Source organism: Rhineura floridana, chromosome 3, assembly GCF_030035675.1.
Source record: "Rhineura floridana isolate rRhiFlo1 chromosome 3, rRhiFlo1.hap2, whole genome shotgun sequence".
Classification (NCBI taxonomy): domain Eukaryota; kingdom Metazoa; phylum Chordata; class Lepidosauria; order Squamata; family Rhineuridae; genus Rhineura; species Rhineura floridana.
This window is the reverse complement of record NC_084482.1, coordinates 199,674,709-199,746,334: the sequence shown is the minus strand read 5'-3', so window position 1 is coordinate 199,746,334 and position 71,626 is coordinate 199,674,709. Positions and strand designations below refer to the sequence as shown.

The 71,626-nt window shown below is 44.7% G+C and overlaps 2 protein-coding genes across 9 annotated transcripts; one reads left to right on the top strand and one right to left on the bottom strand.

Moving 5' to 3' along the window:
- Window positions 1-24,882: 24,882 nt before the first annotated feature.
- Window positions 24,883-45,676, bottom strand: LOC133381064 (zinc finger protein 160-like). Its single transcript, XM_061619517.1, has 4 exons — window positions 44,999-45,676; window positions 42,331-42,486; window positions 40,508-40,575; window positions 24,883-38,701 (listed from the first exon to the last, which is right to left on the bottom strand). The coding sequence occupies exon 4, from the start codon at window positions 38,603-38,605 to the stop codon at window positions 36,902-36,904; it is 1,704 nt and encodes a 567-aa protein (XP_061475501.1). The 5' UTR covers window positions 38,606-38,701; window positions 40,508-40,575; window positions 42,331-42,486; window positions 44,999-45,676; the 3' UTR covers window positions 24,883-36,901.
- On the top strand, window positions 45,022-63,963 carry LOC133381065 (E3 ubiquitin-protein ligase TRIM11-like). 8 transcript variants are annotated; one of them, XM_061619520.1, is made up of 9 exons: window positions 45,022-45,313; window positions 45,917-46,154; window positions 50,738-51,244; window positions 56,504-56,599; window positions 56,930-57,160; window positions 58,380-58,402; window positions 59,562-59,683; window positions 60,501-60,611; window positions 62,758-63,963. In XM_061619520.1, exons 3-9 carry the CDS (start codon window positions 50,840-50,842, stop codon window positions 63,267-63,269), a joined length of 1,500 nt encoding a protein of 499 aa, XP_061475504.1. In that variant the 5' UTR covers window positions 45,022-45,313; window positions 45,917-46,154; window positions 50,738-50,839; the 3' UTR covers window positions 63,270-63,963. The 8 variants fall into 8 exon arrangements, with proteins under 8 accessions (XP_061475504.1, XP_061475505.1, XP_061475509.1 ...); XM_061619521.1 differs by lacking the exon at window positions 45,917-46,154; XM_061619525.1 differs by lacking the exons at window positions 45,022-45,313; window positions 45,917-46,154 and adding an exon at window positions 45,425-45,696 and having other exon boundaries at window positions 56,930-57,025.
- The last annotated feature ends 7,663 nt before the right edge of the window (window positions 63,964-71,626 follow it).

The window sequence follows — 71,626 nt, the reverse complement described above, 5'->3', positions numbered from 1 at the left end:
TTTCGTTATCTCAATCTCATCCATTATTTTCTGAAACATAGTTACTTCCAGATTCTCAGCCACTTTCTTGATTGCCATTTTTAAAACCACGAAAACAAAGCAAAACAAAAATAAAGAAGAACCACTTCTTATTTCAGCAACAATTGGGTTAATATTCCAGGCTTGATGACATCACAGTATAAACAGAGCAGCCTGCCTTATCTCTCTATGTTCAAGAATGCAAAACAAATTTAGTTCCCAGCATCAAAACAGCTAGTGGCGTCGTGAAGAAGCAGATTCGTCAAAATCAAATAGACCAAAAAGAGAATAGTCCCAGACAATATAATATTCCTTGGAATAGAAATCAGGAATAGAAATCCCTCTTCTGTTTATATCTTTAGAATGCACTTCCAGGACAGCTTTTTGCGACAGAAACAGAGATAAGCTGTTAATTTCGTGAATAACAGAGAAGAGTTATAGCTCACCCAGAAGTTGTCCAAAGCCGATCAATCTGACAAATCTCCTTTGGCTGCAACAATTTAAACCAAGTAAAAAAAATAATAGAAAGAAGGGTGCTTGCCTGTTAGTCCGTTCTCTCTTTAAAGAAAAGATAAACGTATCGCTTAAACAGATAGAGCTTGTTCGAAAGTCCGTCCGGCATTGTTGGCTGGACCTTATCTCATAAATTAATGAAATCCAGTCCTCCCAACAAAAACAGGCTTTTGAGGTTGATCTCTACGTTTCTCCCTGCCCGGGAGAAATTTCATCAGTCAAAAAAAAAAAGTTCTGACTGATTTATATCTGAATAAGCTTCTTTTGAGGCGGGAGCCCGTCCCAAAAGCAGGCACAAGCGAAGTCACCCTTCCCGGAAGTGTGATCCGCTCCAGATTTCTGAAGGTTTTTCAACACCTCCTGCTCTATCCAGGCCTAATAATCTCACAAGCCCCTGGATCACACCTTCTTTACAAAGGCAAGCGGAGGGGGAAGGGATGGATAAAGTATACCCCCTTAAATTGGAGTCATCTTTATGACTGCTGGCTAACGATCTCGACTCAATCAAGAACTTCTTATCTCTCTTGGTCGTGTTAGGTCCAAACCCAACACGCAAGCCGTCACTGTCTACTCAGCTCACATCCACCTGGGAAGGTGCGGAGTTGCGAGCAAGAACCCACTGCCAGAGATCAGGAAATAAGTTGCCAAAATTACCTTTGCAAAGGGGTCCCAAAACCTGCCAGCAAGTAGCCTTTCAGAAGTGGGAACCCCGTTTATTGAAATACAGTAGATTATATAGATTCCCCAGTGGTTACAAAAATGGGGAGCAGACGTCATAAACTACAAGAAAAATAACTGTAGACAAAGTAACTTTTAGATATGTAAAGAGGGGTGCTTAAAGTAACAAAGCTAGGAACATCTTGCTTCTTTTGCAGACATTCACTTGCATAGTTTGCGCGACCTTGAGATAAGCGCTAGGAGCTAGAAGAACAAAGCACAGATAGGAAAAGGGGAGTATTGAAACAAGAGAGGCCATTCAGTGGGGGATACATTCAGGTTACATTTCTGCATTTACAAACAGATACATGTAGAAATCTAAAGACATGTTAAAGGAAACATTAGCTTTCTTTATGCTCAGGGTCAGCAGCATAATACAATCTATAGAGTATTGATATTGAATGCATAAGGAAAGAAGGGAGTCATCTCCAGTTTATTTAGGCTTTTATTTACCCAGCCACCTGGAGTGTGGGGTCAGGTCAGGGGGAAATAAACCGATATCATGTTTATATCAAACCTTCATTTTCCTAACCCAACAGTCCCCCCTCTCAGCACTGAGTGAACTAATACTTCACTCAGTAAGCTGCATATTCTATTTTTGCTCCCATAGAGGTCTCAATGCCATTTCTAACAATGTGGTTTTTGGTTTTGGAGAAAAGGAAGTCAAAACCTTATACATACATGTAGAGCCTAATTGTACAATGTTTGGAATGCATTGTATACAACAACAACACATAAGGAGTCCTGCAATTACAAACACAATATAAAACAATATTTTGTGCCAGCTTGGCCAGCTAGAAAACCAGTCTGATATACTAGAGAACAAAGAGAACTTTTCAATCCCTTCCACTTCATGGTAAATCTGTCCAATATTGTTCAAGTGTTTCAATACATCGGCCTTACTGTCCGTGATATGGGTGCAACACTCATTGCCAATTAACGCGCAAACACTGCCGTGGGAACTTAACAAAAACTCCAGGGCTAATCGATTCTGTAAAACAACAGTTCTGATCTGTCCTTGCTCATTGGTCAGATCAGAAAAGGAGGCTGTAGTTTCATTTAAAAAATTTTCAAACGATTGAGACAATTTAACTAATTCTTGGTGGTTCTGTGCAGCCCCATAATGAGGGAAAGCTCCTCTGGCTATCGCTTCTCCGATAGCTCTCCGGTTTCTATGGCGAGCAACTGGAAGGAGGGGGGTTACCCGGAGCCCTGGGACCACCCTACCTAAAGCGCACGTGTTCCGGGAGCTTTCATAAAGCAGAATGTCCGCATAGCCACCAGAGGCCAGTCGGGGTTTGGTGATCGGCCAAATCAGGCAAAAAGGGGACCAGTTGATAATCTGTAATTTTTAAATTCAACAAGAATTGCCATATGGACAGCCACGTTGCGTTTATCAAAGGATGTGTTCCATTTAGCAAAGTCCAATTTCCCTGGCCGGAAGGAAAAATGACATAATTACATATCATCCCCCCTTACACCCTTTGTTGGTTACTTACACATACTTCACTGCTTATGGAGCCACTGATGACCAGGCCCCCCTCTAGTTCCTTAGAACTGGAGTGACTAGAAAATGAAACATATTCTTTAAGTGGTAGCGGGGCCTCTATAAGGGGGAGTCCCGCTTGTCCATGCGGTGGGGTATGGGCACAAACATAACAAGTCCCTTCCTTTGGGGCTGTTGCTTCTAATAGCACCACAAAGGTATTCCCGCCCCAGCCTGTAACGGTATTTGGACTTTCTTTCTTACGAGGGCTTGTGTTTGACTGGGAGGGGATTTGCAAAGATGCAGCATTTCCCTGTTTCTCAAGTTTTTCCTTCAAATCATTATAACATTTTAAATCACCAATCCCTACACAGACCTTTGGCCCCTTGTTTTTCTTGAGCCTGAAAGAAATCATATTATATTCTCTCATTATGGTAGTCTCATCCACATCATGGGGGCATCCCTGTTGTTGAGGCGGCATATGGGGTTTAACACAATTTAATGCCAAACGAATAGGCCATTCCATTTCTACCCATGTACAATGCGTGGCCATTGTCCCTGTGTGAGTATGCTGGAGCACCACTGCCGCCTTGCACAGGCGGCCAGCTATTTCAGCCTTTATTAGTTGTTCAGGTATCATGTCTATGCTGTACCAGAAGGCGTCCAGACAATCGAGAGTTTTTGGGACAGTACGTCCCCAGTCCACAAGTTTGTGATAGTCTGATGAGTCACAGATCTTAACGCCTGGAGGGCAGCATAGAGTCTCTACATATGGAAAAAAGGAAAACGGGTAAAGTCCCCCAGAAAACAAAAAAAATGATCATCTTAGTATTCAGCAAATATCGACGTCCTGGAATGGAAGCTGATCTGGAGTCCACTGTCCTGTTTCCTCGCTCCTTTGCAGTCTCAACTTGGGCACAAGCGGCGGCGGAGAAGCCGTTATCACTGCTGGTTTTAAATGGGAGTGATGGATCCAAGACTTTCGTCCTTCTAAAAAGACCGCCGTCTGAGTTGATAACAGGACTTGATGTGGACCGGTATAATGTGGCTGAAGCGAATCCTCCTGGACGAACTTCTTCACCCAGACAAAATCCCCTGGCTGGAACGGGTGCACTTGGTCCTTGTGACGCCCTTCCCTGGCTCTCCCTGTCAGGTTCCTACCTGCTCGTGGCTACTACCTGTCACTAGGCACCACCAGGGACTCCACCAGTCCGGACTGTCCTTTTTTATGGTTTCTCTCTCCGCTCTAGCACAGACCTCACCAGATCCCCCTGCTAGGCAGCACCACCAGTCACGTCCTATAACCAGTATTCCCAGAGACTCTGCCTGAGCCTCCCTCAATCAGGTTACCTCTGTGACTGCGTGCTTAAGCTGTCCCAATCCCTTTGATCTATATAGAATGCATATAATTCTGGGTTGCTCTGGATACTTGTGGTGTTATATTCTTCCCTTCACCGCTGCCACCAATTGTTACAGTTTCCCTTCAGCCTTGGTAAGTACCTTGCCCTCCCCTCTGGTCTGTATATTCCCCAGCCAAGGATCAGGCCTCCGGTAAACCAAAATAGTGTTTATTAAATATTAGAAATAACAAGATTACTTTATAAAGGCACATAAGCATATGGTTTCATCTATTCCTGTGATACTTGTCTTAGTATTAATCTGAACACACTCTCCCCACATCCACCTCCAAACACCCAGTTCCAAACACCTCTCAAACACCTCTAAAACCCACCAACGTCCACCAAACACCTCTCAAACAACCCACTAACGTCCACCAAACACCTCTCAAACAACCCACTAACGTCCACCAAAACAACCCACTCACGTCCACCCAGATTCAACTGTCATCCTTCCATTTATACTCTCAGCCATCCAAACACTCAGCCAATCATCCAGCATTCTACTGCTCATTTACTCCCCCCTCCTCTTTCATTCCACTTACCATGTATCTTCTATACAAACATCACTTACCATATATACATTAATACAGGAACATCACAGTCCTCAAGGGGCACCGTTTTTGAATATCGGGATGTCCTCCACAGCTCTCTTAGTCTCCGCTGCAAAGAAAGATACTGAGATACAGTTATATGCTCCCTCCCAATAGGGAAACATCCACACTTGGCAAGGAGCCCCCTTTTGCATGGGGCCCCCCATACATTAATTCATAGAGAGAAAGCCCCAATGCTCGCATGGGGCGAGTGAGTAAGTGAAACAAAACCAAAGGGAGTACCTGAGGCCATCTTAACTTTGTTTCCTGTGTATATTTAGCCAAAGCCACCTTAATTTCTTAATTATATCTCTCCGTAATTCCTGATGATTGTGGATGGTACGGAGTGTGAAAAAAATGTTTTATACCCAGACCTTCCTCAATTTTAGCCAATACTTGCCCGGTGAAGTGTGTTCCATGGTCAGAATCGATTAAAGCTGGTACACCAAAACGAGGAATAATCTCTTTCAGTAATATTTTTGCCACTGTGATTGCTGTTGCATTTGTGGTGGGAAATGCCTCTATCCATGCAGTCAGTGGGCAGACCAACACAAGTAAATGCCGCTTTCCCTCTGCTTTGGGTAGATCAACAAAATCCATTTGAATATTGAAAAACAGAGCGGCGTGCATCGATCTACCCCCTTGAGGGGCCCTATTTGGAAGCGCTGGGCCATTTGCTTGACAAGTGTGGCATGCTTTCACTATTGCAGTACAAATGGGTTGAATACCAGGTGCATACCAGAACCGGGTTACTGCTTCCACTAAGGCATGCGTACCATAATGTCCCCCATGATCGTGGTGCCATCCAGCTGCTACTTGATACATAGAGCGTGGTAAGCATGCCCTGTTGTCAGGCATGATCCACAGACCTTGTTGTTGTTGAGCGCCCAAGGCAGCCCATTTCTTCGCTTCCGTGGGGGGAACAGAAACAGTTAGTGGAGGCATAAAGGCTGTTGTGGCTAGTGCCAGTGTTGGTAATGTTAAAGGCAGCAAGGCCACTTGCCTTGCGACTTGGTCGGCCAAGGCGTTTCCTTGTGTCACCGGATCTTGATCCCTTGTGTGTGCTTTACAATGTACAACTGATATAGCGGTCGGTTCAAGAATAGCCTGCAATAACTTCTGCACCAACTGCAGATGCTGAATTGGCTTCCCCCCTGCTGTAGTAAAACCTCTATAATGCCAAAGGTGTATATGACAATGAATAACCCCAAAAGCATACCTGCTGTCCGTGTAAATAGTCACCTTCTTTCTGGAGGCAAGCTGACAGGCTCGCGCAAGTACATATATCTCCACAGCTTGCACGCCCCATTTTCCAGGCAAAGCGGCCACCTCCAGTGTTTCCCATTGAGTTGTAATGGCGAAGCCTGTATACCTTACCCCATTTTGATAATAGGAGCTGCCATCCGTAAACAAAATGAGTTCCGAATCCGGTAGCGGCTCATCAGAAAGGTCCGGTCTGACCTGTAACGTCGATTGCAGGACTTGAACACAATCATGATCCGGAACTGGAGTGGGCAGATCAGGTAGAAGTGTTGCAGGATTCAGCGGCCCGCAACGTTCAAACTGAAGATTTGGGTCTTCCAGCAGCTCTGCCTCCAGCTGCTGCTGCCTCTGAGTGGAGAAAACCTGTGTGGTGCCTTTACGTAACAGAACTGAAAGAGCATGTGAAGTCCAAACAGTAGTAAAATGTCCAAGTGTAAGTCCCTTTACCTTTGTCAACAGCAGGGCAGCAGCCACCAGAGTGCGTGTACAGGTGGGGGTACCCCTTGCCACGTTGTCGATTTGTTGTGAGTAGAAAGCCACTGGAAAATGACTGGGGCCATACAACTGGGTTAACACTCCGCTCGCTACTCCAGCCCTCTCATGCACAAATAAGTGAAACGGCGTGTTATAGTTCGGAGGTTTTAGAGACATTGATGTGGCTACACTCTGTTTCAATAATTGAAAGGCTCGCTCAGTGTCCGTTGTAGGCTGCTGAGAAGTCTGTGTGTCTGGTTTTCCAGAAAGACAGAAATGGAAAAGAAGAGTAATGGGTTAACACTGAGCAGTAGCTCAAGGACAGAGGCCGCAGCTGGCAGAGAACTGCACGTCTATAAATCCTTGAAAGAGAAACTGCTTAGTGTGGGGGGTGTTCGGTGTTAGGAAAGCTTGTTTGTATCTGTTAGAAAATCCTGTCAGTAAAGACTCTTAACAAGTAACCATGTCTGTGGATATCTTTCTGCTGGATCTATTCCTGCTGGGCATTTCAAAGGGCACAAGGTGGGCACACGGAGGGCTCACACTGACAATACACCGCTGCAACATCTGTGTCCCATTGTATGCAATCCGGTGCCTTATTTGCTGTTAACGCATGTAATGGTTTACTTAGTTCCCCACAAGAGGGCAGCCACGGTCTGCAAAACCCAATCAACCCCAGAAATCCTCTAAGTTGTCGTTTTGTTTGTGGAAGTGGACAATTCTGAATTGTAGCCACCCTTCCTGGGTCCATCTGTCGACCGTCCGGCGTCAAAATGAACCCCAGATATTTCGCCCTCTGGGATAACCATTGTATTTTCTTCGGGTCAATTTTATGGACCCTTGAATGCAAGTAGAATAGAAATGCCTTGCCATCTTGTCGCAGGTGTTCTTGTTGCGCATTTGCCATCAAAATATCATCTACGTACAAAACAAGAGTTGAACCCCGCTCTGCGGTGAACCCCTCAAGGTCTTCTCGAAGGCACTGGCTGAAAATTCCGGGTGAATCGCAATAGCCCTGTGGAATTCTTTCCCAGATGAAAGATTTCTGGTCCCAGGTGAACCCGAAAAGGAACTGCGAATCTGGGTGCAAAGGAATACTGAAAAAAGCATTCTTCAAATCAATCACTGTAAACCACTTGGCATTCCAGGGTATTTGGCTAATAATGGTCACTGGGTCAGGCACAACCGTGAGCAAAGGAACCATATACCTGTTCACGGCCCGTAAATCTTGACAGAATCTCCAGCGGACTGGATCTCCCGGCTTCTTTGGGGGTTTCTTAATTGGCAGAATTGGTGTATTACATGGGGTCCGCTGAGGTCGAATAATGCCTTTTGCTATGAATCCCTCTATTATGGGTCTAATGCCTTCTCTTGCTTCCAATGACAATTGATATTGGGCAATGCGGGGTGGAGGGAGGAAGGGTTTCACTTGTATCCTTACCGGGTGTGCAGATCGAAGTGGTCCCACATCTGTATCCTCCGTACCCCAAAGTTCTCTTGGTAAGTCAACGAGATCTTCAGGCAAACCATATCCTGTAGCTTTTGCCCCGGAATTCGCAGCTCCTAACACACACATTAACAAACCCACCCCTTCAGGAGTGCAAGTTAAAGTGGCCTCAAGTTTACACAACATATCCCGCCCCATCATACACAACATATCCCGCCCCATCATGGGGATGGGACAAGACGCAGAATACAGAAAAACATGTTCAAAGGTTCTTTGTTTATAAGTAACAGTCAAGGGACATGTGAGACACATCAGTGTAGCATTCCCATCCACTCCCATTGTTAATTTCACATCCATGCTCAACCATTCTGGTGGAGCAATATTAATCAAAGAAAAGGTGGCCCCTGTATCAATCAGAAAGGACAATTCTGTTCCCTGCATATTAAGAGAGAGACGAGGTTCAGAAGTAGGAGAGGAAAGAGAAAGAAAAAGACCGGCTAAAGACATAAGATTCATTAATCCCGAAGTACGGGAAGATTAATCTTCCACTCTTAGTCATTGAGGGGCATTTGGCTGGCAATTGTACTGCGCCCAAGCAGCCGGCATCCGCTGCTGTACCGGAGGCAGTGGAGGAGGGAAGTCCGCAGGTGCACCTGAAAAATCTGAATATGAGTTATCAGTGTACTGTGTAGGTTGGTTAGGATTACTCGTTCTCCAAGGGCAATCCTGTTTGAAATGAGTGAAATCTCTACATTGGTAACATGCTCTTTCCCCTTGCCAAGACTGGTGTGCCTGCCCCCTTCCCCTCTGATCTCCGCCGCGGGGACCTCTTGGAAACCCTCTTCCCCGGCCTCTAAAGCCCCGACCCGCCTGGCCGCCCCAAATCGCCAATGCCAACATTTGAAAATCCTCCTTTTTCTCCTTTTTCTTACTGCGTTCCCTCTCCTTGTCCCAAATAAAATCAGCCACCTCTAAGATTACCGTCACAGATTCCCCCCCCCCCCCATCCAGGCCTGTAATTTAGAAAATAGTCATGGACTGGAACCTGGGCCTGATGAACAAAAGAAGAAATTAATGTCAGATGATCCTCTACTTTTTCTGGGTCCAAATTAGTGAAACTGCGAGCTCCTTCTAACAGGTGCATCCAAAACTGCCTTGGAGACTCGCTAGCTTCTTGCTTAATAGCCATAAATTTAGCTTGGTTGGGGGGCTTCTGTGACATTTGTCTCAGATATCCCAAAATCCGGTCCCTATCAGTCTGCAGCTGAGCGTGGCGAGGCTGCGTCCAGTCTCCCGCACTCCAAGCTGCAGCTGCTTGAGCTCTAGCATTCCAGGTTGTTCTAGTAAGGAACTCCGCGGCCCATGCCGTCTCCATTGCCCACAACCTACTACGTTCTTCTCCAGTCAACACCCTTCTCAACAGGTGTTCCACATCCGCATAAGTGGGGTTGTGGCTTTCAAACAACCTGCTCAACAACTCTCTTACCCTTCTCGGGTGCTCCCCAAAAGAGCCAGCAAACTTACTCCATTCCTTAAGATCCTATTCCAGCCAGGTCTTGTGCTCGACCATCTCCGTATGCTGGACACTTCCTGTAGAGTCCAGATATGGTTGGTGGCGCACTACCAAGGGCAACTCTCTACCTATTTTCAACTCAAGCTCCTGTATTTCCCTCTTTTTCTTTTCATCTTCTTTTTGCTTGCGCATGACCATTCCCCCTGAGGGCCCTTCTCCTTTTTCTTTTTCCAGTTCATTATCTGAATCTGGAAAAGTATCCTCATGCCTTGCCTGAGAAGATCCAGCTCCGGGGTTGGGAGGTGGAGGCGGGGCAGAAGGTATTATGGAATGACTTAAAATTGTTTCCCTCTCTGATTCTTCATCAGCAAAATAACTGGGAGGAGGGTCCTCACTGGTCAAGGATCTTACTGCCATAACTGTGAATCCTTTCCATTTCTGCGCTCCTGCCTGCCACAGGAGCCAGAAATCCATTTGATCTGGGTGGTTTACCTCAATCCATCTCCTTACTCCCTTTAATGGAACGGCTTCAAAGGAATCACCTCTCGGCCACCTCTCACTAGGGGCCGAAACTGCAGTTGTCCGCGGCCAAACCTCCGTGCAGAGCTCAATCATCTTTTTCTTTTTCATGCCTTTTAACACCGGCAACTTTTTCTCCTCCCACAACTTACACATCACCCCCAGAGGGCCTTCCTCCACCGGAATACTCCCCCTCTGTCCCATGATGTCTGGCAGAGATTTCTCAACTGCTACTTTACCCACGTGCTGTCGACCAGATCCGCACCTCTAGCAACTGAGAGAATAGCTCTCGTGGTGCCTGTTGCCCGAGGAAGAGGAGTACCGTCGGCAGCACGAGGTTCGCACAGGAGATTCCGGACGAGCCCCCAATTGTTAGGTCCAAACCCAACACGCAAGCCGTCACTGTCTACTCAGCTCACATCCACCTGGGAAGGTGCGGAGTTGCGAGCAAGAACCCACTGCCAGAGATCAGGAAATAAGTTGCCAAAATTACCTTTGCAAAGGGGTCCCAAAACCTGCCAGCAAGTAGCCTTTCAGAAGTGGGAACCCCGTTTATTGAAATACAGTAGATTATATAGATTCCCCAGTGGTTACAAAAATGGGGAGCAGACATAAACTACAAGAAAAATAACTGTAGACAAAGTAACTTTTTAGATATGTAAAGAGGGGTGCTTAAAGTAACAAAGCTAGGAACATCTTGCTTCTTTTGCTGACATTCACTTGCATAGTTTGCGTGACCTTGAGATAAGCGCTAGGAGCTAGAAGAACAAAGCACAGATAGGAAAAGGGGAGTATTGAAACAAGAGAGGCCATTCAGTGGGGGATACATTCAGGTTACATTTCTGCATTTACAAACAGATACGTTTAGAAATCTAAAGAAATGTTAAAGGAAACATTAGCTTTCTTTATGCTCAGGGTCAGCAGCATAATACAATCTATAGAGTATTGATATTGAATGCATAAGGAAGGAAGGGAGTCATCTCCAGTTTATTTAGGCTTTTATTTATCCAGTCACCTGGAGTGTGGGGTCAGGTCAGGGGGAAATAAACCGATATCATGTTTATATCAAACCATTTTCCTAACCCAACAGTCGTAATAGCCGAATTCCATAAATCTCCCACTTGGGAAACCCACAACGAGCGCTTGGGAACTTATATGGGTACTCAGACCTCTCTTATTCTCCAAATGAAGACCCTCGCTCCCAAAAACACAAAGAAGGGCTCCAAGCGCAAACCTGGGAAATTGAAGGGAGTACAGGTGGCCCAGAAGAAGAAAACTGTAAATCTTAAGTCTAAAGTGAAAAAGAAAAATACTTCAACCCGCTCCAAGGGAATGGATTTTAAAAAGCTTTTCAAAATAATGGAAGCAACCCCAACGACTCCCACCCAGCCATCCAGGTTATCTGCATCAGCTTCCCAGAACACTAAGGACTGCCCCACCGCTGGACACCTAGATCTCCCTCGCATACCACCGCGTCCACTTACAGGGCCTAATTATACCCCCCTACCTTCTGAGACAACTCCGAATGCTTTAACTGAGAGCATGCCTCCCGGCGATGAAATCCAAGATCCGTGGCAACATGTCCTTGACTCTGACTTGTTGCTGCAAGATGAGGTGCGATACTCCCCTCTTCCTATATCCCAGCAAAACTGGAATCTGTCTTTGAGCCATTGCAAATTAGTGATTTCCAACTTTCCAAAACTAAAAGGTATGATACCTTTTTACCAACGCAAAGCGCACTTGCAGGATGTGATGAGTAACCTATTTTACCTATTTTATGATTATCAAAATGCCAGAGTAGTGGTGACTTTTGGGTCCTGGACGTCCTTGATGTGGCTATATATGGAGAAGGATAATTTTTATCGTGCAGGGCTACCTTTAAGTAGGTTATTTGCAAACCAGAAGCCCATCCAACTTTTTAGTAAAAACTCGAGCCGTGATATAAAGGAAAATTTAAGGACTCTCCTTGGTGTTTGGACGAGCCTCTGATTGAAGTCCATTCCATGTTTTTAGATCCACATCTTCAACAGCCACAACCCTCTACTCTAAACTTTGCCCCAACCTGGGAAGAGAAGGAACTTATAAACTCGTTCCACTCCCTGCCTATAAGATCTCAGGAGATCATTGACCGACTGACGGTGTTAAGAGACACTCTTGCCCATGGCATCTCCCCTGAAGTTGAAATGACTCCCACACCTCAGGAATGCACTCAAGTGAGATCCGTTCTTAAGAGAAAAACCACCCAACAGATCGTGATCAACTCTTTGATTCAAATTTCCTCTCCACCAAAGGATTTTATGTGCTCCCCTTCGGGAGATCACAACCACCAACCAACTAATCGCCATGGTGTGGTACAGGCTTCTCCTAAGATATCTTCCCTTAATGCCCCGCATAAACCGTTAATGGCGGGTTCAGACTGGGATAGATCCAGATAACTTGGTCCTGAGGAACTGGGTCATGTCCCGGTGGGGCCCCCTGAAATAGGGACTGCAAAGGTGTCCCCGTGTGTGCCCTTGGTAAGGTCTGGCGCCATATTTTTGGATAAAGATGGTGTGCTAAACCAGATCTCAGAATGCGTTTGACAATCCCGGCTTAGAGATGGCCCCCCAGCCAGGTCTATGTCAGGGGAGGATGGCGCACCTCTATAATCGGTTTGGGGTCAGACTGGTTCCCAAATAGACCAAATTAATTTCCTGACTTGGAATGTAGCAGGGTGGATGTCTAAACAAAACTGTCCTGGGTTCAGGAAATTTTTGGGTACCCATGATGTGATATTTATACAGGAAACCTGGTCTTGTAAAAAAATCTATGTGAATGGTTTTTCAGTATTAGAGTTATTTGCTGAGCCCCCTAAAGTGAAAGGCAGGCTTAGCAATTCTGGTTTCCACTTCTCTACATATGAACATCAAAGAGCTTCCACCATGCGGAAATATTGCAATTGCAGGATTAATTGAGTTTAGAACTATCACCCTTTTAGTAATTAATGTATATATCCCGCCCTCGCCTCACAAACGTAGTATAATAGCATCTTGGGAAAATCTGGAAAAATATGTAGTTGAACTAGAAGCTCTATACCCTAGGGCATACCCCATTGTAATGGGAGACTTCAATGCCAGAATTGGCCCGGATAACAATGCCCTTTTCTTATCCTAACTATGGGGAGGAATAGATACAGACAACTTTATTCCTAGGTTTCACAAATTTTCCAAGGATCTAAAGGTGAATTACATTTAAATTTGACGATTCTTAATGGCCATACAAAAGTTGACAATCCTGCAGAATTCACGTACATCTCTAGCCACGGAAGTAGTGTGGTGGATTATGTGCTCATTTCCCAATCTCTCTTTAATTTAATCTGCAACTTTTCAGTTGGTGCGAGATTTGAAAGTGATCATTTACCTTTAACTTTTACCCTGCGAATACCTGAGTTAGGCCACCTAGAGATAAATCCTCATTATGAGGTCCAGGCACCTGACTCCTCCTATAAGAGAGTCTTTTGGTCAGATGCGATCGCTGAGAAGGTGTTTCACCTCTTAGACTCTCCTTCGAGTTTGGATCTTAGGTCCCGATTAGTTGATGCTAGTGAAATTTCGGCTGGCTTATGTGTCTATTCTACTCTGACCTTGGCCCTGAACAGGGCCTTAAGGCCACCACCCCCTTCTTCTTGAACACTCAGAACAAAAACTTCTAGCTGGTTTGACAAGGATTGTCATGAGGCTAAGAACCAATTGAGAAGGGTGTATATCAGGTATAGAAACGATAATGTAAATACACTGCCATCGGAATATTACCTTATTAAAAGGAAATATAAATTACTGATTGCTAGCAAAAAAACGATGAGATGTTCAAGAGCGATGGAAGGTTCTAATAAATGCCTCTTTAAATAATAACTCCAAGCTCTTTTGGTCCTTGGTTACAGGTGCCTTGGGCTCTTCTAACTCCCAATGTAACATCCCACCCACTATATGGGAACGCCATTTCTCCGCTTTGTTTGCAAATTCCTCAGACTACTCTTCATGTATGCCAACTATTACAGACATAAGCGCGTTGCCAGCTTGGCCCCCAATTGAACAATCCGAGATAGTTACATTGATTAAGTCCTTAAAAACTGGTAAGGCCCCGGGGATTGATTCAATTCTTCCTGAACTGATAACAATGTGTATAGACTGGTGGGCCCCAGTACTGGCCAACCTCTTCACCTTGATTAACCTAACGGGCAAGTTTCCCCAAGCTTGGCTTGAGGTGGTTGTTATCCCAGTATATAAAAAAGGGGATAGGGACGACCCCACCAACTATAGACCCATTAGCCTTCTGTCAGTGGTGGGAAAGATTTACGCTAACCTTCTAAATGTGAGACTGACCTCCTGGATAGAGGAAGAGGATATATTGGGTCGAGAGCAGGCTGGTTTTAGAAAGGGCAGATCTACTATTGATCATTGTGCAGTATTGAACCATCTGGCAGAGAAGTATAGATGCTCTTTCGGTAATGGTTTATATGTTGCCTTTATCGATCTGAAGACCGCCTTTGACTCCATCCCGAGAGAATTACTATGGACTAAATTATCCCAGAAATCGATTGATAAGAGACTCTTGTTCTTGATTATCCGTTTATATCAGCACACAACACTTCGTGTGCGATGTGGCATGGATGGTAGTCTGACAAATCCTATCTCTGCCACAAAAGGACTACTTCAGGGATGCATACTGGCCCCTACCCTATTCAATCTTTTTATCAACGATCTGAGTAAATACTGCCTTGCTGATAACTTCCATCCTCCCAAACTGGCTGATACTACGTGTCCTCTACTGCTTAATGCAGATGACTCTGTATTAATGTCCCTCTCGAAGATTGGCCTAAAACGCCTCTTGCGTGCTTTTATGACTTATTGTGACACAAACTCCCTTACCATCAATTTCAATAAGTCAAAAATTATGGCTTTCTCTCGGCGCTCTGCGATCCATTCTTGGGTAATAAATGGCCAAAAGACTGATCAAGTCAAACAGTACAGGTACCTGGGGATCTTGTTCTGTGCGACACTCTCCTGGTCTACACACATCCGAATTGCAGTTCAAACTGCCCATAACACCTCTAAGGCCATTCTTCGATTTTTTTCTACCCAGAGCTGCCAGTATATCCCGACTGCTCTCCAGACTTTTAAAGCTAAAATCCTCCCTCAACTCCTCTACGGTATTCCATTATGGGTTTCTAGCTTTAATGCCAAAGTGGAATTGATACTTTCGATCTTCCTGCACTCTATATCCAGAATGCCTCGATGTGCCTCGGCAGCTGGGCTCCGCCTTGAAGCGGGCTTAAATTCCATTGAATGCTCTGCCTGGATTTATGCTTTCAGATTCTGGACCAAAGCTGCTTATGCTACCCATTCTTTAGGCTACCTAAATTTAATTTGGAAAGACCCTCACCTCAGCTCTTGGTCCAAAAATTTTAATGAGAAAGTAAAGTTACTTGGCCTATCACTGGATTTGCTTTCCTTTATGGATCTTGACTCTGCTAATCACACTATCGGCCAGTGTATCAAGGATATAGCCCTCCAATGTTCAACGGCCAGTGCTCGTAAAACTTGTTCCCTTTTCTATTTTGGCCTAAGCCCTCCATTCCCTAAACCCGTGGCCTATCTTGCCAATTTGACCATACCGAGTTTTTGTCATCTGTTTGCCAGGGCTAGATCCAACTGCCTCCCCTCGGGGCTCTTAGAGGGCCGCTTTCAAGGAACTTCATATGAAAAACTACTCTGTATCTGCAAGAAGGGGGAGGTAGAAACAATTGCTCATATTCTTCTTACCTGTGACTTATATAAAGATGTACGTGCCAGATTTATTTTGCCATGTATCGAAGCTTTTCCTGGCAGGCCCACCAAGTGGTTAGTGAACCATCTCCTGTCTGATATAGACAAGCATACCACTGAATCAGTCACCCAGTTTCTAATTCTAGCTCAGAGCCTACGTAAAAATGGTACCTAACATTATGACTGATTGTTGTAGACGAATTTTTTAGCTGATGATTCTGTATCATCTCGTTTTATTTGTTTTAATCTGAAACTTTAATCAATTGTATATTGGGTCTATGACCGCACAATAAAATTTGATTTTTGGGGGGGGGTCATAGTGGATAGCTCAACAAAGACGCTGACCCAGTGTGAGGCAATTGTGAAACTGGTGAATTCCATGTTAGCGATAATTAGGAAAGGTATTGAAAATGAAACTGCTGATATCATAATGCTGTTATACAAATCTATGGTGCAGCCCGGAGGGGACCCCCCAAAACCGGAAACTCCAGCCAAAAACTGGACACCTGGTAACCCTACTGGTGAGGCTGACTCTGAGTATGCTTGTTTTTAATAAAGGCCTACCTTTTTGCTGCAAGCCTGTGTCTTCAATTTTCTCAAGGACCCCCAGTCCAACAGTCCTTCAAAAATTCCCCGTCAATGGAATGAAAAAGAAAGATAAAATGCTGTGGAGAAATCTTGTGAATATATTATGATAGGTACTTTCCAAAACGCGTAGAGCATTACAATAAATCTACACTTAGCATCAGAGCCTGTCTCTCTTCTTTTGGATCTTCGTTTGGTGCTTTTCCCCTTTTTGTTCCTTCCAAGTTGTTAAGGGCGTTATTTACCAATAGCCACCCTAGTCAGGGGCAGCATGCTTCTGAAAACCAGTTGCCGGAAGCCTCAGGAGGGGAGAGTGTTCTTGCACTCGGGTCCTGCTTGCGGGCTTCCCCCAGGCACCTGGTTGGCCACTGTGAGAACAGGATGCTGGGCTAGATGGGCCACTGGCCTGATCCAGCAGGCTCTTCTTATGTTCTTATAACATCATAGAATAGCAGAATTGGAAGGGTCCTATAAGGCCATTGAGCTAAACATGCTGTTATTTCATTCTCTCCTGACAGGGCTTTGTTTCCAGACCACTGATCATCCTCGTCACCCTTCTCTGAATCTGTTGCAGTTTGTTTGCATCCTTCTTAAACTGTGGTGTCCAGAAGTGGATGCAGTACTCAAGATGAAGCCTAACCAGTGTTGAATAGAGAGGAACCAATGCTTCATGCAGTTTGGAAACTCTACTTCTGTTAATGCAGCTTAAAATAGCATTTGGCTTTTTTGCAGCCACAGCACACTGTTGGCTCATATTCAGCTTGTGATCAACACTTTGATTCTCTTCCTCATCTATTACCCTTTCCCCAATCAGGAGCAAAGTATGGAGGCCCCCAAGCAGGTCTGATGACCCCCCAAAGCTAGAAGGGGCTGCCTTCCCTTTCTACTCCCTCAGTAGTGCTCATATTGCCACCTTACATCCCACCCCCACCACAATTGGCTGCTCCTTCCTGCCTCATCATTGCAAGCAACAGACTCATTAACATGTTTTTCCCCTTTGCTTTCTAGGGAGTAGTTCTCATCGAGACCCTCACTAGCCTGGCTGAGGATAACAAGGTCTTTGCCTGGGGGTTTAGTGGAGCGGGATTCCCGTCTCTTGCTGGGCCTAATCCTCCACTTTCTCCCAGCCAGAACTTTTATTAAATGGTAAATAACAGGATACGGGAACACACAAAGAAAGACCTAAGAGTTGAGTAGGGGTCACGGTAGTGGTGCAAAAGGCTTGCTAGTGTACTTATTTAACAAAATCTATATACCGCTTGTTTGTTTAAAAAAAACCCTAAGTGGTTTACAAACAATTAAAATGTGCAGTAAAACATTTAAAAACAAATAATTAATTTTTTTTAAAAAAATAATTAAAATAGCAACAAACAAGATTAAAATACATAAACATCGAGGTGTCAGGATAGGCTTGCCTGAACAAAAAAGTTTTAAGCAGGCTACAAAAAATACTTTAAGGCACCTGCCTGATGTCAATAGGCAGGGAGTTCCAAAGAGTAGGTGCCGCTAAACTAAAAGAATGATTTCTTACAAGTGCAGAACAATTATGTGGCATCTGTAACAAGTGTCTGTTCCACACATCAAATTGCTCGAGTAGGTGCATATGGGTTAAGGCGGTCTTGCAAATATACTGGTTCCAAGTTGCTAAGGGCTTTATTTACCAATAGTAACATCATCATAACATAGGGTTGGGAGGGGCCTGTAAGGCCTCTGAGTCCAACCGCCTGCTCCTTGCAGGAATACAAGTTAACGATGGTTGTCCAGCTGCCTCTCAAAGGCCTCCAGTGTTGGAGAGCACACCACCTCCCTAGGTAATCGGTTCCATTGTTGTACCACTCCAACAGTTTAGGACGTTTTTCCTGATGTTCGTTTGAAATCTGGCTTCCTGCAACTTGAGCCCATTATTCCATGTCTTGCACACTGGGACGATCGAGAAGAGATCCTGGCCCTCCTCTGTGTGGCAAACTTCCGAGTACTTGAAGAGTAGTATGCATGATTATTTGAGAGTGTGTAATTTGGGACACTTAATTCCAAGTAAACATGTACAGGATTCGTAGCCACTGAAGTTGAATGGTGGGAGATTCAACTTTTCCTGGACAAAAGGAACTTAATTCTTAACTCAGCATATAGTTCAGCTATGGAATTAGCCCCCACAAGATGTAGGGATGGCCAGCTTAGACAGCCCTATACTCTGTGCATTTTATCAATGGCTTCTGTGCAAATGTTTTATTTAGTAGTTGTATTTATACACCACCTTTTTGACAAGGCATCCAAGGCGGTTTACAATTTTAAAATGTTAAAACAAATAAACTATAGAAAACAAAGTGACAGAGTCTGCTCAGGCCAGCTGGGAGAAGACGCCACAAGCTCCCTGGCCTGGCCTCCCTTGCTTTTCTCTTCCTCAGGTCACACACAGGGCAGGTTTCTGAAGTCCTTGATGGGTCTGTAAGGAGCCAGTAGTATTGTGTGGCCAGGCCATCTGCCGTAACTCCAGGATCAGAGGCAATGTACTTCTTGATCAGGGGTGGGAATCCTCTGCAACAGAGGCCATACCTCTCACCTGTCCTGCTTTGCATCTTTCTCAAGGGGTTTTACCTAAGAACATAAGAAGAGCCTGCTGGATCAGGCCACTGGCCCAGCTAGTCCAGCACAGTGGCCAGATGCCTGTGGGAGACCCGCAAGCAGGACCTAAGCACAAGAGCACTCTCTCCACCCACCCCTATAGGTTCCAGCAACTGGTATTCAGGAGCATACTGCCTCTGACTGTGGCTAGCAGCCACTGATACCCTTATCCTCCATGAATTTGCCTGATCCTCCTCTAGGATGCACACCTTAACGTGGTGAGGGGGTTTGAGAGTGTTGAAGAAGCTGAGATCAGTGCTGTCAGGAGTCTATACCAAGAGGCTAGACTCCTAGCAGGGGCACCCAAGGCGGAATGGTCAAGGCTGAGACACCAGACTAAAATGCGTCCAAACTCAGAGGAAGGCAATGGGAAACCACCTCTGAATACCTCTTACCACTGTCGTGGAATTTAGGTTCTTTTTGGAGGAGACTCAATAATGAAGCCAAAACCTGGTTTCAAGTTATTTATTCAGCAAAGTGCTTTACTGAAGCAAAGTACATAACTCAACTAAAATGGTAGTTAGATACAGACATATATATAACCCTATGTTCGTCATGGCCATAGCAACGGTTTCATCAACGGTTTTTCAGCCAAAATGGCTGCCGCAGCCTGAGAGCACTAAATATCTCTCTCCTTTGACTAAGCTAAACAAACTGAACTAAGTGCTGCTACTATCCTTTAACAGAGCTTAATAGAGTTATGCACTTATTGCTACTCATGTGTATCCTTTTCCAGCTGGTTTAATTTGTTTTTGAACTGCTACCAATCTCTTACCAACTTATCAGTGTCTCAGCGTCTCAGCGTTCCAGCTCTTCAGTCTGTGCACTTCTTGGCCGGTTGTTTGGGAAGGTATTTTCTACTCCCACATACTCCCTCATTTTTGGGATTGTAACACTCTGTGCCAGAAATTCAGCTGTTTGATTGCTGCTTGCTGCTTGTTTGCTGTTAGGCCGCTGGGCTGTGTGGGTGCAGCCGCTTTGTGTTTGTTATAACTCCATCGAGCAGACAGAGTAGATTTCAATTTAAAGGATCCACCTCTCTGCTTTCCTGGGCTGTTTAAAGCCTGGGCTATTGTCTGGCCTTCTAGCAAATTGTTCATTTATTCATGTGCCTGTCAAAGAGCAAGTCGGCGGTTGTTGAGGGATGTTATATCCCCACTCGGATTACATCCTATGGGAGGAAACCTAAATCTTATTCATACCATCGGACTACCACAAGAGGGTGTTATCTAAGACCCCTTGAATTGAAGAATTCACCTCCAATCTATGCTGAAGCCAAATCCAGCAGGATTACTACCCTGTCGGCTGGCGTGGACGTGGATTTACGAGCTGTTTACATCCGCTACTGTGGTCTGCGAGCAGGAGTTTCGGCTGGCGTTTGTCTTCGATGTTGACCGGCTGGTGCTATTCTGGACAGAGAGAGGGATAACTGAGACGACGCTGCTTGATTCATCTTTCCATCACTGAGGGCTTCTTAGCTGCGGACTGGCTTTTGGTTGTTGCTGGCTGTGAGTGTGTATGTGGTGAGTGTTTGTCTAATGTTTGTTGTATGCTGTAAGTGTGTGTGGACGTTTTATTATGTGCTTGGGAGAGAGGAATTATAATCAGGAGGAATGTGCGGGGGCCCCAATAGGCGTAGTGATGGGTAAAGGGAGATATCACGCTGTGTGGAAGACAGGCCAGGTGAGGGGAACGTGGCCCAGACAACTGACAGCTGTCCCGTGTTCCGGTCCTCCACACACCCACAGGTATGCAGGATGTCCTATCAGCCAGCTCTCTGATCTCCGGATGCTGCTTTTTAATGCCAGATCGGTACATAATAAGACCGCCCTCATCCATGACTTAATTGTGGATGAGACAGCCGATCTGGCATGTATAACTGAGACCTGGGTGGGAGAGCGGGGAGGTGTTGGTCTCTCTCAGCTATGCCCACCTGGATACTCAGTGCAGCATCACGGTAGATCTGAGGGCCGGGGAGGGGGGATTGCTGTGGTCTATAGGAGTTCCACCCCCCTATTCAAGCACCATGTCCACGTAACTACGGGCCTTGAGTGTTTGCACCTTGAGTTGGGCCAGAGGGACAGATTGGGGATTCTGTTAGTGTACCGCCCACCCCGCTGCCTAACAGACTCCCTGACTGAGCTGACGGAGGTGGTCTCGGAGGTTTTGCTGAGGTCCCCTAGACTGTTGGTTCTGGGTGATGTCAACATCCATGCCGAGGCCACCTTATCTGGGGCGGCTCAGGACTTCATGGTCTCCATGACGACCATGGGGCTGTCCCAATATACCACCGGCCCAACTCATGTGGCAGGTCACACTCTGGACCTGATTTTTGTTACGGGACATGATGATAATGATTTGTGTATAGGGAGCCTTACATCAACTCCCTTGTCATGGACAGATCACTGCTTGTTGAGGTTTAGACTCACAACGACTCTCCCCCTCTGCAAGGGTGGGGGACCTATTAAGATGGTCCGCCCCCGGAGGCTGCTGGATCCTGATGGTTTTCAAAAAGCCCTGGGGAATTTTCCGGCTGATAAGGCTGGCGCTCATGTCGACACCCTGGTCGATATGTGGAATGCGGAGATGACCCGGGCAGCTGACATGATCGCACCTGTGCACCCTCTCCTTTGTAGAGCTCATACAGCTCCATGGTATACTCTGGGGCTGAGGGCGATGAAACAATGTAGGAGACGGCTTGAGTGCAGATGGAGACGGACTCCTGACGAATGCAACTTTGCACTGGTGAGTGCTTATAATAAGACGTACTTTGGGGCGGTACGGGCAGCAAAGAAACAACATATCTCTGCCTCTATTCAAGCCTCTATTTCCCGTCCGGCGGAGCTGTTTCAAACCGTCAGAGGGCTTTTACATTCTGGCCCTAAGGACGTGATGGAATCTTCTAAAGCTCGATGTGACGAATTTGCAAAGCACTTCCAGAATAAGATCTCTTGCATTCGCCAAGACTTAGACTCCAAAGTTATAGCAGTGGAATCAACTGAGGTCTCCGGAGCACAGTCTGGTCATATTTGTTGGATGAGTTTCAATTGGTACAGCTTGAGGACGTTGACAAGGTGCTTGGACTGGTGCGTGCAACCACTTCTGTGTTAGATCCTTGCCCCTCCTGGCTAATAAAAGCTAGCAGGGTGGGCACTGCCGGTTGGGCCAGGGAAGTGATTAATGCCTCACTAGGTGAGGGAGTGGTCCCGCACTGCCTTAAGGTGGTGGTGGTGAGACCGCTTCTGAAGAAATCTTCCCTGGACCCAGATAATTTGAATAACTATAGGCCGGTAGCAAATGTGCCATTCCTGGGCAAGGTTCTGGAGAGGGTGGTTGCATCCCAGCTCCAGGCACTCTTGGATGAAACCGATTATCTGGATCCATTTCAATTGGGTTTCAGGCCCGGTTTTGGTACGGAGACAGCCTTGGTCGCCCTGTATGATGACCTGTGTCGAGAGAAAGACAGAGGGAGTGTAACTCTGTTGATTCTCCTTGATCTCTCAGCAGCTTTTGATACCATCGACCATGGTATCCTTCTAGAGAGGCTTGCGGATTTGGGAGTTGGAGGTACTGCCTGGCAGTGGTTCCGCTCCTATCTGGCAGGCCGTCTCCAGAAAGTAGTGCTTGGGGAGCATTACTCGATACCCTGGGCGCTGCAATATGGAGTCCCGCAGGGATCAGTTCTGTCCCCCATGCTCTTTAACATCTATATGAAGCCGCTGGGTACGGTCATCAGGAGTTTTGGAGTGCGCTCTCATCAGTATGCTGATGATACGCAGCTCTACTTCTCCTTTTCATCTTCTTCAGGTGAGGCTGTCAAGGTCCTACACCGATGCTTGGCTGCGATAATGGACTGGATGAGAGCGAACAAATTGAAGCTCAATCCAGACAAGACTGAGATGCTGTTAGTAAATGGATCCCCTGACCAGTTGGATGTTCGACCTGTTCTGGATGAGGTTACACTCCCCCTGAAGGAGCAGGTGCGTAGCTTGGGAGTCCTTTTGGACCCGTCCTTGTCACTTGAGGCACAGGTGGCCTCGGTGGCACGGAGTGCTTTTTACCAACTTAGGCTGGTGGCCCAGCTATGCCAGTATCTGGACAGGGAACATCTTACCTCAGTTATCCATGCTCTGGTAACCTCAAGATTGGACTACTGCAACGCACTATACGTGGGGCTGCCCTTGAAGACGGTTCGGAAACTGCAGCTTGTGCAGAATGCAGTGGGCAGATTAATAACTGGGACCAAGCGGTCGGAACATGTGACACCAATTCTGGCCGGCTTGCACTGGCTGCCAATACGTTTCCGGGCCCAATTCAAGGTGCTGGTTTTGACCTATAAAGCCTTACACGGCATGGGCCCACAATACCTGGTGGAGCATCTCTCCCGATATGAACCCACCCGTGCACTACGCTCAACATCGAAGGCCTTTCTCCGGGTGCCTACTCAGAAAGACGCCCGGAAGGCGACTACAAGAAAGAGGGCCTTCTCGGTAGTGGCCCCCGAACTATGGAACACCCTTCCTGACGAGGTATGCCTGGCGCCTACTTTACTATCCTTTCAGCGCCAGGTGAAAACCTTCCTCTTTGCCCAGGCATTTTAATATTTTTATTATTTTAGTATTCTAGTAGCTGTATTATTGTTGTATATGTCAGTTACATGTTTCATCTGTTTGTTTAATTGTTGATTTGATGATTATGCGGTTTTAAAATTGAAATGTAAATTTATATTTTTATTGTTGTACACTGCCCAGAGAGCTTTGCTATGGGTGGTATAAAAATTGAATTAAATAATAAATAAATAAATAAATCCAATTATTCTATGTTACTGTGAGTTTTGTGGATTAAAGTGGATAGAGGTAAATCCTCCATCGCCACCTTTTTCCAACTTTATTTGGCAAATGGGGCAGGTGCGGATATCTGTAGAAGTAGCTATGATTTCAAACTTTGGTTTTAATTCTGACACAAGCCCTTCTTGTAACTCTTGCATCGACAATTGGGAAAGCTTCTCCTTAATATTTATTCTTCGGGAGACAATGGCCATTCTTCTGTGGTTAGTTCAGGTGAGGCAGGCGTTGCTAACATTGCCATCGGCTTCTCTATAGAGCATTTAGGTGTTTTAGAGCTTAAAATGGCGCCTGCTCGAGCTGGGAAAGGAGGTGCCTACTCTGACTATAAAATGGTGTTCACCTGAGCTTGAGGCTGAGTCTGCTCAGCCGTTGGTGCTCATGTGTCCAAGATGTCCTCTGCTTCTTCATTATAGGGCAGCAGGGGGGCAGTAGCCAGCAAGCAGGGGTACAAAGACTGCAAGGTGCATTGGCATGCATTTTTCTCCTTTTCTTTCTTGATTTCTATTTTCTTTTCCTCCAGTGGAGCTTTTAACTTTTTGTTAGCGTCCTGAAGACTTGCAACTATAGATTTCTGCCTCCTGCGCTCGGCTTCTTCTTCTCACAGGAACCAGAAATCTATTTCCTTAGGCTTTGTGGTTTCCAGAATTCTCTGTAAATAGGTGAGCTTATCAATGTCAAAAGTGCCGCTTTCCGGAAATTGAAGATTCAGCCAGTCGAAAGTGTACCCATTCCACAAATGGGCTAGCTTCACCAGCTTTTGACCAGTTTTTGGTACCCTTCCCTTCGTCATGAGTGTTGGCCTAACTGGGGAGACCTTAATGCAGACGCTTTGAAAAACTGTGAGAAGTTCTTACCACCCATCCAGAAGTCCTGGGGTTGGAGGTGGGAGCTAAGAGGGAGGATTTGATCAAAACGAGGTCCTCTTACCTCTCAGGGTGTGCACAGTCCGACATTCCGACCTCCCCCTTCAGGGTTCCCCTAAAGAGGAAATCCTCACATCCCACTTCTGACACTGGGAAATGTCATGGAATTTACGACTGGGTTCTTTTTGGAGGAGACTCAATAACAAAGCCAAAACCTGGTTTCAGGTTATTTATTCAACAAAGTGCTTTACTGGAGCAAAATACATAACTCAACAAAAATGGTGGTTAGATACAGACATATATATACCCCTACATTTGTCATGGCCATAGCAACGGTTTCATCCAATTATTCTATGTTGCTGTGATGCTCTGCCCCCTGTACCAGCCATCCTCCTCTATGCATTCCTGTGATAACAGCATCCTTGGCACGTTTCATCTACTACAAAAGTACTATTCACTATTGCCTACGTGACTCTCCTCCTTACAGGGAATGGCAGCCAGAATCTTCCTCACCACGAAAACCCTATGAACAGAATATCCAAACTGCAACACAAGATAGTGCTGGAAGATGAGACCCCCAGATCGGAAGGCATTCTCTGAGCTACTGGGGAAGAACAAAGGATGAATAGGAGTAGCACTGTGACTAACAACGCAGCTGGGTCAAAGCCAAAAGGAAGCCCAGAGGCTTATGTGTAAAGAGGAGAAAGGAGAGGCCAGAGCTGTACGATGCACACAACAGGAACATGGAATGTGAGAAGCATGAACTAGGGAAAGTTAGAAATTGTCAAGCAAGAAGTGGAACGCATCAACATGACCAGGCCTGCCCTTAGCATGTGCGGGGCCAGGGCAAAAGCATAGTTGCCCCCCCCATTCTTACTTTCTCTATATTAGAGAGAGAGAGAGAGAGATTTTATTTACGAATATATAGGGGGTATATGAACAACAAGAAAAATAAAATAGACTTCAGGGTTGTGAGTTCTACTAAGTTTTTTATGAGAACCTTGAGGTCAACCAATCAGAGCCAGGTGCAAATAGTGTGTTTGTGGGGAGTATCAGTGGCATCACTAGGGTTGGTGTCACCTGGTGCGGTAACTCATGGTGTCACCCCCATGGACCTCCTCCCATACCAGACAATACAGAATACTTAGTAATGTTTTTTGTACTAATGTTACTCATAAATTGTAATTCCCATATATCACTGAATGTAATGGCAATAGTAGTGACATAAACAACTAGCAAAATTAAAATTACACCTTTAAATTACAATATCATACGCACAGCTCAAATTCTTGCTCTTATTACTAATGGGAGTTAATTATCTTGCATATGCCCATAGTAAATTTTCAGATACTTTCAGACCCTCAGCAATTTTCAAGTGGTCTATGTAAAGAGAAGTTTGGGAACCCCTGGTATAAGATATCTGCTTATGTCCCTATGCTGCTCTCACACCTCATTTAGGTGCCTGGGATGCATGAGTGTTGACATACCTCCTTACAATTATGGAAAGTGATTCTTAATAATAAGTCTCCAGACACAAAGTTACATAGGTATTTATCAGTTGTTTAGTAGAAAATTCAGAGCTGCAGGGTCCCTTCATGATAGTTACAGCCACGTACAGCCTTTTTTGCTCCTGGATTAAGAATGAGATCTTTGTTAATGCATTCTCTCACAACAACAAACATCTCTAGGAGCCAATCAGCATGACAGTGGAGAGCCTTAGCAACTGAGAAGAGTCTTCTCAGTGGCTGACTCAACTCCTTTCACTCTGATTGGCTCCAATCAGCAGAAAAGGCAAGGAAGCATATCAGAAGACTCTTCTCAGTGACTAACACACTCCCTTTTCATGCTGACTGTAGGATGCTTGGAGACATAGGGACCCTGCTCCCCAAAAAGCAGAGGGACTAAGATCCCCTGGGTGACTACCCTCCTGGTGCTTATGGACATGACCGTAATATATTTTGTGACGTGCAAGTTCGATATTATTTATTAAGTGTGTTTAGGATTACACTGATGGCATTCCCAAGTATGTACTTTCACACAGACTTTGGTTTTCCATAACACAATGTTTGTCCAAGCCTCCACACTTGGGGGGGCACTACTTGCACACCCCTTCCATAAGCACATCAAAGTTGGATACACACCTGAACCAAGACCCAGACAAAAGGGCACTCAAAACAAAAAGGTAATTACAGTGGCTGAGTAGATCTTGTACAGTGGTTATACTGACTGGGCAGCCACAGTCCTTCACGTTTTACAAAATACTTTTTCCTGTACAAAGATTAAATTTCTGTGTATGAAAAAGTAATATATGAAGTGGTCTCAATAGTGAGAAAAGTAAACAAGTGAATGGTGATCCAAATGTTTTTCATTCTCACGTTATGAAGCTAGCTGCCAGATGATGTATCATCTTCGCTATGCATGCAGCGTAGACTGAAATAACAGCACCCAAGACACCATTCAATACGCGCACATGTTCTTTCCAACATGAATCTACAGGTCTCAAAAAGTAATGTGTGACAAAGTCCTCAAACACCTTATAACATGCCTCAAACATGGTCTCTTGTTCTACCAGCATGCCTTCACACCATCACTTTGCCAAAACATAAGGATAGGTAAATTGCTTTTAGGGAGGTTCACAATTATGATTTCCTACTTATTTAATCTAAAAATATTTAAGATACATAAAAACAGCCAGGGGAAGATATTGGAGAAATATAAAATAAATACAAATAAAAAAGGGGGGGAGGTGAAGAGACCTTAAATGTGCTACTCACCATCTCTCAGCCTATCCTCCCCTCAGGATGAAAACAATGGAGAACCATGACCACCCCCAGGAAGAAGGGCACACTTAAAATGTAGAGGAAAAAATCATCTACAACCATAGTGTGAAATCAAATACTTATTGGGACACAGTATGAAGAAATATTTATATAAACATGACTCTCAAATATGTTTATGAATTACACAATCTTTAAATATATTTATAGTGCAATCCGATGTTTGTTTACTCAGAAGCAAGTCCCAATGTATTCAATGGGGCTTACTCAAACTGGGAAGTGTGCAGAGAACTACAGCCTCAAGTGATAAGGAAGTTGTTCTTTCAACTTGTTCTTTTAAGTTGAGACCTTATTCAAGTCTGAGTCTGTGTTGGAATTGCTTTTTAATGTTTTTAAGCCTTTTCTTTTTTTTAAAAAAATGTTTTTTTAAAGCTTTAAAAATATATTTTCGAAGGTGTTTTAATATATTTTAAAGTCTGTTTTTATGATGTTTTAAAGAGCTTCTAGTGCTTTTGTTTGCCACCCTGGGCTGCTACTGGGAGGAAGGGCAGGATATAAATCAAATAATAAATAAATAAACTTCATTCACCCAACCCAAAATTCAGAATCATGCCTCTTTAGGCTGTTTTCCAACTGTTTATTCTTGCTTTATGGTTATTGGATTTTAAATGGCTTTATTTCTTGTTGTGAGCTGCCTTGGTTTCCAACCCTACCTCACAGGGTGGTTGGAAAGACTACACACACACACTGCAGATGTATAAATACATACAGCCCATATAATAGTTTATTGTCAAACCAGTTGGTCATTGAAGAAAAATCAGTATTAGTTTTTTAAAAAATCAGTATTAGTTTCCAACAGAATAAAAACTGTAATACCTAAGTAAGCCCTGCCTACTTGCTTTAAAATAGGACTGGAGGAGAGGGGGACAGAAAGACATCACAAACACAATTCTTTTTTACATTCACTCCAAAGTCCCATTGATTTTCAGCACATTCATAACCATGTCTACTCAAAAGTAAATCCTATTGAATTCAATGGGATTTACTCTGGAGATATGGGATTAGCAATGCTTTTACCCCCACAAAAGCAAGTATTGGGAAGGTTTTGAAAACACTGACCAGGATCTGACTCCTACACACAAGAGGAGAAAATGAAATATATATACTTACCCAATTTATGAGATTTTCAGATAAACGGGGGGGGGGAAGCCACCATTTTCTGGCCTTGCAATGAGATTTACTAGACACTGCCACAGGTCAAACAAACACTTCACTGATTGGCTGCAATCCTGAATGGGCGGGGTTAAAGCTACGAAGTGCTATACAGTAGTTTAAAAAAAGATTTAACCGGTGGGCTGACGTTTCTATGGATATCTCGAGAACCTGACCACCTAGAAACTTAGTTTTTTTTTAAATTAAAGCTGAGAAATCACCCCGCTCTGATGGTGGCACCTGGTGTGGTCCACACACCCTGCACCCCCTAGTGATGCCACTGGGGGGCGGCTGATGTTTTTATGTATATCTTGAGAACCGGACCACCTAGAAACTTAATTTTTTTAAATTAAAGCTGAGAGTCACCCCCCCTCTGATGGTGTCACCTGGTGTGGTCCGCAGCCCCCCACACCCCTAGTGACGCCACTGGGGAGTATGTCTTGTGTCTATGTCTGAGTTACTACAGATCAAAGAGGCTACCACAACTGCAAAAGCAGTTGCTAGCCAAAAGCAACCAAATAATATACATATACAGGTTTGGAAAACTGAGGCTAAGAGAAACTATTAGCACAAGGACAGTTAAGGTAGAAAACTTTTAAAACTTTAATTTTACTTGCTATTGTTACACTACGGGAAGCCAGTAACCCTTGCTTATCTACTGCAAATCACCCAGAGATCTACCAGTAGATCCTGCTCTATCTTCTGCCCACCGCTGGCATACACTATTGAGCATCATAAAAATGAAAAACAGGGACGCTTTCACATTATCCAAACCATTATGGTACCAAAAAGTTTTGAAGTTTAGATTTTATCTTTTACTCAATGGAAATTTTAGCACAGAAATTAAACAGTATTATCTCAAATATACACTAATCAATATCAGGCTTGATAGCTAACAAAAGCATTAAGAGCAGAAGACTTGGGGGGGGAAGCATATGCTCACCATATATTTACAAGGAACAGCCATTGATCCTGCAGCAGATAGTGCAGATCAATAAAGCTACTGAAAACAAAAACAACTGTATTCCCTTCACCAACACATATATTTATGAACTAAACCTTCTTGGTGATTTCATTCCTAATACTTGTATTTCAAAAACAAACTTTAAATCAATCCATCAACAGAATTGCCTCAGACAGAACTTGACATTTTTGCGTTATCTCCCTGAACAGCATTTTTCAGCTTTCTTCTCAACCTCAATGTAGTAACCTCAAACAAGGGGTTGGCACTCACTTGGTAAGGGTCAGCAGCGCATTGGTCAGCTCTTTCTCTACTCCAGTGGCGATTTCTATTTTTGGCTGCTGGGAGCGCGTGGCTGCGGCTTCCTTTTTTGGCAGCTTTGTGGGCGGCTTGCCTAGCATTCCGCAGCGAGGTTTTTTCTTTCTTCAGGCCCGCTGCGTGGCCATTGCAGACTGCAGCTGTGCTCCCGCCTGACACACTACTGCGGATGTGAGGGGGACACGGCGCTCAGTCTTTTCCAGACCGCGGATATCTTCCCCCCCACCCAGCTCACTTCTGTGGCCGTGAGGAGAATGGGGCGATCGATTTTTCCAGGAGTCCATGGCGTTTTACTCCGGCTTGCTACTGCGGCCGTGGGGAGGTCTCGGCGGCGGTTCTTTTTCCCCTGCTGCCATTTCAGACCCTCTGACAACTGGCAATGTACGACCACCATTGCTTCTTGTTAGTGACCTGATCGCCATTTTGTTTTGTAATTCCTGCCCTTTTTACAGCGGGCGCCATTTTTTCTGCTGCCTTTTTTCCCGCCCTCCAGTGTTTCCAGCAGGAGCCAGAGGCTCGAACTTGGGCAATGAAGCAGAAGAAAGACTTATTGCATTCTGTGAAGCCAATAATTTGTTTCTGCGAACACATTTTTTGAGCAACTGAAAAGATGACTGTGCAGGTGGACATCACCAAATGGTCAATACAGGAATCAAATTGATTATATAATTGGTAACAGAAGATGGAGAAGTTCCATACTTTCTATGAAAACAAGACCAGGAGCAGATTGCGGTACAGATCATGAACTGGTCGTATAGAAAATCAGAGTAAAGATAAAGAATAACAAAGCAATCATAATGCCAAAATACAATTTAAATAATTTCCCAGAAGAATATAAAAATCAAATAAGGAACAGATTTGACGCTTTAAACTTAGTTGACAAAGAACCAGAAGAACTATGGATTGAAGTCAGAGACATTATCAGAGAAGAATGCAAAAAGACAATACATCTAGTTAAAAAGAAAGACGTCAATGGATGACTGAAGAAACTCTTCAAATGGTTAAAAGAGAGAAGGAAAGCAAAAGCAAAAGTAGAAACACAGTCAGAACCCTAAATGCAAAAATACAGCGACTAGTACATAGGGACAAAGAGAACTATTACAATAGTTACTGTATAGAAATAGAAGAGGACAACAAAAAGGGTAGAACAAGACCCTATTCCAAAAGATTAGAGAAATGAAAGGGAAATTTAAACCACGAGTAGGGATGTTGAATAATCAACAGGGAAGCACACTGACTGATTGAGATAAAATAAAAGGAAGATGGAAGCAATACACTGAAGAACTCTATGAAACAGATGCCAGGATGACAGATTCATTCATGGAGGAACCGTATGATGAAGAACCAGAAATTTTAGAATGTGAGGTGAAAGCTGCTCTTAAAATACTTGGAAAATCACCAGGAACAGATGGCATACCAAGAGTTGCTACAAGCTACTGAGACTGAATCTGTCCAAATTTTGACAAAAATCTGTCAAGAAATATGGAAAATAAAACAATGGCCCGCAGACTGGAAGCGTTCAATATACATCCCAATTCCAAAGGAAGCGGATCCCTGGGAATGCAGTAATTATCGAACTATTGCCTTAATATCCCATGCAAGTAAAGTAATGCTCAATTCTACAACAAAGGCTCTTACCATATATGGAGCGAGAAATGCCAGACGTCCAAGCTGGTTTTAGAAAGAGAAGAGGCACCAGAGATCATATAGCAAACGTACGTTGGATAATGGAATGGACCAAGGAATTTTAGAAGAAAATAACCCTGTGCTTTATAGATTACAGCAAAGCCTTTGACTGTGTAGATCATGAAAAACTATGGAATGCTTTAAAAGAAATGGAGGTGCCACAGCACCTGATTGTTCTAATGCGTAACCTATACTCTGCACAAGAGACTACTGTAAGGACAGAATATGGAGAAATCGATTGGTTCCCAATCGGAAAGGGTGTGAGAAAGGGGTGTATTGTATCACCCTATTTGCTTAATCTATGCAGAACATATCATACGGAAAGCGGGATAGGACCAAGATGAAGGTGGTGTGCAAACTGGATGGAGAAATATCAATAATTTAAGATATGCAGATGATACCATACTACTAGCAGAAACCAGTAATGATTTGAAACGAATGCTGATGGAAGTTAAAGAGGAAAGCATAAAAGCAGGACAACAGCTGAACGTCAAAAAGACTAAAGTAATTGCAAGACAAGATTTATGTAACTTTAAAGTTGACAATGAGGACACTGAACTTGTCAAGGATTATCAATACCTTGGCACAGTCATTAATCAAAAAGGAGACAATAGTCAAGAAATCAGAAGAAGGCTAGGACTGGGGAGGGCAGCTATGAGAGAACTAGAGAAGGTCCTCAAATGCAAAGATGTATCACTGAACACCAAAGTCAGGATCATTCAGACCATGGTATTCCTGACCTCTATGTATGGATGAGAAAGTTGGACAGTGAAAAAAAAATCAACTCCTTTGAAATGTGGTGTTGGAGGAGAGCTTTGTGCATACCATGGACCGCGAAAAAGACAAATAAATGGATGTCAGAACAAATTAAACCAGAACTGTTAGTAGAAGCTAAAATGATGAAATTGAGGTTATCATACTTTGGACATAATAAGAAGACATGATTTACTAGAGAACACAATAATGGTGGGAAAAACAGAAGGGAGTAGAAAAAGAAGGCCAAACAAGAGATGGATTGATTCCCTAAAGGAAGCCACAGACCTGAACTTACAAGTTCTGAACAGGGTGGCTCATGACAGATGCTCTTGGAGGTCACTGATCCATATGGTGGGTGCAACCCTGACTGAAGCTTTCCACATTCCAGACATTTATAAGGTTTCCCCTCTGCAGGGCTGCCAAGAGACAGGTGCTGGGGATGCAGAAGTGGGCCCCTCAGAGTGCTTTCCTTTTTAAGAAAGAGTGACTCTTAATAGCCCCCACAGAAAGAACATAATGAAGCAAAATGCGAACTCCTCACACCCCTGCGATTTCTGTAAGACGAGCCAGCCAGCCTGCTGCCGCCTTGTCTTTTTACCCAACGAGTGAAGTCACAGCTGTGATTGATGAGTGAATTGTTCAAACACCAGGAATCCTTGAGGCCCCGAAGAGCTTCAGTTTTCCTCTACCCAGAATGCTTCTTTCTGGCTTATGTCACCTTGTCATCTGCTTGAGATCAGCTACTCAATATAGGTTATTTTCTGAAGATTCTCCTACACAGTAAGTGTGGGTGGATGTTAAAGAATTCCAGGGTATACAGATCTAGTCAGAAGTAAGTCTCTTTCTTTTTCACAGGGCTTAAGCAGGTACAGGATTGTTGCCTAGGATTTCTTGTAAGGAAGTGGCAGGGAAGGGCACACAGTGAGAGGAAGCTCACTCGAATACAGTCTAAAAACACAGTGATCATGCTAAATTGGTTGAAGCCTGGAGGTACACTAATGGGGGGGGGGAGAGAGTACAAAACTGTCTCTTTACAAAGAATCATCACTGTAGTTAAAGAAAGCAAAATGTGATGCCTGTGATACAAGCACTAAATCCCCTTTTGCAGTTGTTTTATACCTCCTTCTGTATCTTCACAACAGCCATGTGAGGTAGGTTCAGATGACGGTTGGTAACTGGTCTAACACAGGAAGTGAGCAAAGCAATGATAAGTGAATTTAAAATGTGAAATTATACATGCTCAGAGTACTGTTTTTATTTGCTGTAAAAAATCAGGAGTGGAAATTAGCAATCACAGCGTGGAGAGTGTGGGGGATGGCTGTTTTCCTGGCTTTGTGTGCATTTATTTCTAGTTTTTTCTCACCATTTTTGGTCTGTGCTGTATTACAAATTATGAAATTAAACATGCTAATTTTTAATATATATGAAGTTGCCCAAATGTTTTGTTGCTCTCGTTTTACAGCATGGACATTGCAGTGCTGAAGTGGATGGAAATGTTAACTGTTTGCTTCATAATTAGAGTGTTATCTAATTTCTTGGCTTGTTTTTTTCTAGGGAAATGCAGCAGTGAGATGGGGGGTTTAGGTTAAGTTGACTGTAGCAGCAATATGGGGGGAGGGGGAATATGGGAGTTCTTGGGAGTGGGTTGGTGCTGCTGGTATAAACACGTTTTGTTATTCAAAGAGGTCAAGGTGGTGTACATAGCTCCCCCCATTTCCATTTTATCCTCACAACAAGCCTGTGATGTAGGTAGGTTAAGACATAATGACTGGCCCAGGGGTACCTATTGAGCTTAAAGGCTAAGTGGACATTTCAGATTCTTTTTGCTGAAAAGTAAAAAAGAAAAATTTATTATGAAGTATTAATATATACCGTATATTCCGGCGTACAAGATGACTTTTTAACCCAGGAAAATCTTCTCAAAAGTCGGGGGTCGTCTTATACGCCGGGTGTCGTCTTATAGGGCGGGTGCTGAAAAAGAGTGGGAAAATTAAGTCAAAAAATGACAGAGAAGAAGGGGCAATGGCGGCCGTATGCTGTTGAACTGGGGAGAAACTGCCCAGCACAGGCTCGCAGGAGCAGCCGCGGGGCCGATAGCCGCACTAGCGGCTCTGAAAAAACAAAAATCCCAGAAGGGATTGGCAGGAGAAAACTGAGAAGGATAAATCAGCAGGGACAGGCAGCCGTCGTAGCCGACTGCAGAGCTCTCCGTGGCGGAATTAAAGCCACGGCGTGCAGCTGAGGAACAAATCACTCTAATGAGAGCGCCGCAGCCGCAGGCTCTCGTGGACGGCAATACTAAAATCGGGTGGCGAGGAAAGGCAGGGAGCCGCAGCCGCAAGCTCCCGCCTGAGAGAGAACCGCAGCCGCGGTCTCTCCAACGACGCCACAGGACGCGGCTCGAGGCAGCCTAGCCGAGAAAAGCCGCTCCGGGAGAGTCGCGAGCTCCCAAGACTGTGACGGAGCTCGGGAAGAAAAACTCGGAAACGGCCAAAGCCGTAGAGACCCGCAGCCGCGGTTGCTCTAGGAGCCGTCAGACAATCAACGGGGAAAATAAACTGCCCGAGAAATAAAATGAACTGAAAAAAGCAGTGAAAATAAAGACAGGGGAAGGGAGGGACTTGGGAAACACACAAGTACACTACCTCCGCACCCTGTCAGACAAATACACAACAAAGACGAAAAAACTTAGCTACGCTATAGGATCTCAATCTTGTTCGTACGAAGGCAAGAATGAACTGGAGAGTGGGAGGGGCCTGACGCCCCTAGTCTTGACTTCAAAGACATTCTTGCCTTCGCACGATAGGCTTTGTATACAACAACCAGCCAATCGCTGGTAAGGTACATCACTTGCATGTCATAAGCAGGGGTAGTCTTATACGGCGAGTATATCCCAAACTCTATATTTTAACTGGAAAAGTTGGGGGTCGTCTTATACGCCCAGTTGTCTTATACGCTGGAATATACGGTACCACAACGAACGAATAAAGGCTTTGCTTTTTAACTATTTAAATCTTGAATATATCTCAGGATGAGCATCTGGACACAACTGTGGTTTTTGCATTTGACACAGAGTATTCACATTCACATTTTATGCAAATTTGTGTCTTTGAGGAGTGCAGCAGAGGGCCCAACCTAATACAGTATACCGAGCCCAGAAAATCCTGTTGGTACCCCTGCTTCCCTGCATGGATCCTTTGATGCACAGAAAAAGTGGGACATTGCTTCAAGCTTTTTCCACATTCCAAGCATTTGTATGGAGGGCTCTCCCTTGTATGAACTTTGATGTGCCTGAAGATGGCCAGTCTGATGAAAGCTCTGTCGACACTACAAATATGTACAGTAGGATAAAGGGGGATTATTTTCACTGCCTCGTCAGGGCCATTTAGAGCTGGTGAGGGGCGGCGCTGCTTGGCAGTCTGAGGGAAGAACAGCCTTTTCCCAGGAGGAGGAGCACCAGCCACTGTTGAAAGTGCCCTTTTCTTCTCAGTGGCTTTCGCAGCAATACTTTCCACCAGAAAAATATGCTGTGGCGCTGCCACCATTCACCCACCAATTTCCTTGCAGGCCCCCTCAGAGTGTCCAGTTGAGTGTGATCTCTTACCAAGTATTCCCCGCTGTAGCACGCCATCCTGTCTTCCCACCTCCGCCTTCTCCTCTGGGCAACTCCGTCCTGCTTTGCCAGCCTCGGGAAGCAAGGGTTTTGAAAGCAGGGCTGCGCCAAAGCTGGGCGTGGATTCCTTGCTTAGCAGGACTCACCCACCTACTTTCCTTCCCGTTGCCTTGCCCACCCTCCTGCAGCCCGGTGCCCTGAAGGGGAAGCGCCATCATGTTTAATTTCCCTCCCCCAACCCCTTGCACTGTTTCTGGAGCACATTTCAATTAAGATGTTTGAGGTACAGTGCACTGAGTGAGCGGGGGAGGGTGAGCGGGGAAGGACAACGAGTGAGCAGGCGGGGGGAGGGCAAGCGAACGGGCAGGGGCAGCTCCCTCCCTGCGATCCGCAGCAGGTAGCCTGCTGCGGAAGGTGAGCACTACTCCCTGGGAGGGTGAGTGAGGGAGCGGGAGAGGAGGATGAGCGAGTGAGTGGGGGGTGAGGGCGAGCAAGCGAGGGAGCCGGCAGAGGGTGAGTGAGTGAGTGGGCAGAGAGGGCGAGCAAGCGAGGGAGCCAGCAAAGGGTGAGCGAGTGGGTGCGGGCAGGCCAGCAGCTCCCTCCCTGCGATTTGCAGCCGGGAGCCTTCCGCAGAAGGGGAGCACTACTCCCAGGGAGGCCAAGTGAGTGAGCGGGCAGCTCCCTCCCTGCGAGCATTACTACCCCACCACAATGAGGGCAAGTGAGCAAGCGAGTGCGGGGGAGAGGGCAATGCTATGTTCCACTTTACAGTGCTTTTCGGTTTTCGGTGGGGGGCTGGTCCCTAACCTGCCATATGAGTGGAGCCCTGCTGTATAAGGTTTGTCCCCTTTATGAGTTCCTGGATGTGAAGAAAGGTGGTTACTCTGACTGAAGGTCTTTCCACACTGCAAGCATTTCTAAGGTTTGTCCCCTGTATGAGTTCTTCTATGTTTACTAAGGGTGCTATTCTCACTGAAGCTCTTTCCACACTCCAAGCATTTATAAGGTTTGTCCCCTGTATGAGTTCTGTGATGCAAAGAAAGGTGGGCACTCCGACTGAAGCTCTTTCCACACTCGGAGCATTTATAAGGTTTGGCCCCTGTATGAGTTCTGTGATGCGAAGTAAGATTGCTACTATAACTGAAGCTCTTTCCACACTCGGAGCATTTATAAGGCTTGTCCCCTGTATGGGTTCTTTCATGGTTACTAAGTTGACCACACTGACTGAAGCTCTTTCCACACTCCAGGCATTTATAAGGTTTGTCCCCTGTATGGGTTCTTTCATGTTTACTAAGCGTGCTACTCAGACTGAAGCTCTTTCCACACTCGGAGCATTTATAAGGTTTGGCCCCTGTATGAGTTCTGTGATGCGAAGTAAGATTGCTACTATAACTGAAGCTCTTTCCACACTCGGAGCATTTATAAGGCTTGTCCCCTGTATGGGTTTTTTCATGGTTACTAAGTTGACCACACTGACTGAAGCTCTTTCCACACTCCAGGCATTTATAAGGTTTCTCCCCTGTATGAGTTCTGTGATGCAAAGTAAGACTGCTACTATAACTGAAGCTCTTTCCACACTCGGAGCATTTATAAGGTTTGTCCCCTGTATGAGTTCTGTGATGTGAAATAAGACTGCTACTAAAACTGAAGCTCTTTCCACACTCGGAGCATTTATAAGGCTTGTCCCCTGTATGGGTTCTTTCATGGTTACTAAGTTGACCACGCTGACTGAAGCTCTTTCCACACTCCAGGCATTTATAAGGTTTGTCCCCTGTATGGGTTCTTTCATGGTTACTAAGTGTGCTACTCCGACTAAAGCTCTTTCCACACTCCAGGCATTTATAACGTTTGTCCCCTGTATGGGTTCTTTCATGTTGACTAAGCGTGCTGCTGCAACTGAAGCTCTTTCCACACTCCAAGCATTTATAAGGTTTGTCACCTGTATGAGTTCTGTGATGCAAACTAAGGCTGCTACTCTGACTGAAGCTCTTTCCACACTCCAAGCATTTATAAGGTTTGTCCCCTGTATGAGTTCTTTGATGTGAAGTAAGGTGGCTACTCCTACTGAAGCTCTTTCCACATTCCAGGCATTTATAAGGTTTGTCCCCTGTATGAGTTCTTTGATGTGAAGTAAGGTGGCTACTCCTACTGAAGCTCTTTCCACACTCCAAGCATTTATAAGGTTTGTCTCCTGTATGAGTTCTGTGATGTAAAGTAAGGTGGCTACTCAGACTGAAGCTCTTTCCACATTCCAGGCATTTAAAAAGTTTGTCCCCTGTATGAGTTCTTTCATGTATACTAAGGGTGTTACTCTGACTAAAGGTCTTTCCACACTCCAAGCATTTATAAGGTTTTTCCCCTGGGTGATTTCTTTGATGCCAAATAAGGGTATCACTCCAACTGAAGCTCTTCCCATGCTCCAAGCATCTGTATGTTTTCTCTCCTATGTGCACTCTTTCATATGAAGTAAGATCTGAGCTATGCTGAAATCTCTTTTCACACTTCAAGCATTCATACTTCAATTCAGTTTCCTGTTGAATTTTATATTCACCACCCTGAGAAGTTCCAAATTCATCTCCTGGCGTCTGCTTTTGTCTCCCCCTCTTGTCCCTTTGCTCCATCTTGACTCCTCAGTTTCTGTTCCTGCACCTGCTCCTCAGCTTTGTCCAGTGATTCTTCTGATGGTTCTCCCCCAGCCTTGACCTCCCAGACATCTCCTGGTGGAATGAAAAGGACAGGAGATAAAATGCTGTGCAGAAATGCTGTGAATATATTAAGATCTGTACTTTGAAAACATATTTCAGGGACCCCTGTTGATATCAGAGTTTAACTGTCAAAGCTTGAGTCCTCGTACGGAGCTATTTTAGCAGTAGGTGCTTGTTAACAGGCTGTGAAAACAGACGCAAAGAGAGACATGATTGTGACACATATCTGCTCTCTTGTGCCTCCGTTTCAGGTGGGCAGCCCAGTGCTTATGCACAGCTGGAACTTACAAACCTAGGATGGATCCTGTCTGACAGGAAGATGGCCCTTTCCTATGCTCAGAGGGCATGTCGCATACCCTCCCTCCCATGTCAGTCCCCTATTACCTGCACTATTTGAGATCAGCCTTAATTTGTCCAAGGTAGCCCAGTGCCCCTCAGATCTATGTGGGAGGAAATATCCTTAAAAGGTGGGCTGTGATATGCAGCCTTTGTCCCTCATCCACCATCAGGAAAAAGCCTGCAGTTGAGCAGCCAAACAGCTTTTCACCTGAGAGGACCGATATCCTGGAGGTAAGTAGTGACTTAAGATCAGGTAGATACTTGAGCTAAAGAGATCCTTTTATTTCAAGATTCTGCTTTGAGCAATTTGCCCCTTTTCCTTTCTCTGTTGTTCTTAATAATCATTTTATAGTTGGAAATCTAGTCTCGGTGTGTTTGGTGGCCAAACATCCCATATGCCTTCCACACTTGGGTTCCCCACTACCAAGTAAAAGGATTTTGAGGTGCTAAAGAAAAGCTGACTCTTCAGATTGCTGGCAGCGATAGAGGGAGAGTGTTGTCTTTCAGCCTTACAGTAAGTTAAAGAGGCCTCAGGCTCGGAGGCGAAGGGTGTGCTGTCCCTAGGATCCCAGAATTCCAAGTACTAAATTGCCCCCGCCGAGTCTTCCTGTCGGGCAAAAGGGGTGTAGAAAATGGTGGCAGCTCTGCCAGATCATTTGAAATGCACAGTGGGTCAGATCTGCGAAGCCGGTGTGCCAGGAAGGGAGTAAGAATGCTATATTTAACCTCACCTTCTGTCAGAACAATCACTTTTAATATTTATAGATGGAGCCTGGATCCTGGAAATTCATTTTGATTGGTCTGGGATATAATAAGGTCCAATTGGCTGACTGCTCCAGAAACTGGGCACTTAAATGGGAAAGGCAGATGACGAGGGAGTTGTGATGTAGAGGCCAGAGAAAGCTGACAGTGGACAGCAGAGGCTTGACATTAAAGGTTTTCATCGCCAAAGTGCTAACAATATTTGGCTGATGAAGATCAGAAGGGAGCCAGTGGCTGTGTGAGGCTGATAGGCTTACCAGAGGAAGGTTACACTGGTGGGTTTATAAGATCAGCTAAAGTGTCCAAGCCACCAGGTTCAACTACAGATTTGGGGTTGGAGGAAGATTGTTTTCAGTAGCTGGACCAGGTTGTGGGTGAATTTGGCTGGGCTGGACATTTAGGGAATTTGTCCCTAAGGGAAAAGCCACTTAGAAGCAGGTGTCAGCAACTGTATCTCTTGAGTCTTTAGAAAGCACCTTTAGGACCCCAATGAAAATATCAGTATTGCTTATGAACATGAAATCCCTTTAGTTCAATCTATTTCCAGTGTTGGTGTCCATTTGATGTCTAACCCTCTTCTCTGAAGCTACTAGGAGGTTTGAAAGGCATTCTGTGGGAATGGTGGCAGTGGGAAAGGGTCATATTGAGAACTCTTGAGTTATTGTGGTAGGGAGTTCCATAGACACTGAAACAGAAAAATTAAAGAAATGCAAATACCTTAACTAAGGTTTATACAAAGTGAGGCTGAGGAAAGTATTTCTTGATAGGCAGTGGGACCCGATTCTCTACAAGGAACAAGGAAGAAAAGAAACATTTGTGTAGGAAACAAAACAGAATTTGTTGCTACAGGGAATTTCAGTACTTTAAAATGATAATGATAATTTGTTTTGATATCAATGAGACCTGCTTTAGTTACGGAAGTTGGAAGACTGGTTAAATAGAAAGGTTGGTAGCAGTCATTTCCAAACTGTGTGCCATGGGGAAATTAATTAATTATCTGATTGTGAGTTTTATTTTATTTTTAAATATTTAGGCTGGCTTCTAAGGTAAAGCACCCTCCCAAGATGTCTCACATAATAATAAAATGTATTAAACATACTTTCAATAACATACCATAATTTTAAACAGTACTTGAGCAAATATTTAAAATCTCATTTAAGAAGTCTCCAAAATTAACCAAGCATTGCTAACACAGTTCAAACCAGCAGAAAACAATCATCAAGAATCCAGGCACTCTCAAATAAGAGTAATTTGAAAAAACTGGATCTTCAAAGCCTGTTAAAAATCTGAAATGAACCAGCCATATACACCTCTTAGGAAGGATACCCAAGTATTCCACAAGTGAGGGGCCTCCACAGAAAAGGCCCAATCTCTAGCATCTGTGAATCTATCATACTATCATTTTTAATTGCATTTACACCCCTCCCTTCCTCCCAGGAATCTATAATGGCGAGGCTATTGCAGTATCTTCATACAAACGTTGAAGAAAGCTAAGCTATGGAACTCCTTGCCCAAGGTTAATGCTATTGCAAAGAAAATAGCAATTTTCAAGAATGGATTGGTAGAAAATCTCAGTAATTGCTAGCTGAGTATGCCATACTTTACTCCCTTCTGCCACCATTTTCTGACTGCCCCTGCACCATTTTGTGACTGGTGGACTTCAGTAATTTTCAGATGTCTCAAGTGGGCCCTGGGTTAGAAGATTTGAGAACCCGTGTGCTAGATAATGCTGATGGGGAAAACACCTCTTGCTCTACAATTCATTCACAATTCTGGAACACAAAGCAGTCCAATCACACATCTGAGCATATTTCTCCTCTTCTGCAAAACCCTGGACAAAGAGGTCTTCTCCATCTCCTTCCAGCCAGGAGATGAGGCTAATTTTCAAATTCAGGTATCCTTTTAGAAACAAAAAGCATATAAACACGAATCTGCCTTAAACTGTGTCAGCTGGTTGACCTACCCAGGAGCAGCCAGCTGGAAGGGGTGCCACTCACCCGGCAGAGAGGCAAGGGCAGGGCTCTGCAGGTGCACTTATGGAGCCAAGCTGGAGCTCCTCCTGGTATGCCAACAGCCCCAAACTACCTGCTGCCCCTATGTCTCCCTGCCGCCCGCTCCGAGGTCTACCCACCTTAGTAGTGTCTACTCTGAATGGATTGTAAGTCTCCCCCTACCCGCATCCCAATATGAGACCTGCCTGGCCAGAAAAAAGGGAAAGAACATAAATAACTCATAGCAAATGCATTCATTTGCTATGATGGTTATATTACTACCCTTATCAGAAGCAGATGGTTATATTATCACCCTTATCAGAAGATGGAGATCACAAGCAGGGAGAGTGCTGTTGCACTTGCGTTCCACTTGTGGGCTTCCCATGGGCACCTGGTTGGCAACTGTGAAAACAGAATCCCAGACTACACAAGCCTTTGGTTTCATCCAGCAGATCTCTTCTTATGCTCTTCTGCCCAGGGTAAGTCCATCAGCACCCTTCTAATGACCTCATTTGTAACAACGCCAAGAGGAATCCATACCTTCCATACCTGTTGATTAAGGGTGAAAGGATCCTTGCCCAAAGAAGTTGCCTTCTCATCAATCTCTCGCATGACCTCCTTGCACAGAGTTCTCTGGCCTGCATCCAGATCTGCCCATTCCTACTTGGTAAAATGCAAGGATACCTCCTCAAAGGTCACCAGTCCCTGGAAGAAGAAAATAATTGCCTTCATTAACGCTCCCAGACAAGGTGTGGACATCATCTGCCCTCCACTCACACTCTGAAGAGAGATGTGGCAAGCAGGATATTTTCTCTCTGTGTTCACAAATCATCTCAGGTCCAGATGGCATCTACCTGGGAAATCTTAAAACAACTCAAATGTGACATTGCTGAACTTCTAACAAAAATATGTACCTTCTCCCAAAGACATGCTACCATATGGACTGGCAAATGTATTACAATTTAAAAGCAAAAGGACACAGCAGATATCCTGGAAATCAGAGGCCTATTAGCTTAATAACTCTTTGGGGAAAAGTAGTGGGAAAATGTTATGAAAGACAGAATTACCAAACATGGAGGAGAACATAGCAATCGTGGGATAAGAGGGAATATGCTCTTATGGATCACTAAGTGTTTAAAGATCAGGAAGGAGAGAGCAGGAATAAATGAATAGTTCTCCCAATGGAGGGATGTAAGAAGTGCCCTCCCATCATCAGTATTAGGACCTGTGCTTGTAAAATTGTTCCTAAATGTCCTGGAGTTAGTGGTGAGCACCCAAGTTTACTGATGAGACCAAATTGTTCAGGGTGATTAAAACAAATGGGGATTGTGAGGAGCTCCAAAAGGATCTCTCCAAGCAGACTTTGGTATTAAAGAGCAAATGCAATTAAACGTAAGCAAGTGTAAAGTGATGCACATTCAAGAAAAAAAAATTTTTTTTTTAACTTAATGTATCTACTAATGGGTTTTGTGCCAGTGGTGACTGACCAGGAAAGAGGCCTTGGGGTCATAGTAGATACTTTAGTGAAGATGCAGTGTGTGGCAGCTGTGAAACCAGTGAATTCCCAATATTATAATGTTATACAAATCTAACAGGCGACTATATCTGGAATACTGTCTACAGTTCTGGCTGCTTGACCTGAAAAAGAATACTGTAGAGGTAGAAGAGGTTCAGGAAAGGGCAACCAGAAACATCAAGGGAATGGAGCAATTCCCCTATGAGGTAAGGCCATGAAAAGGGGTTTTTTCAAGTTTAGACCAGCCTTTCCCAAGCTATGGATCCCCAGATGTTGCTGAACTACAGTTCTTATTCATTCCTGACCATTGGCCATGTTGGTTGGGGCTGATGGGAGCTGTAGTCCAGCAACACCTAGAGACCCTAAACTTGGGAAAAGCTGCTTTGGAGAAAAGGAGAAGACATGATAAAAGTGTTGGTGTGGAAATTCTCCCTCTTCTGAGGTTTATGTCTGTTATAAAAAAATGTATCTCTCCCTAACCTTTTAGGCTTGTGCTAAGTATGTGTTAATTCTTGGCAAAACAATGACATCTATAATCTGTTGTAACTGCCTTACTTTATCTAGAACAAAGACAGAGAATGTTCCTTTTAGAGACGATTTCAAGGATGCATTTAACTACTGGTCACAAAGTGTCTGTTTGAAGGGGTGATAACATTAAGGTAAGATCTAGTAAGAACAAGAAGACAGAAAGGATGAGACTTCACTTTCTGTTTCTTTTGAATACGTATGTTCCCTATATTACATCTGTTTACATCCTCATTTGATGACTCTGTCTTTTGCAATGTTTACAGCTTGCCATGCCATGTTGATCTATAAATTGTTGCTGTTTCCTGAATAAAGTTGTCTTTCTGACCAAGGTTGCACTCTCAGTTGGACTGAGAGCTTCTTTCGGGCAGTCAGAACCTTTGATCAAAGTTCTATTGTGTTGTGTTTCTTTCCTCACTCGATTCAGGGTCCAATCGCGGCTCGTGTCTTACCTGGGGAAGGTGGCACAGCGAGATAGCCATTGAAATCTCGCCCATCAAAAGTACGGTCATACCATACATTTAAAACATGTCCAACACATTTGAAGCACACTGATTACCCCAACAAATCCTGGGAGTTGTAGTTTACCAGTCACAGAACTACAATTACCAGCACCCTCAATAAACTACAGCTCCCAGGAGTCTTTGGAGGAAGCCATGTGCTTTAAATATATGGTGTGGCTGTGACCATAACGATGCACGGTGTGGAGAAACTGGGCAGGAGGCTCTGATTTTAGCTGTGCTCTTACATCTGGGATGTAGGAAGAGCGGACAGGAAATTGTTCCCGTCAATTTAACATCCGTTTCAAGAAAACCTTCATTTGCTAAATATTTTGTCTGTCAGGTTACTCTATAAAGCATGAGGGCAGGGCCCCGGTTTTGCTTTTGTAAGGGCAACCTTCATTCTGAGAGAGTAGGAACCTGTGGAGGGCTGGGAGAACCGCACTGGAAGAATAACCTCAACATTTAACGATCGAAGCTGAACCGAAGAACAAAACAAGAAACGCTAAGAAGGTGTCTTATAATGAATCAGTCCGTTTAGCTCAGTATCGTCTACTTAGATATATTCTAACGATTCCACGTTTACATATCAAAAACTTAGATACTGTATATTCAACCTAATGAAGAAAAAAATGCAGCGCTTTAAAACAGCCGGGCTCGCTTGATATTTACATACCTCATGTTATTCATCACCAAATGCGCAGGTGTTCCGGAGGGACGCTCCAATATGGCACAAACGCAGCAAGCTTGCGGCAGGAGGCCGACGCGGCTCAGCAGTAGGGCAGGTCTGAGGCCTCCAACAACACGTGGCCTCTCCTGAGGGGCCGGTCAAAGGGAGGCCCTGACTTCTTCCCACGTTCCCCTCCTCCATACGCGCCACCCCGAATGGTACAGCTTGATTCGGGGCGTACTACCCTGCAGCAGCCCCTCTAAGATCGCGACACACTGAGGGGCTCCCGCACCGCCTCCAACTTCCGGGTAGGCGAGACAGGTAAGGGCAGTCCCTCTTTTGCAATCTTTCCTCCGGCTCTAGCAACGGCTGTTCCTTATTGGTCGTTGTTTGTCCTTGTTGGTCACGAAAAGCGCAGTAGCTGAAGCCCCTCGGCTGCTTCCGCTGAGAGCAAGGGGAGGAGGCCAGCGAGTTTCGGGACTGGGTCACTCCTCCATATGATTAAAAATAAAAATCCCATGTACCTTTTAAAAAAAAAGGCTCTCAGGGAAAAGTTTCTGCCAGTGATGGCATGGCGTGTGTACTTGCGTCGCGGCAGCAAATCGAATTAGATTTGCCCTGCTGTCACCAAAGCTGACCTGACGCACATTGTGCTCTGAACTGGCTGCACACGGCGGTTTCCCATGGAGACCGGAAATCGCCTCGTAAGTAAGCGCTCTTCTTTAGCTTTAGCTCTATGGTGACGATTGGTGGAATTCCCTATACAGTATAGAACCCCGCATATGGCTGCAGCAGGGAGGTAAATTGCCCCGCCCCTCGAGTTATCCGTTCCCAAAACGCGGTCGCTTAGCAACAGGGCCACGTGGAGGGAGGAGAGTTTTCTAGCAGCCGCAGCTTGCTAAGTGGCTGCATTTTTCGTGGCAGGGATCTTGGTTTCGTTGTCCGCTGCTTTGGCTCCCTCGTTTTCCTGTGAGAGGAGCTGCTCCGGATCTGGGCGCTTGAATTAAAGGAGTCAGTTCGGTCTCTGCCGTCAAATAAGGGGCGCTTCAAGTTGCTGCTTTGGCCTTACTCGGAAGGAAAGGAAAGCTCCGCTTTGGATCCCATTTGCAGTTCGTTCTAATCACTTGTCTTCAAAATCCTACACACCGGGAGGGGTTTATTGGTTAGTAAGTGCGTTCTTTTCCTTACGTGTTGGGTGCGTGCTTTTGTGCATTGCGTTTTATTTTTCAGAGAAACTCTTCAAGTAGTTGATTACTGCCCCTTTGCTTCTGCCCTCAGATTTCTGACTGTTCCTTATCGCATTTCTCACGGGGGACTTTTTAAAAATCTGTATGCCACGTTGAAGGATCCATGTTTCTTAGGAATTGTAGATAAAGTGCTGTATATAAACGGACAGAAAACTGGGGCTGCAGTGGGTGAGGAACCCTTCAATAACATAAATAAATGCGTGTCAGTCTGCATTGTTTTTACAGAGGACGTGGTGGTGAAAAATCCACACACCCCAAATGTTTCAGCCCCACGTGGGTGCCATCCGCATCTTTTAAGTGTGTCCTCAAATCTCGCTCCCTGGTTTGCAGGCCCTCGAGTGTAGGCCACATTTTTCGTGATGTTGATTTCTTACTACTTCGGTTCCTTTTCCCTCTCTGGGGCCAGAGTTGTTCCGGAACTGGGCGCTTGAAGCAAAGGAGTCGCCCTGCTTTTAGCGAACTTGGGGGCGGTTTTTAGGGTTTTTTGGTAACTCTGGGTATTGGGAGCTTGTTGTAGCCCGATTTTATTCCCGTGTACTTAAAAGTCCAGTAAATTTGAGGAGATATATTCTCAAGTAAGTGTGCCGGAAGCTTAGGACCCTTTACTTGCGTGTTGCGTGAGGAGTATAGTAGTGCGTGTTTGCTGGGCCTGCGTTTTATTTTGCAATGGCCACTTTTATTTGGCTGGTCCCTTGGCTTGTTCTGCTCTCTTGCTTGAGGGCTGCCTCTGCGTGCACGTGTGAGGTGCGCTTTGATCTGTTTGCAGCGTCGATACTATCAGTAGACTCTGGGAGTGGCTCGCTCCCTGGCTGCAGAAAGAAATTTTCCCTCTTTGCACACTTTGCTTAGCCAATTCATTGCCAGTTGGGAGCTGGTCACGCCCATCCTGCTGGGATTTTGCACTCTTTTGTCTGGATCTCATCTGCATAGTAATGCCTTTATCTGTTGCATAGCTATAGCAGCCTTTGTCCCAAAGCGCTCTCCGCTTATTGTGATATATATGCCAAAGCAGGATACTCTTTCATGCAATTGATGGAAGTGGGCTCTGGTCCGCCAAAGTTTCTGGCGCAATAAATGCGTCAGTATTTTTTTAAACCCCACAATAGAACTTTACTCTTATCGCCATAAACTAGTAATATTTCCCCTCTAGAGCTTCGGACCTCAGCCATCGCCAGCTAATAAAAATATATCAACGAGCAAAGTTGGGAAACAGCGCCCTCTGCTGCCTGACGGAGCAGACATTATCTCTGTGTTCTATGCCTGTTTATTAACTCGGAGGAAAGTCCCCCCAAAATAATTCCCAAGTGAGCATGCATAGGATTGTAGCTCATTTGCCAAGGGAGTCCCAAGGGCCGTAGCTCAATGGCAGAGTATCTGCCTTGCATGCAAAGGTCCCAGGTTCCAACCCCGGCATCTCCAGGAAAGGCTGGGAGGGACTCCTTCCTGAAACACTGGAGAGCAGCTGCCAGTTGGTGTAGACAATGCTGAGCTAGATGGACCAGTGGTCTGACTTAGGAACATAAAGGTAAAGGTGTCCCCGCACTTATAGTGCGAGTCGTTTCCGACTCTTACGGTGACGTCTTGCGACATTTACTAGGTAGATCGTATATATGGGGTGGGATTGCCAGTTCCTTCCCCGGCCTTTCTTTACCCCGCAGCATATGCCGGATACTCATTTTACCGACCACAGATGGATAGAAGGCTGAGTGGACCTCGACCCATTTTACCGGAGATTCGACTTCCTGCTTCCGTTGGAATCGAACTCCGGCCCTGAGCAGAGCTTCGGCTGCGTTACTGCCGCTTACCCTTCAGCTGCATTACCACCGCTTACCACTCTGCACCACGGAGGGTCTGTTAGGAACATAGGAAACTGCAAAAATGGGTGAATCACTCTCTGGCATATATGGTAAAAAGCAAAGCTCTCCTCGGGCATGATGGTCAAAGCAACTCAGTCCTGTGCATTTGTATTGGTTGATCCCCTAATACAGCTTTCTCTTGTCTGTCAGTATTCTAGGAAAAAAACCCGTATTGAACTTTCCTTATTTACAGGTCCTATTTACAAGTGAGTGTGTTACAAAAAGCTGTGGATGATATAGACGTTTCTGTATTAATGTAGAAAAATATGTGGGAAAGGAAGAATAAATGGGATGTGGCTTTTTTAACAATAGATCCTTTATAAATATGTGATTTGGTATTGTATATAGAGCAGATGTGGGATGGGATGGTTGGTCCAAATTTTTCAGATCCCTCCGTGGCGCTGAAGCTTTTGACACTGGTTCATCTACCCTACCACCGTTCTATATATCCTGAGGGACTGGTTATGCCCAGATGTACGTGCCTGTGATTTAAGATTGTTTGGCTCTGGTCTCTTCTGTGTGGCTGGAATGAAAGATGTTAGCGTTCCAGGCATGCAGGACAAGGCCTTTTCAGCTATGCGCCCCCCCCCCAGCTTTGGAATATCCTACCTTAAGAAGCCCACTCTGCTCCCTTCCTGATGGGGTTTCGGAGATTTCTGAAAACCATCTTGTTCTGGAGAGATTTGGGGAGGGACTGAAGGTATTGCCTGAAACTATTTTTTATCCTGCTCCCGTTTTCTGGTTTTACCTTTTTAGTCCCCTTTTAATATCACTACCCTTGAATTGTTAACTGTATTTTATGCATTTTTATCTATTTCAATGTTTTTATTGTCTTTTTATTTACTGTGTACAATTGCACTGTAAGCTGCCCTGAGTGCCCCATTGTAGGGTAGAACGGCATGATAGAAATATTTTAAATAAATATATACAACATGACAGACAGAGGTAGCCAACATGGTGCCCTCCAGATGTTGTTGGGCTGGGCTCCAGATGTTACCGCCTTGGACTCCTTTGGGAGGAAGGGCAGGATATAAATTCAATAAAATAACGACTCCTGTCATCTTTGGCTATTGGTTAAGTTGCTGGGATGATGGGAGATGGAGCCCAACAGCAATTGAGGGGCACCACTTTGGCTGTCCCTGCAGTGCAGAGTGTAATAGCAGGTGCCCACATGCATCTCCTTTCCCAGATGCCTCTCTAGGGCAGTTCATCTTCCATGGCTGCAGCGGTGGTAGGAAGGGATTAGCCTCTGGGCAGCTGGCTGTGAATAAGCAATTGAATGAGGCTTTCCTCAGAGTTTGGAAGTAATTCGTTACAAGTAACAAATTACTTGTAATTCATTACTTTTTTGAGGAACGAGTGGGTAATTCCTTTACATTTTGATTGTAATAGAACTGGGAGTAATTTTATTACTTTTGAGCTGCAATTGTAATGTTTCCAGCATTACTTTTGGCCGTTACTTGGGAAGGGGAGCAGGGAAAGTCTTCTGCTCCTCTGATTTGTGGATAAAAATCATGTGCCTCAAACTGGGCTTCTGTGCAGTGTCGCTCTTCCCTCATGCTCTGTGGGCGGGTAGGAGGCAACGAGGGAGGAGGTGGAGAGTAAGACTGGGTGGAGTGGAGAAAACAATTGTTTAAAAAAATGGATGGTGGTAGTGAAGAATTGAATGGAGGGGGAAAGGGGCCGGAGGGCAAGAACATGGATAAAGGAGGAGAAGGAGGCAGCAGCAGAATGGAGATAAAGAACTGTGGAGGTGAAAGATGACTCTGTGTGTGTGTGTGTGTGTGTGTGTGTGTGTGTTTGCACTTGGCACACAAAGAGGCCTCCACCACCCTCTCTGGCTACTGTGTTGCATTTGCAGTATTTTAACTTTTTTGCATCTCAGGGGAAAATGTTTGCTTGGGTGAGTGTCCCTTAGTTGGTGGCAGGGCAGGGTCCGGGAGGTGGTTAAGTGAGACAGATTATGCTTGCTGACTGAGGGGGGGGTGCACTTGGTTTGACATGCAAAGATCTGAGCAGTGGCCTCTGTCTCCATCCCCACCTCCCTTACCAGCGGAGAGACCACCACTGCTATCTTATGGATAAAAATGATTATTCTACTGCTTCTATATGTGTGTGTTTATTTTTAATGTTGTTTTAGGCTACTTAGATGCACAGCAGCCAAGGCCAGCACCTTGAAGGCGCTTTTTTAAAAAAGTAACTGAAATGTAATTGTAGTGATTCGTTTTTGAGAAAAAGAAATCAGTTATTTTCAGAGCAATTGTAACTGTAATTACTACTTTTTTGCCATGTAATTGCAACTGTAATTTACTTTTAAAAAGTAATCTTCCAAGCTCTGGCTTTCCTGTTACAGCGTATAGAGAGCCAGTGTGGTGTAGAGTGTTGGACTAGGATGTGGGAGACTAGGGTTCAAATCCCCTCTTAGCCATGAAACGTGCTGAGTGACTTTAGGTCGGTCACTGTCTTTCAACCTAACCTAAAATCATGAGGGGGAGAACCATGTACGTACATCACCTTGAGCTCCTTGGAGGAAACGCGAGATATGAAATGTATACTAAAATAATTTGTTTATTTAATAATAAAATAAATAATAATAAAAAATACAATGCTAACTTGAGTCTCTTGCTACTATTTTTCCCCAGGGTGGAGATACAGTCCTTTTGAACTTTCCTCCCAGTGGGGCTGCTTCTGAGTGCAAGAGAAAAGCAATTGTTCCCTTCGTGTTGCACTGTGGGAGTGACGTTATGGCTACTGAGAGCCCCCGGAAGAGGCTTCATCGTGAAGCAACTTGCCCTGTCTGCCTGGGCTACTTTGTGGATCCTGTGACTCTAGACTGTGGACACAACTTCTGCCAAACATGTGTCTCTAGATGCTGGGAGGAGCCTGGCACGGGGGCCAAGTGCCCTCACTGCCGAATGGCTGTTGGGCGGAATTTCAGATCAAACAGGTCTCTAGCAAATGTTGTCGAAATAGCTCAACAGCTAAATTCCTCAGGCGTAGAGGGGCCAAAATGCATCACACACCCGGGGGGCATGAATTACTTCTGCAAGGATCATGGAGTCTTCTTCTGTATGGTGTGCGATGCCCCTCAACAGCACAGATGTCGCAGCACTGCGGTCCCCATAGAGCAGGCTGTCCATGACTACAAGGTAAGACTGCTGCTATTGATAAGATTCAGGAATAACCAACACCACATTCTGAGAAATATTGGATGGGGTCATAACACCTGAAAGAGCAGGTTTGTAGTCTGGGGGTGCTCCTGGATCCATTTTTGTTGTTAGAGGCCCAGGTGACCTCAGTAGCTAGGAGTGCCTTGTACCAGCTTTGGTGGGTAAATTAGCTATGGGTTGTTTCTGGACTGGGATAGCCTGATCACTGTCATCTCTGTGCTGATAACCTGCAGATTGGATTACTGCAACGTGGTCTATGTGAGGGCTGCCCTTGAGATTGCTTTAGAAGCTGCTGCTGGTGCTCACTGGAGCAGGATATTGCAAACATATTACTCCACTATTGAAAGAATAGCACCGCCTGCCAATGAGCTCCTGGGCTGAGTTCAAAGTGTTGGTTTAGGTGTATGAAGCCCTATACAGCTTGAGGCCAGGGTACTGAACGATCATCTCAGTCCTTGTATGTACCCAATCAATTACTGTGCTATGCAAGGGAGAGCCTCCTGCAGATACAATCTCATCAGGAGGTCTGTTGCACACAGTATAGAAATTGGGCTTTAGTGTGGTGGCACCTACTCTTTGGATCCCCTCCCTCTTAAATAATAGGCAGGCACTGTCTCTTTTGTCTTTTTGGCACCTACTGAAGACATTCCTCTTCTAACAAGCCTTTTAAGTAGAGACTTTCCTACTCTGCTTCAGTATTTATTTATTTTATTTATATCCCGCCCTTCCTCCCAGCAGAAGCCCAGGGCGGCAAACTAAAATGCTAAAAACACTTTAAAACATCATGAAAATAGACCTTAAAATACATTAAAAACAAAACAACTTTGAAAACATTTTTTAAAAAGCTTTAAAAACATCTTTAAAAAAGGGTTAAAAACATTGTTAAAAAAAATTAAAAACATTTCTAACGCAGACTGGGATAAGTTTCAACTTAAAAGGCTTGTTGAAAGAGGAAAGTCTTCAAAAGGCGCCCAAAAGATAACAGAGATGGCGCCTGCCTAATTTTTAAGGGGAGGGAGTTCCAAAGGGTAGGTGCCACCACACTAAAGGTCCATTTCCTATGTTGTGCAGAACGGACCTCCTGATAAGATGGTATCTGCAGGAGGCCCTCACCTGCAGAGCGCAGTGATTGACTGGGTATGTAAAGGGTAAGATGGTCTTTCAGGTATCCTGGTCCTGAGCTGTATAGGGCTTTGTATACCGAAGCTAGAACCTTGAACTTGGCCCAGTAGCAAATGGGCAGCCAGTGCAATTCTTTCAGCAGCGAGGTGACATGTTGGCGATACCCTGCAACAGTGAGCAGTCTTGCCACTGCATTTTGCACCAGCTGCAACCTCAAGGGCAGCCCCACATAGAGCACATTACAGTAATCCAACCTGCAGGTTACCAGTGCATGGACAAGAGTGGTCAGGCTATCCCGGTCCAGAAAAGGCCACAGCTGTCTTACCAGCAGAAGCTGGTAAAAGGCACTCCTAGCCACAGAGGTCACCTGGGCCTCTAGTGACAAAGATGGATCCAGGAGCACCCCCAGGCTACAAACCTGCTCTTTCAGAGGGAGTACAACCCCATCCAAAGCAGGCAACTGACCAATTATCCAAACTCGGGAACCCCAACCCACAGTGCCTCTGTCTTGCTAGGATTTAGACTCAGTTTATTGGCCCTCATCCAGCCCACCACCAAGTCCAGGCAGCGGTCCAGGGCTTGCACGGCCTCTCCCGATTCAGATGTTACAGAGAAATAGAAATCAAGTAAGAATAATGGTCACACTCCCCCTGTCCTTCTCCCAATAAAGGTCATCCATCAGGGCGACCAAGGCCGATTCAGTCCCATAACCAGGCCTGAACCCAGACTGGGATGGGTCAAGATAATCTGTTTCATCCAAGAGTACTTGCAGCTGCTGCGCCACAACTCTCTCAATCACCTTCCCTAAGAAGGGGGTATTTGCAACCGGTCGGTAGTTGTCACAAACCATGGGTCCAGGGTGAGCTTTTTCAGGAGTGGTCGGACCACTGCCTCTTTCAGGGTGGCTGGAACCACTCCCTCCTTCAGTGATGCATTGACCACACCCTGGATCCACTCGGTCAACCCCCCTTGGCAAGCTTTAATAAGCCAAGAAGGGCAAGGGTTGAGAGGACACATTGCTGGCCGCATCATCGCAATGTGCAAGCCGGGTTCCACAGTGCCGGAGAGGGTGCTTGGGGGCAACTGTGTCAAGAGCCCGATGTGCCTTGCTGTTCCACAGCATGACAAGGGCTTCAACAGGGTCACCTGCTCTGTCTACTGGGAACTCCCCCAGGGCATTCAGGAATCCAGTGGACCATCTTAATCTGTCCACCAACCCTGCAGGGAAGGATCGGAGCCATAAGTCTAAACTTCACCAGGAAGTGATCTGACCATGACAATGGGGTGACATCCACCCCCCCCCTATCTCCAGACCACCCCTTCCTCCATCTGGAGCAAAAACCAAGTCGAGGGTGTGCCCTGCCCTATGTGTTGGGCCAGTAACAAGTTGAGACAGCCCCATGGTAGTCATGGAGGCCTTGAAGTCCCGAGCCGGAACACTAGAGGCAGCCTCAGCATGGACACTGAAATCACCCAGCACTATCGTTCTGGGCTCCTCCAACACCACAGCTGAGATGGCCTCCGCCAGCTTGGTCAGAGAAGCTGCCGGGCAGCAGGGTGGGTGAAACACCAGCAGCAACCCTAGTTTACTGTCTCCTCAGCCAGACACCAGGTGCAGGCCCTCACAGCCAGCTCCAAGACAGAGTGGTTTCCTGGTAACAGAGATGGAAGTTCTGTAGACCACAGCAACTCCCCCTCCCCTATAGCCTATGCTGGTGTTGCACCAAGTATCCAGGTGGGCAAAGCTGGGTCAGATCAACTCCTCCAAGCTCACCCATCCAGGTCTTGGTAATGCTCACCAAATTCGCACCTTCATCCATAATCAAATCATAGATGAGAGTGGTCTTATTGTGTACCAATCTGGCGTTAAACAACACTACACACAGGCCAGTGGGCACAGCAGATGAGCAACAAGGAACCCATCCATGAGAGGAGTGGCAGCAAGGTACAAGGCACAGATAGCCTTGACCTCGTCTTCTATGGTAATTCACCACATCCCCATGACTATATTTCCCTCTACCTGTGATCACTGAAATTGGGGCGGCATCACCAATGTTCCTTGGAATTGTTTTCAGGATGTTTTGTTGCTTCAAAGGACAGCAATGGTAAACCACCTCTGAATACCGCTTACCAGGAAAACACTATTCATAGGGTCGCCAAAAGTTGGAATGAAAGCAGTCCATTTCATTTTTTTATTGCTAGTTGTTTGCTGCCCAGGGTTCCTTTGTGAGGAAGGGTGGGATAGAAATGTAATTCACTAATAGACAAAATCCCCGTATTGTTTAAAAATGTACCTATAGCCCACAGATATTTCTATTGAACTTTACAAAGCAGGGAAATTGGGCAGCTATAGTGAATGCACCAGGGGAGCAGGAGACCTGACCTCCTCTCTGAGATACTGTACTGCCCTACAGATTTGTAAAAATGCAAACACAATGTAGGTTCGTCTTTCACAGTCCAATCCACTTGCTGTGTAGCTTGGAGAATTCTCTAGGAATAGGGGCTGACTGTTAAGCCCCTCTGGCCACTGGAGCTCTGTCAGGGGAATAGGAGTCTTCTAACAACTCACAGCACCCTTCACAAACTACACTTCCCAGGATTCTTTGAGGAATCCATGACTGTTTAAAGTGGAAAAAAATGTCTGGCATGAGTGTGGCCACCTGATGAGCCAAGCCAAACAGTCTGGCTTTTCAAACACTGAGAGTTGGGTCTTGCTGACCATGCCTACGCTATCACAGACTTCAGTGTTAAATTTCTTAAACTAATTAAAAATCAGTCAGGCATTTTTTAAACTATGAAACTGCAGAAGATGACTGTCAGCGTATGGGACAAGGTCAGTAATAGGATGACAGGTACTGTGTGAACATGGCTGATTTTTAGTTAAGAAACCACTGAGAAAAAAGTCCACAGGAGTCTGGATTTCCTCTTTCTCTTTTTACACTGAATTCTTGATTCTCTCTGAGTGTTTTGTGTATCGCCATGAAAATGTAGAGGGTTGTTAAGCAAGCATTTCTGAGTTTAGGACTGTACATTTTGTAAGATTTTGTTTTGAAATGAGCTTATGGGAAGCAGCAGAATGGCATGGGGGCATTTTCAATTTAACATAGCGGAATGTGAAAAATCCATGCTGGCTATAGTATACAGCCAGAGTTCAAGGCTGTTGAGAATCCAGCCTCTCCTTTTTGGAAGCCTTTATACCTCATCTCAGGTGTGAGAGATGGCTTTGCTTATGTAGTTGGAAATATACCTGCTCCCATCACAAAAGTGTCTGTGTTGTAAGGTCATCTTCAGAGGCTTTCCTCCACCATTTGAAGTACAGCATGTGGCCACCAAACAGAGAGAGAGGCTTCTCAGTGGTGGTTACTGTCCACTCACTTCCCTCACCAGGGCTACTTGTCTAGTGCTGGCATTGTTATCTGTGATCTTTCTGTGACTTGTACTTGGTAAACAAAACTACAGCATTTATTTTTTACTTGTAGCATAAATATTTCAGTTTTTCATAATGCTACTGAAACCTTTGATTAGGGAAGTCAATTAATAAAACCTACCCAATGTGGTTTAAAGAGAGCCAGTGTGATGTAGCGGTTAAGGTGTTGGACTACGACCTGGGAGACCTGGGTTTGAAACCCCACACAGCCATGAAGCTCTCTGGGTGACCTTGGGCCAGTCACTGCCTGTCAGCCTCAGAGGGAGGCAATGGTAAACCCCCTCTGAGTAACTTACCATGAAAACCCTTAGGGTCGCCATAAGTCGGGATCAACTTGAAGGCAGTATATTTTTTCAATGTGGTTTAAATACATTTAAACAAAGTCAGGATATTTTTTATTTTGAGGGGGATGAATTATTGGAATACTTGTAAATATATTAAGACATGGCAACTCAGTGGCATAGGCCTGACTTGGTGTTTAAAGGTAAATTAAAAATGAAGACGCTACACGCTGTTAGTGCATTTATGCTGTGCATTTATGTTTTATTTATACTGTGCTATCGTGTGTGTGTTTGTGTGCATTGTTGGGCAGAACACTTGGGAGACCTCTTCTTATAGTCACTTATATAGTCACTGCCACAAGGACAGGAGGAAGCTTACCACAATTTGAACTTCTGCTCTTTTGCCAGGGTCAGATCTTTAGCTGCCTAGGAATTCTGAGGAAGGAGAGGGGAACCATTTTGGAATATATAGCAGACTTGGAAGAGAAAAGCCAATATGAACTTGTGAGTATTGTTGAGAACTGAGCAAGCAATAGAATCAATGTGTGAAAAGCTGAATTTAGAAAATACAGTACGTCCAAAGCCACTAGACAGGCCAGCTCCTGAGGGCTTTATTTGCTTTCCCTTAGAAATGATAAGGACCTCTCACAGAACATGCGGTTACATTTTAACTATGGACACTTGTATGTCTCTAGGAAATTCCCTGCAGAGTGTTGGTGTAATCCCTCTGAAGTAAGAAGTGCTCTTCCTATATTAAATTCTGTCTACGTCTTGATGCTGCAAAGACTGATGATGTTTGCCTGCTTTTCTCCTCTTTCAATCTTCTCGACGCAGGAGCAAATACAAACAGAGAAGGAAATAACAGTGTTTGAGTTCAGACGACTATACCGGTTTCTGAAGAGAAAAGAGAAATTTCTGGTGGGCGAGATGGTAAGCGAGGAGAGAAATATTGTGAGAATAAAGGAGCGCCAGCTGTCCCGTTTCTCTGAGAAATTACTCTGTCTGGGAGGTTTCATCCAGGATATGGAAGAACTGTGTCAGAAGCCAGAAATCGAATTCCTGCAGGTAGTACAGGCCACTTCTCCACTGGGAAGTCTAACTCCATACCTTTCTCTTTCTCCATCTGTACAAGATATGAAGGGGCTCGGTTTTGTGATTGTGATAAGTAAGGTTTGTTAAATGCAGCATCCAAGATGAATGCTTTCATTCACCTCATTGTGGATCACTCTGAACTAGATATTTCTATGACCAATGATGGAATCTGTTTTCAGTGTTTTGCCTCTCTGGCTCCTAGTACCTCCCAATTGGAGATTTTTTGCCATTATATCCTTGTGGTTCCTGAAGGCATCTACATGCCTGGTGGGCTCCTGCTGGGATGAAGGGCGGGATATAAATCAAATAATAAATAAATAAATAATAGTGTAGGAAACAGGAGAATAGACCTTAAATCTTCAGCTGTTGTGTTGTGTGCTATTGTTGTTTTAAATTTATTGCCTGCCTTTCACCCAAAGGTCCCAACAGTTTTAAAAAACATTGTTAAAAACAATCTGAAATCACGTCTTGGGTGTCAAAGGCCAGGGTAAATGTGTGTCTTCAGCATTTGTTGAAAACTGTACAAAGAAGTTGCCAGACACACCTCTGTGGAGAGGGGGTTCCACAACTTAGGGACTGCCACAGAGAATCCCCTCTCCCAAAACTACCAAAAGCCCCCCCTTGGCTGATCTCAACACCCAAGAGGGTTTGTAGGGAAGGAGGTTGTGTTTCAAATATTTGCAACCTAAGTTGTTTAGGGTTTTAAACACTAAAGTGAGCACCTTAAATTGAGCCAAGAAACAAACTGGCAATTAGTGCAGCTGTTTTAAAACAGGGATTATATAAAGGGAACCCCAGCTGGTACTCTGGCTGCTGCAGTTTGGACCAATTGAAGTTTCTGAGTCGTCTTCAAGGGCCGCCCCACGTAAAGCACATCGCAATAATCTAATAAGACTTTTGAAAATGTTTTAAATATGTTTTTACTGTGTGTGTGTGTGTGTGTGTGTGTATATATATATATATATATATATATATATAAAAAATTATATATAATATATATAACAATCAGTCTGATCCAGCAGGGTTGATATACTCTTTCGGGTCTAGAGGCCATTGTTCTTGGTTTTCCTCTAAAGCTTACTTTCTGATGTTATACTTTGGCTCCCTGTCAAAGGCAGTAGTCATCAGCCTGCAGAGTCTGGAGGGGTCTTTATAGTATTGAAAATATCTTCTTTCTCTCTCCTTCCTATAGGATGTTCAAAGAGTCTTGCAGAGGTAAGTGGATCCCACTCATTTCTTATTTACATGCTGTATTTTTCTGCTTGTCTTTGTACTCCTATATTTCTTATTTCTGTTCCTTCTGTTTCTCCCTGGTTATCTAGTTGGTGTTTTTTGTTTGAAACCTAGGACAGGATTTCTAGTTCCCTGCCTAAATCTATCCTTTCCTCCCTCTTTTGAATATTTCTGATGGCCTCCTTTCTCCCTCTGCACATTATCCTGGTGTTTTCAATCCATCTTCCTCTCTTTCTGTTCTTGTTAATTGAAGCTCCAAGGGTGTTTGGATGCAACAGATTTAGGTTCCATGCTGGCTTTCAGCTTGGTCTTGGCACTGAAGCTGCCTTGGATGATCTGTGCAAGAGATGGGGCAGAAATGGGGATGTAAGCCTTGTTTTAGCCTCTACGTATCACTTTATTGTTCTTGGGTTCAAATTGGACATCAGGAGGAGTGTATGGTTTTTACCAAGAGTAAACCACCACCCCATGTCTCCTCTCCTCATCTCCCTGGAAAAAACAACAGAATGAGTGTGATCTCATAATTTAATGTAAGTTGCTTTTGGTCACTTTGGTGAGAAAAGCAGCAAATATAGTAATATTATACAAAAATAATAACTGACATTTTCATTTCCTCCTCCAATTGGCAGCAAATGGGCTGAGGAAACTCTGAGCATGCTTATGTCACATTATGTATCTTCTTTCATTCGATATTCCTGAGGAGATGCAAGGTTGTTGCTTATGAAGGTTGTCTCTTCATAACATTTAGGGTTGTACCCAGTGTAGCGCTAAGTAAGCATCCCGTCAGCTTAAGATTTCTGCTTGTACAACAGGACATTCTTCCCTTCGGTGCCCCCTAAACCTGTTCTAGCGGTTCTCCAGCCCTCCAGAGCAAATTTAGGGAGGGTGGGGGTGGGGGATTCCCATTGTACAAGCTGAAACCCTTACTCTGACAGGACAAGATAGTTGAATCCCGCTCTGAGTCTGGTCCTCAGATGCCTGCCTTTCTCTTCTTAGGAACCATAGTGAGAAGTCTCCTCCCCAAAGCTCCCTCACCCTTTCTTTTGGTTGTCTGTCATTTCATTGCTCCCTGTTCCTTTCTTTTGCTCCCTCAGGAATTCTGAATTGGGTCGATAGAGGGATAACATTGATTTCTTCCCAGGTATGAGAAGAAGAAGAAACCATTTGAGTACCCAGTCTCTTTGGATTACTTGTTGAAATGGAGGATTCAGGAATTTTGTGACAGAAATTTCTTTCTGGAGGGTGTCCTACAAGAGTTCAAAGGTATGAAAGTGGGGTGGGGGAGGGGAGGGGAAGTGCATCCCAAAGCAGCCAACCCTCTGCTGGCCACTTTGACAGGGGGATGGGAATGCCCACCTGTCAATTACCGGACACCATATGACATTGTTTGATTTTAATCTTCAGGCTGCCGCAGGTCCAGCTTAAATGTTACAATGTCCCTGCTCAGGGTCCCAGCTAGCCATGCCCTCCTCCCTGGGTGCTACAGGACTTAAGCCTTACAATTGACCTCTAAGTCTCACACTCATGTTCCCCTCTCCACCATCACCTTGAGGCCAAAACCATCCAAACTGCTTTTTGGCAGACTGGAAGAGTGCAGCTTACATAGGTACGACAGACCACAGACTTGGGGGGATGATGTGGAGACCCCAAAATTTGGGTATGCAGAAGATTCAGGAGCAGGACACAACTTGGGAACCCACAAACAGTCCATGTGGGTGCCCAACATTTAATTCTAAGGAGATAAAGCAGGACATTCCATTCCACATACACTCCTTAGTTTTACTTTTCCGACCAATACTCAGAGTGTTCTGTGGCTTATTGGAGTATGCGCACTTGCCCTTGTTTTAACAAAATGCATAAAATAGTACTTTTCCAAAGCCTGAGGTTCCCTTGAGCATACTGAACCCTCCTCCTTCATTCTCATGGCCCTATTTTGCTTCAAGGCCTGTCAGCACTCAGTTATCCCCCAGAGGTAGTGATGAATTGGTTTGTGGGTTTTGTTTTTGCTACAAGTACAAAAATATGGTGCTTTATCTTTGTTCTCTGTTTGTTCCCTCTCTCTCCCCCCACCCCGCCTCAGATGGTCTAGCTGGACTTCATGCAGCAGACAGAGGTAATTTGGGGGATCGATGGAGGAATAAATTTACAGAAGGGATCAAAGCAAAGACTTTTGCAGAAAGTTCTTTCCGTTGTGAGTTTTTGGTGATTGTCAACGTTTGCCCTGGGCTCTTTGGCACCTTAAAAACAGGTTAACTACAAGTTGTGGGGAAAACTGAATGAGGAAGCGGTTCCGTGCCTGTCCATATATTCTTTCAGTGGTTTTAAACATGACCTTTTGAAGTGCCCTGCTGGATGAGGTCAAGTACAGTTCATCTACTTCAGTTTAAATATCCCTCTATTTATTTGTTCCAATTTTTTTAAAAAACAAAATTCCTCGCAGGGGAATTGCTCCAGATTTCTGATCCTTTTGGTTGCCCTTTCCCCCGCTATATGCTAATGCTTTTTGAGGTGGGGTGAGCAGAATGGAATGCAGTATTCTATGTGTGGTCGCACCATAGATTTGCAGAACAGCATTATAAAATCAGCAGTTTCATTTTCTATCCCTTTTCCTAAGGACCCCTAACAAGGAACTCGCTACTTTCTCCTTTTGCTCATTCTGCATGCCTGTACACAAGAAGAGGTGGCAAGGAGAAGGCAAAACTAGTATGTCCATCATAGGATGATGATGGTCATAGTAGTCATAAGACAAAAGAACAAAAGGTTGTGAAGATGGCTGGGCAACTTGTGCTCTTTCTGGCAACATCATACATTTATTCCACTGTAAAGTCATGGCTTCCCCCCAAAAATCCTGGGAAGGGTAATTTGTGACAGGTGCTGAGGGCTGTTAGGAGCCTCTTATTCCTTTCATAGAGCTGCAATTCCCAGAGTTCCCTGGGAAGAGGGATTGATTGTTAAACCACTCTGGGAATTGTAGCTCTGTGAGGGGAACAACTCTCAGCACCTGTCACTAATTACTGTTCCCAGAATTCTTTGGGGGACATCATGACTGTTTAAAATGGAATAAATTGTTTTAATGGGTGCACCTATGCATGGACGCAAAAACACCATTAAAAAAATCTGGTAGAATTAAGAGATGTCCGTGGTGGTAACCCTGCCTTAGACATTTCAGTTGACAATTGTATAGTTTCGCCTTAATTCCCACGCATTTAGACTGAGAACATTTGTTGCTGAGAATTGCAAGAGGGGAGAGTGTTGTTGCGCTCAGGTCCTGTTTGTGGGCTTCCCAAAACAGGCATCTGGTTGGCCACTGTGAGAACAAGAGGCTGGATAGGATGGGCCACAGGCCTAACCCAGCAGGGCTTTTCATGTTCTTATGACAGCACAGCAGGCATTAGCATGGACATTTCCTTGCATGGAAGGAAAGGGGAGAATCAAACTAGATGTGATAGGGCAGGACACCTTTGTTCACATCTCTTGTGTAAAAAGTGGGATGGTGTTCAACAACCAAAGGTGTGGTTGGAGATGAGAGCACTTACCTTTGTTTTGCTGTACTCCATTGCTACAAGTGTCATGCCTTGTCCAAGAGAGGTTTGGGTAAAAAGTTTACCTCAGACTCATGGAAGGAGGAGAGTCTTTGTAAAAGCATTTGCAAATAACTATTGAAGAACAAACATGTTATCTTAGTAACCAATAATATTCATAACTCATAAAAAGTAACTATAAATCCTGAGAATTTGAAATCTATCTATTCTCTTTCCATACTCCCTTCCCTCAAAGTCTTGATTTCGTCTCTCCTAACTGCCTCTCACTTGTTCTTACCTCTAATGGCTTTGGAATGCTGTCAATCACAAAGCACCTCCTCACCAACTTTCTAGAAGGACTGGAACATAATGCCAACACCTTTCTCCTCACCTCGGTTCACTTCCAGCATCAGGGCTGGGCTGAGAGAAAAGTGGCTGAAGTGAGATGCTTAATTTCTTTCCCCCATGTGCCCATTTCTTGTAAAACGTGTTCTGCTCCCCAGGGACATGCACATGAATAAATAAAAGTGGCTGCCTCCATCATATCTAGTTTGGTCCTGTGGCAACATGATTCAATGTGGAAGTAAAAAATGGCCAGTTCACACAGATTAGTGCCAAACCATGCTTAAGTTTGACTTTAGATATGGCCTGAGGATTGGGTAGTGGTTTCCTTACAGCATTCTTGGTATGTGGAAGAGCACAGGTCTACCATTTTATATATGTAAAAAAGGCAAACGGGTGTACATATGCCGTAAGTGGAAAGTGTGACTTCCCAACTAATTCTGCTCTTTCTTTCTCCTCCCCCACAAAAAACAGCAATTATAACTCTGGATCCAAAGACAGCTAGTCCCCAACTTACTGTGTCTACGGACTGTAAAAGCGTGAGACATGGAGGCAAAGATCAAGATCTGCCCAATAATCCTGAGAGAATTTGCTGTGACTGGCCTTTTGTGATGGGGCGTGAGGAATTTGAACACGGCAGACATATCTGGGATGTCCTCTTGGGAAGTGAAGGAGACTGGGCTGTGGGAGTCGCCCTGCAGAATAATTCCTTGATTCCTTTCAGAGATGAAATATGGGAAATTGGAAAGGGGGAAGGGGGATATTGGGTCTCCTGCCACATAGATTTTCAGGATCGTCCTCTTTCTCTCAGCGGGGAGCTCAATAGGATCCGAGTGTCTCTTAACTGTGATGGGGGGAGGCTAGCATTTTTTAATGCCGATTCAGGAGCTGAGCTGTTCGCATTCAAAGATGTCCAATTCTTGGGAGCAACCATCTTCCCCTTCTTTCGAGTGTCTGAAAAGGGATACCTCACGCTCTCTCCCTAAGGGTCTGATCTCACAGGCCCTGCGGTCATTGCTCTCCATACTAAAATAATTGATGAAAACCAAATATTTTTCTGATCAAGAGCACCTCTGAAAGCTCTACAAAGGCCCAGACCAATTTCTAGTCACAGTTTCCAAAGCTAACTAACTAAAGATGGAGAGTTTCCCCCTCCTCTCCTTTCCCAGATTCCCCCCGCTGCTTATGTCTTTAAAAGGCAGTAATAACCCTACCCAAAAATAATATCATATTTCTTCTAAGCCCTGGCAGAACTCTTATTAGATGCCGTACTGGCAACCACGGCTGTAATATTCAGGACTCCCAATCCTGCTCACAGCCCACAGAGGTAAAAGCCCACAGTTTAATAGGGTTTAGTAAATGTGTTTTGAATTTTCAGCCTCTGTTCCTCTTACTTTATATCTCATCCTTCCCTCCAGGAGCTCTGGAGTTGTACATGATTCTCCCCCACCCAATTCTATCCTTGCAACTCTATGAGGGAGGATAACCGAGAGAGAGGGTTACTGGCCTAGGATTAATTTCACTTTGCCATTTGGGAGTGAATTTTCTGTCAGGATTTCTCTTTTTAATTGTGCTCTGGAGACAAATGTGATAGTTATATCTTTTGCACTGACAATGTCCCCCTCCATTTTTCTAGATATGTATATCCATATTGTGGCCTAATAAATTAGTCTTTTAAGATGTCTTGGTGGTGTTCTTGCTACAACAGACTGTTCCTAAGGAGCCTCGCTTGCTGGCCATCTCCAGCTAAAGAAGGTGGTAGTCCCATCACCTATCAGACTGGAAGCTCCTGGAGAATGCTGTTTTTTTGGTGGTGGCCCCAAAATCTGGAATCTGTTTAGTGGAATTGATCTGGAAGACTGGCCTTTTAAATGAGCTCTTTCTCTCTGGGAAAGGCTTTAAAGATGATCTTTTACTGCTGCTTCTTTTTTTATCTGTTTTAATGTTCTCACTTTTATTTTTTGTCCCTTATTTTTTCTTTAACGCTAACATGCTGAGAAGCGGGCTATACATTTGCTGAATGAATAAACAATAAATCATGGGATATCAAATATAAGGCCTGGGGAAAGACCTTTGTCTGCTACCAGCAAGAGTATACAGCAGGCATAGCCAACATGGCGCTCTCTGGATGTTGTTGGACTCCAACTCCTATCAGCCCCAGCCAGCTGGCTCAATGGGCAGGGGATGATGGGAGTTGGGAGCTGAGGAATATCTGGAGAACACCACATTGGCTACCCTGGTATATAGCACCACTGTTATATATTGAGATTTGTATCTTGTTTCTTGATTGAACGATTTGTCAGGTACACAACCCAGCAGCCTTCAGTCTTCTGGCTGATGGATGGGGTGCTTCCCCTCTGCTCGGCAGCCCTAGGACAACTGGCACGTTGAGCTGTGTGTTATTAATGGTAGGAAGTGAGGAAGCAAGGTGCCTGCCTTGTGCTGACTTTTAAAGCTCAGATTTATTAATTTATTGTTTTGTGACTGATTGTATTTAGATTTTTGTATTGTTTGTAAGCTGCCCAGAGAAAACATATTGGGGGGCAGATGTATGTTTTTTTAAAAATAAATAAAATCAAAATACTTTTCCCTGCAGAACTGGCAAAAAGCCTACCGCTTCAGACATTCCAGGGCTTTCTCCCCTCCCCCTTTTATTTTGAAGCCACGAAGACCTTCAGGTAGGCAGTTAGTTTCAGGTTGCTTCCCCCCCCCAAAAAAAAATGGCTATGTCACTACTGGTTCTTACTGGTATTTAAGTGGTCTAAAGAATATATCTAAAATGTAGATATTTAGATGCTAAGTGGTTTCAGGGCTTAGCTGGTTTTACCACAAACTACCCGATAATTACTGTGTCTTTCCCCTCAGCTACTATGTCCTTTTGCGACATCACAGGCAGCCTGTATCCAGTGGCAACAGCTGGGAGGCATCAGCACAACCTCCCTCAGGCCTGACAATTGTGGGGGCACCTCAAAGGTGATTTATTTAAAAGCCCACCCTTCCTGTATACTGTGTGTGTGTGTGGACACCATAAAACTCAAGTACCTCTTTGAAAAAAAGATTGAATGGACACTAAAGTGAGATGTATTTAGAAAGACATTTATTTAGCAATATAAATTGGCTTCCTTAAGGCCTGCCGTTCTCTTCATTGTGTTGAAGGGGTGGTCTTGAGAAAACCTCATCGGCTTCAGACATCCATAGAAGGAGAAAAAACACAGGGACAGTGAGTGGGATGGCTGCCATCCAACAGCATCACCCAGGCGCCTCCACTGGCTTCTGCCTGGTGACTTCATCCGCTAACTTCAGCCTGCCAACTTCCACGGCTTTCATCTATCCATGAACATACACCGTTTCCTTTCACTCGTCACATTCATGCACATACACATATCATTTGCCACAAGCAAAATATCCCATTCGTGCCCACAAAATATGCCAGCTGACATCCATGAAGAATGCCAGCAGACACATTCAGTCATCATTCACTCTCCATACACATTCATGCCTTGGGTTCAAACACTGACAGGTTTTCCATCCCACATCACATTTATTCTGCATCCTGACTCAGGCCAGCCTCTGAATGTACATAAATACAATATTTGCCTCAGTTCATCATCCAATCCATTCATATTTGTGGCCCAGCTCCAGTCCAACAAACATCCATAAGGAATGCCACTACACACATCCACTTTCATTCCCTCCATTCATTCACATTTATGGTCCAGGTTTAGTCTAAAAGACATCCCTTATGAACGCAGTGGACGCATTCACTCCTCGTTCCCTCTCCATTCATTCACATTCGTGGCCCCTCTTAGTCCAAAAGACATCCATGAAGAATGCAGGGGACGCATTCACTCCTCATTCCCTCTCCATTCATTCACATTCGTGGCCCCTCTTCAGTCCAAAGGACATCCATGAAGAATGCAGTGGATGCATTCACTCCTCATTCCCTCTCCATTCACATTCGTGGCCCCTCTTCAGTCCAAAAGACATCCATGAAGAATGCAGTGGATGCATTCACTCCTCATTCCCTCTCCATTCATTCACATTCGTGGCCCCTCTTCAGTCCAAAGGACATCCATGAAGAATGCAGTGGATGCATTCACTCCTCATTCCCTCTCCATTCATTCACATTCGTGGCCCCTCTTCAGTCCAAAAGACATCCATGAAGAATGCAGTGGATGCATTCACTCCTCATTCCCTCTCCTTTCATTCACATTCATGGCCCCTCTTCAGTCCAAAAGACATCCATGAAGAATGCAGTGGATGCATTCACTCCTCATTCCCTCTCCATTCACATTCGTGGCCCCTCTTCAGTCCAAAGGACATCCATGAATAACGCACTGGATGCATTCACTCCTCATTGCCTCTCCATTTATTCACATTCATGCCCTGGCTTCAATCTACAAGCCTCCACTGGTTTTCCTTTACACATACCATTCATCCTGCATCCCAAGAGCAACCAAGCCCAGCCTCTGAACGGTCCATTTGCCTCAACCACGTTTGAAACCTCCCATTCACACACACACAAACATACATCACCCAACATCCATGAAGAATGTCAGCAGACACATTCACTCATCATTCAGCCTCCATTCATTCACATTTGTGACCAGGCTTAAATCCACAAATAGCCACCAGCTTCTGTTGACTGGCTTCCGAAGGTGAACTTCAACCAGCTTCCATCTGCAGACATCCATCTGCTTCAGCCCTACAGAATCCACCGATTGTGGAATGCGAGCGCCACCAGTATCCGCCCACCACCATCTGCCAGCTTCTGCTAGGTCCATCACCAGACATCAGCCAGCTCCCAACCATGGACATCACCCGCTTTCAAGCCATGATTCCGCTCAGCAAGCAAACTTGCCTTTTTATCTCTCCACAGCATCCTATTGCTTGATGATCACCTCCTTCTTTCTGCCGCTTCACCTCCCCCACATAGAAGAAGACCAGGCAATTCTGAATGCCACAGCTGTTGCTTGCTGTTGGGGCAAAGGAATGGGCTTTTCCCTCAGCCCACTGGTTGTCCCCTTGGTGGTGCCCACCTTTATATCCTCTCAGCTACCATGTGCTTTTGTGACATCACAGGCAGTCCACAGCCAATGGCAACAGCTGGGGAGGCATCATCCAAATCTCACAATTGTGGATGCATCTCAGTAGTGATTTATTTGTATGCTTGTTAATTACTAAAAATGTTTACAGCCTAGCCTTGTTGGTAGTGATACGAGAGAAAAGCACACCGTAAAAGTAGGGTATCAGACCTTTTCGACCCAAGGGCCACATTCCCGTTTCAGAAATCTTCCTGGGGCCGCATGCCAGTGGTGGGTGGGTCAGAGGCATTCTGAATTCAGAGTCAGTACATCTGGAATGATGTTATGCTGTTTGTTTACAATGTTAGGTATTATAAGCATTATTCTCTCCTATTTTGTTTTCAGATGTCAAATTAAGTCAGCTTATTTATATTGTTTTATACAATGTTGCTGTATGGATTGATTTTTTAAAAAATTTATTTACTGACATTATTTCTAATTGTCTCTAGTATATATATTGAAGAGTTATGTGTATTATTAATTTGATATGTTGTGAGCTGTCAGAGGTTTGACTTCCTACCTGGGTGAAAGATCTCAGGGGTGCCTCAAATTTCCCTAAAGCAATAAAGATCTCACCCAGTTAAGGTGACCCTTTTGCGGAGTGTAACCTAGACAGAGTAAAGTTTGAGATTCTTCTGTTTTACTCTTTTATTGTTTAACAAAAATAGATATTTATTTATTAGTGACAGGGTGAAAATAATAAGAATTAGCCAAAGTCCATAGTCAGCTATTAAAAACCAATTTCCTTCTGTCTAACCAAATTCCAGGTTGACTTGATAGGCAAGTGCACACACTCAAAAATCAGTGCACAAGAAGCCTCTTTTTTCTCCTATTCCAACTTCAACCCCCGTTAATTGTCTAGCTCACAGAAACAGCCCACCCATATAGGCGAACTAGACAAATCGCCTAGGGTGCCAAGTTAAAGGGGCACCAAATTTGAGGGGGGAAATTCCAGTGTAAAAAATACATATGAAATAATGAAGATGCCATATTTTCACTTCTATGTAGCACTAATGAGATTGCTGTGTCAGCACAAACATTTCTGCTTGCCTGATGGAGCGCTCTCCCCTCTCCTCCCCCAATGTGCTGTGGGGCCAATTTGGGGTGGGTCCAAGGCACGTTCTGCTAGGTGGAATTCTTGCAACGGTTCCTGGTAGCAGGATAGTTAGCTGAATCTGTCACTATTGCAATTCCCATGCGTGTACAGAGGAAATATGAATTATAATGATAATAAATTGGTCCATAAAAGAAAAGTAACAGTGTTAACCAGTGCCTTTTTAAGGCTGGAGCACGGAGGGCAATTGCCCCAGGCCCGACATATGAGGGGGGACCTCACACATGGAGGGGGCCACATTAACACTGGCATTGCTGCATGGTAGCCAACTCTTTTCTTTCAGACTCACTTTTTCTTTCAGACTTTTCTTTCCCACTCACTTGAACATCATAAACCTAATGGGAATAAAAGCAAAGCAAACTCTACTGGCAGTAGTGTCCTTTTGTCATAACAACATGAGCAAGACGGTTGCAGCCACAGGCTATATACAACCATAGTAAGACTCTTTTTTAAAAAATAATTATATTCTGCCTTCTTTCCTCCAAGGAACCCGAGGCAGATTATATGATCCTCCTCCATTTTATTCTCACAGCAACTTGTGAGGTAGGTTAGACTGAGAGTCAGTGACTGGTCCAAATCACCCAGTGAGCTTCATGGACAAGCAGGGACTAGAATTTGGATTTCCCCAGTCCAACATTTTAACCACTACACCACACTGACCCAACATACACTACAAGTCCAGGGTCCTGAATACAGAGCCTAAAGGCACCAGTGTGCTCACAGAAACCTATCAGAGTGCCCTCCGGGGTTTCTGCTCCTTTCATTGCACAATCATTTATTTATTTATTTATTTGATTTATATCTAGCCCTTTCTCCCAGTAGGAGCCCAAGGCGGCAAACAAAAGCACTAAAAACACTTTTAAACATTGTAAAAACAGACTTTAAAATATATTAAAAAACAACAACCATTAAAAACATTAAAACAAAACATCTTTAAAACTTTTTTTAAAGCTTTAAAAACATTTTAAAAGGGTTTAAAATATATTAAAAAGCAATTCCAACAGAGATACAGACTGGGATAAGGTCTCTGCTTAAAAGGCTTGTTGAAACAGGGAGGTCTTCAGTAGGCGTCAAAAAGATAACAGTGTCTAATATTTAAGGGGAGGGAAGGGTTGGTGCCACTACAGTAAAGGTCCATTTCCTATGTTGTGCAGAATGGACCTCCTGATAAGATGGTATCTGCAGGAGGCCCTCACCTGCAGAGTGCAGTGATCGACTGGGTATATAAAGGGTAAGACAGTCTTTCAGGTATCCTGGTCCCAAGCTGTATAGGGTTTTGTATACCAAAACTTAAACGTAGCCAGGTAGCTAATAGGTACCCAGTGCAATTATTTCAGTAGCAGAGGGACATGTTGGTGATAACCTGCTCCACTGAGCAGTCTCGCTGCTGCATTTTGCATCAGCTGCAGCTTCCAGACCAACTTCAAAGGCAGCCCCACATACAGTGCATTACAGTAATTCAGTCTGGAGGTTACCAGTGCATGGACAACAGTGGTAAGACTATCCCTCTCCAGAAATGGCTGCAGCTGTCTTACCATCCACAGCTGGTGAAAGGCACTCCTAGCCACTGAGGTCACCTGGGCCTCTAGTGATAAAGATGTTGAACCACTCTGCTGGATCCCAGAGTCATGACAGCTTGGATCGATTCGTGTGTAAGACTACAGAGTGTGAACATCAGTGGACACAGAATGAGCCTGTTGTTTCAGTGTTGCCCTGGGCTGCTTTCGGGGGGAAGAATGCGATATAAATTTAATAATAAACAAATGTCTATCTTTAGCTTTGCCTGTGTACACACCATATATTTAAACCACATGGTTCCCCCCCCAAAGAATCCTGGGAACTGTAGTTTACCCATCACAGAGCTACAATTCCCAGCACCCTTAACAAACGACAGGTATGGTGTGACCTGTTGTGTCTCCAGCTGGCCCTGCTCCAACTTCCCCACCCCTCAGCCCCCTCCTCCTCCTCCTGGGTCTCTTTCTTCTCTCCCCTCCCGCTAATAACTGCCTCTTTCAGCCACCATGTCTTTTTGTGACATCACAGGCATCCTGTATCCAATGGCAACAGCTGGGAAGGCATAAGCACAACCTCCCTCGACTGACAATTGTGCGGGCACCTCAGCTGTAATTTGTTTTATTAAAAAGTCTACCCCTCATGTGTGTTGATACCAGGGAGGGTTGTGCCCTAACACCAGAGTATTTGATCCCTTGTTACCTATCCTAAGAAAAAAAGATGGACAGACACTTCTTTAAAGATAGTTTTATTTTTTACTTTTTAAATAAAAGTCCAACTTGTAACAATAACAAATCACAATGTCCTGTATAATAATTACATAAAATAACAGCAAAAATTAGTGATAATTTGAGCCTCTGATCATTACTAATAACAAACATCGATTTGAGGAGAGCCATACTTTCTCAACAATTTGTTATAAGATTATAGTTAATGGTCTCTCGTTCACTATTCCATAATTCCTTAAACTTTTGCCAGTCTTGTTCGAATTTCTCCTCTTTTCCCCATTTCCAGCACATTTATTTCTAAGGTCATCTCAGCTGGCTGATGTCAATAGATGGACCTGGCAGCAGATGGTTGCCAAATGATTGCCTGCTTCCAGCCGCCAGTTCACTGCCTCCATGTGCTGGCCGCCATGGAGCCTGCCTGTGAGAGGAAAGTAGAATAGTTATTTCGGTGTGGCTCAATATGGGCTCATTGAAGAATTGAGCAGGGGCAACCTCTCTCTCTCTCCACCAGGTGGTGATGGGACTCATGAAAAAGAGCTTTCTACGACTTAGAAGTTCTTAGAGATTTCCAGCTTGGAAAAGACCAAGCGATGTTGAATGTCACAGCTGTGTTTTGTTGAGGAAGGGTGGAAAGGGGACCTGGGGTGAACGAGGAGAAAATGAAACTGCCCTCACTTTGCTTAAGCTCTGCAGTCCTCTTCATAGCTTTCTGGGGAAGTCTTCAGAAAACCTTGCCAGCTGCAGACATCCCTAGGAGGAAAAAATGCAGGGACAGTGAGTGGGATGGCCACCATCCGACAGCATCACCGAGGCACCTCCACTGGCTTCTGCCTGCCAACTTCATCCACTAGCTTCAGCCTGCCAACTTCAACGGGTTTCATCTATTCATGAATATTCCCCGGTTT

Coding starts and splice junctions, on each gene's coding strand:
- LOC133381064 (XM_061619517.1), bottom strand. CDS start 38,605: ATGGAGCAAAGGGACAAGAGGGGGAGACAAAAGCAGACGCCAGGAGAT.
- LOC133381065 (XM_061619518.1), top strand. CDS start 45,676: ATGGAGACCGGAAATCGCCTC. Junction 51,245..56,503: donor AGGCTGTCCATGACTACAAG/GTAAGACTGCTG, acceptor CTCTTTTGCCAG/GGTCAGATCTTTAGCTGCCT. Junction 59,684..60,500: donor TGTCCTACAAGAGTTCAAAG/GTATGAAAGTGG, acceptor ACCCCGCCTCAG/ATGGTCTAGCTGGACTTCAT.